The 72,089-nt window shown below is 35.7% G+C and overlaps 3 protein-coding genes across 4 annotated transcripts; 1 reads left to right on the top strand and 2 right to left on the bottom strand.

The window, feature by feature from the left end:
* Positions 1 to 199: 199 nt before the first annotated feature.
* LOC142353973 (uncharacterized) lies at positions 200 to 10,153 on the top strand. The gene is made up of 5 exons (XM_075406212.1): positions 200 to 633; positions 1,970 to 2,137; positions 5,463 to 5,587; positions 5,792 to 5,951; positions 9,722 to 10,153. The coding sequence occupies exons 1-5, from the start codon at positions 510 to 512 to the stop codon at positions 9,880 to 9,882; spliced, it is 738 nt and encodes a 245-aa protein (XP_075262327.1). The 5' UTR covers positions 200 to 509; the 3' UTR covers positions 9,883 to 10,153.
* A 3,874-nt stretch (positions 10,154 to 14,027) lies between these two features.
* Positions 14,028 to 36,766, bottom strand: LOC142354721 (uncharacterized). The gene is made up of 8 exons (XM_075407096.1): positions 36,447 to 36,766; positions 26,087 to 26,198; positions 25,646 to 25,772; positions 22,696 to 22,792; positions 20,748 to 20,921; positions 18,798 to 18,971; positions 14,945 to 15,030; positions 14,028 to 14,404 (listed from the first exon to the last, which is right to left on the bottom strand). The coding sequence occupies exons 1-8, from the start codon at positions 36,729 to 36,731 to the stop codon at positions 14,233 to 14,235; spliced, it is 1,227 nt and encodes a 408-aa protein (XP_075263211.1). The 5' UTR covers positions 36,732 to 36,766; the 3' UTR covers positions 14,028 to 14,232.
* Positions 36,767 to 61,521: 24,755 nt separating this feature from the next.
* Positions 61,522 to 71,757, bottom strand: LOC142354777 (sec1 family domain-containing protein 2-like). 2 transcript variants are annotated; one of them, XM_075407163.1, is made up of 2 exons: positions 71,160 to 71,757; positions 61,522 to 62,904 (listed from the first exon to the last, which is right to left on the bottom strand). In XM_075407163.1, the coding sequence occupies exons 1-2, from the start codon at positions 71,701 to 71,703 to the stop codon at positions 61,541 to 61,543; spliced, it is 1,908 nt and encodes a 635-aa protein (XP_075263278.1). In that variant the 5' UTR covers positions 71,704 to 71,757; the 3' UTR covers positions 61,522 to 61,540. The 2 variants fall into 2 exon arrangements, with proteins under 2 accessions (XP_075263278.1, XP_075263277.1); XM_075407162.1 differs by lacking the exon at positions 61,522 to 62,904 and adding an exon at positions 65,232 to 66,614 and having other exon boundaries at positions 71,160 to 71,751.
* Positions 71,758 to 72,089: the final 332 nt, after the last annotated feature.

The raw sequence follows: 72,089 nt of genomic DNA, 5'->3' as shown, positions 1-72,089 counted from the left end.
GCACGATTTAAAAATTACACGGCGGCGAATTGGATCAATTTCAAAAAACATTGTTCATTTTTAGTGTAGTACAGAGCTCAAGAACTACACCAACTTAATTTTAACTATTTCGGTTTTAACTAATTGCATGTCAGGACAATAATAAATTACAAACTCTGGGAAGTCAATGTATTATCTTTGATTCGTGTGCTATCTATTACAATCCTAACCAAAAATTCAAAAAATTCACTGATTTCCTTCAAAACACCAGCTCAGTTGTTTCAGCAGATAGTTTTTTTAATGCTTATTCAGTAGAAATACCACTAAGCATTAAATATCAAACACTGGTTTCTCCATTTATTTTGAGTTCATTAAAGAATATGAATAATTGATGAAGAGGAAAAGAGAATGAATAATCACTATTCTGTCATGAGAACATCTGCCCCTGAAACACTATCGACACAAACAAACCTACGTCCCTATTTTAAAGAGTAGAACTCCATTTAGATTGTAGTTTTGTATATCCCTCTATGGCATTCATAATGATTACATTGATAACTGCTGTAAACATCGATAACTTTTCCTACTTATGTTTGCTATCTCTCCTTCTGAGACAGAGCGTGGAATCATCACTTCTTGCAGACAAAAAGTTGGGTGAGAGTTGACTTTAAAAAATGATGTATTCTATGATATGTTATTTTTTGCATCACTAAGTCATTCAAATATGCCAAAAAGATACCAATTCAAATACTAAACGTATCCATTATAATTTACGTGCTATTACACATGTTAGTATGAATAAAACACATGTCACAGGTGGAGTTAATCTACCCTCTGATCTGGGGAAAAAGCGAAACAAAACAGAAAAAAACTTGAAAAATACCCGGCCGACTGCCGGAAACTAGCCGCCGTTGATTCCCATAACTCTATTGGGATTGAAAAAGAAAATATCAACAAAAATTGATTTTTGTATAAAAACATTTTAAGTGCGATTTATTTTCATGTCATTTCGTAATTGAACATACTCCTGTCTCTCAGTGAGAGGCCACAGGGTCTAGTATCAATACCAATAAGCATTATAAATAGTAACTAAAACTTATGAGAACAAATTTCAAGTACCGGGCATCTAAAAATGGTCTTTATGGGTTTATCCCGTTTCTATTTCTGACTTTGATTTTTTTATACTGACTCTCTTCATTTCGAATTGCATTTCTGAGCAGCTGCTGTTTAAAAGGACTTGGAGCAGAATGACAGAAGAGCGAAACTAGCCTAGAGAAGTCAAAAAGATTTCACGCAAAATGTCGAAAAAGCGGCAAAATGTGTAAAGCGAAAAAAAGTTCGACGAAGTAAAAAAAACATAGCAGGACAAGTCCTGACGTACACTTCAAAGAATTTTCATTGACTAAACAGAAAACTAGACCATGAACGGACTATGAATGGATTGGGAAAACCATTTAGAAAAAAATCCGATCCAAAAAATCGAAAAAACTGTAAAAATCAAAGTGAAATTGCAGCATGTGAAAAAAAAACAACTAGCGAGAAAGCGAATTTTTGTTCAAACACTGTTTTCTCACTCTACTTTAAATTAAGAGCGAAAAAAAAATTTCAGGCCGCAAAACCACTCGCTTTTTCGCTCCACTTCCTGTTTCGGCGTGACCAAAATCACTACTTCAATTTGACTTCAAAAATCATGAAAATGTGTGAACAGATCTTAAAAAAAGACAGCGCCCCAATACAATTCAAATTCTTTGAATTGTAAAAAAAAAATGGAGCGCTATAATAGCCGGCTGAGAAGATGAGGGCGGCTATTAAAAACTCAATTATTTTTACTTGCTTCAAAATAAAAAAAAACTTTGAAAAGAGAGAGGGTTCGGCGCAACATTTGATAAACAGTTCATTCCTGTGCAATCCAAACTTGCGTTAATCTCATGCGTGGATGTAAAGGCTACATCTGTATAAATTTTAAGTCAAAGCAAAGCTTCTAATTTAGACAATAATCCCGAAAAAGTGACGCACAAAGACTATGGACTGGACCTGGATTCGTTCACAATTGAGGATTCACCTGTTGAGGAGGGAAAAGAATTGCAGCCGGGAGATGTAATCACACTCAAGTTTACTACTACGACTACCAAGAACATAGATGATGAACTCACTCTATGCAAGCATTCCTTATACTATCCTAACACTGTTTACCATCATACTCCCTCTCCGTCAACAAAAATTGTTTGTATTTTCAGGAGGAAAGGTAAATTGAAATGTTAAACAATCAGGTTAAATATTTATATGTTCACAAAGAAATTAACAATCATGAACATCTACTAATTGCAAGTTAAAACAATTGGATCCATTTTGGCTTTTCGATTCCACTTTCTTATAAAAATTAAGTCTCAAATTCTCCTAATTGTCTGTTAATACAGTTATAGATTGCGTGGCAAAGGATCGGTTTTTTCGTATTGATTGTGGTTTCCAATAGCCTAATGCTGTTCGACTAGTTATAATTTCTTGGTACTATTGTAGAGGTGAAAAACTCGCTAATACAAGTCACACTACGGGGTTCTCAATTTTCAGTTTTGGTCAAAAATATATTCAACTTGCCTCTAAACAGCATTCGAAATTATGCAAAGTTCAACTAGAAGTCGAAGCGTTATTGTTTCGCGCACAAAATTTTCAAAAAATGTCAACTCATTTCACTATCAGCCCCTTCAAAAACTAGAACTCTTGTCACTTGTCATCTAAATTTGGTAACCAAGCACCCAGATTGCCAAAATATAGCCGCGATAGACGCTTGTGGCCTTCTATGAATTGAAAAATCCAAAGAAATAAGATAGACAGATTGACCACCAGTGCTTTAATAGACCACTAGACTTTTTGGTTAGATTCGGACTGTCATTTTTGAGACACACACGATCTATAAGGAAAAAACCTTATAGGAGCTTTTTCAAAATAAATATTCGAAATCAAGACTCTAATACTCTTAAGAATTAGGGCATATACGCTTGGCACTTCTAAGATGCCCACTATTGACCTTTAACCAGAATATGATCATAAAATTTCATTAAGCGAGTTCAGAATACATTTTTTTAGTGAGGTGAGTCACTCAATTGACCTGAAAGAAGAACATATGACGTCACGCACAAATTTTAACCGCAAAGCAGTAGAAATCACTGAAATTGAAAGTCAATTGCAAAAAGTCAGGTCGCAAGAATCATCGATGGAGACGACGATTAAAAAAAACATAGCAGGACAAGTCCTGACGTACAATTCAAAGAATTTACATTGACTAAACAAAAACTAGACATAGAAGGAACTATGAATGAATTGGAAAAACCAATTCTAAAAAAAACTAATTCAAAAAATTAAAAAAAAAACAAAATCAACGTCAAAAAGCCGCATGTCAACACAAAAACCATTAGCGAGAAATGGAAATTTGGTTCCAACAAAAACTAGGCCTAGCTAGAATGAACTATGAACAGACTTGGAAAAACATTTAGAAAAAAATCCGATCCAAAAAATCGAAAAACAGTAAAAATCAAAGTGTAATTGCCGCATGTGAACAAAAAACCACTAGCGAGAAAGCGAATTTTTGTTCAAACACCGTTTTCTTACTCTACTTTAAATTTAGAGCGAAAAAATTTCACGCCGCAAAAGCACTCGCTTTTTCGCTCCACTTCCTGTTTCGGCGTGACCAAAATCACTACTCCAATTTGACTTCAAAAATCATGAAAATGTGTGAACAGATCTTAAAAATAAAAAACATAGCCGGAAGAATTCCGGAAGCGACTCGAAGTGAAAATCTATTTAACCGCCATCCAACTACTCATCAGAAAAAAACTTGTCTCCACTAATTTAAGATTTTCTCGAAACCAAACCATAAAACAAAAAAGTAAAAACAAAAAAAATCAAATCTGTAAAATTTGATAAAAAATCTGATCAAATTTTGTCATAACTTGAGAGCCCGAAATAACTATCTCTGCCAAATTTACTTCATCAAAACAACTAGTACTTAATAAAACCACTTAAGTGAATGTTTTAAAAATACTTGAGGCCAAATTACGAAAAAAAAGCTCTTAAAAACCACGTGCACTAAAAAACTGGAAAAAGTTAGTAAATTTCTTAATATTACAAAACATATAAACCCAAAGAAAAATTCTTTTCAGCCAATAGGGCATCCAGATGCTCGCAAAACAATAGACAAGTCATAATAGTCTAGGAAATTTGTCTAAAAAAACCCAAAAAACTGCAAAAAAAATTAAGAAAAATAGTTTCAATGTTCGACATTTTTTGTCATATTTCTCAATAAAAAATGATTCATATCCAAAATTGCCCATACTTATTACTAAACAACTAGATCAAATAATATGAACCCTAAACTTCCACAAATGCCATGAAAAATTAAGGAACAAACGGCATTCAAAAACAAATTCAACAAAAAACTATAAAAACTAAATGAGTTTTTTTAATAGTACAAGGAAACATAAAGCCGAAAAAGGTTCCTTTGCATTTAGAGCAATGAAAAACTCGCAAAACAATTTGCAAGTTATAATAGGGTGGGTAAGACACTTGTGTAAGATAAAAAAGAAAAACTGCAAAAAATGAGAAAAATGGTTAAAAATTTCTCGGTCATTTTTCTTTAGAAAAAAATGATTTATACCAACAAACTTCAGTCAATTGGTATCGGACAATTCTTTAAGTATCAAGCTTCTATTCAAATCTCACTTAGAGCAGTAAAACAAAAAAAAACAGGTAAAAAATAGTTAAATTTCGTCTAAAAATCAGCAAAACTGATCAAAAACCTCCAAATTAGCATTAAAAATCAAATTAACTACTTGAAACCTTCAATTCCTATCAAAACAAACCTAAAACTAATACAATATCATAATCAAACCTCATAACCATCAACAGTTGCAAAAAAATGCCTTTAAAAGCCGCACGTGAACAAAAAAAATTCGCTCGCTTAGAAAAAATTTATTCACACATCAATTTTTCGCTCTCTCAAAAACAGCGGTATGAACAAAAACCACTCGCTTTTCGCTCCGCTCTTCACTTTTGTTCACCACCAAAATCACTCCAAATTTTTACACGCGTTTCATTTCCCGCTTCAAAAATCACTCCAATAAAATTGATTTAAAAAAAAGGACTTCTCCAATACTCCTCTTCGAGTCGTAATAAAAAGACAGCGCCCCAATGCAATTCAAATTCTTTGAATTGTAAAAAAACCAAGAGCACCGCAATATAGCTACGCTCAGCTTACAGCTTCGCAGCTATAATACATAGACTTTTCACTAAAAGGTACTGTCAAAGGCCACCTACTACTGCGTATGAAATTACAACGCAAATTCAAAATAGCAAAGTTCATAATTGTATTAATAACACAATAGCTAAGGCAAAGTTAGGCTATTATTTTTACATGCATCGTTACAAAGCTATGAGTACGATAACAAAAATTGATTTCTCAGATTTCTACTGACTAACAGCCTGCATAGATATGTCGACAAATTTCAACAAACAAATATCTCTCGTATTTTTCGAGAACCCAGTCATTGATGCCCCTTTAATAGCAGAACCCACAGTGGAACTACAGCCGACGGACGACAACAAACCTCAAATTGTAAGTTCACAAAAACGCACGCAACGTTTTAACAAAGCATCTGCACAGACAATTTCTTGAACCCATGTGTCAATTTAAAACTTCAACAAGACATTGATCTTCCCTTTAAAGGTCAAAATTACCCGCAAAAACGGTTACATCATTACAAAAATATACGTGCCACTCCCTTCAAGATCATTTGTAAGGAAATCAAAATATTTTCAGATGGACAGCGTACACATAACACTGGGCAGGATAATTTGGCCAGAAGGCACTGAATTCTCACTCTCAGTCAAACTTAAAATGATCGAACCAGTTGACAGCAGCGACTTTATCAGTCACGATGGAGATAGTGACTGTTTCTACTGGGTCGATCTAGTCATTGGTAAGCAATTTTAATTCCTCCAACAACTGAGGCAAAGTTGCAAGACGCAAAACAGACTTACCCTCTTTTCACTAAAAGCCAATTACCACAATGACGTCAACACCTATGACGCAATAAAGTACAGCAGCACGATTTTGAGATTTCAGAACATAACCGACTAGCAAATTGCTTTCAAACGACTGGAGAGCAGTTGCCTTCCTCCGTAGCAAGCTGATAGGTAAAAATGATGTAAAAGCAAATAGGACAAAAATAATGCATACTTCTCTCTTGTTGGAGATGTCATAGACATGAGTTAAAAGTATCGCAAAAATTGAATTGATCATAAAAATGTAAGCAACAGAATACTAATCAAAGGCAAATCGTTTTATACCAAAACCACCGCCCAGTGTAATTCCAGAAAATAAGAATCAATCAAAACTTTCAAATGGATTTCTAAAAAAAATTAAAATCAAAAACATTATTAAATGAAATCAATTGCCAAGCAAAAAGAACAGGAAAAAAAGTCTAAGAAAAAGGGTCAAGTCATTGATCTGTTTAACAATTAAAAAGCAGAGTGGAAACATTAATCTTACGAGAATGCTTGAATGATACGTGCTAGAATATGGAATTGCAAAGAAATAATGGAAACATTACTTCTTGACTTTTGAACATTAAAAATCAAACTGAAGAAAAACAAACAATTTGATTATTTAACATTCCATAATTAAAAAAAATATATAGCCACTCTCCCGTAGAGATAAAAGGTGAATACAGTACAAAAATTCGAGACAATAAAAATTTCTGAAAAAATGTCCAGAAATTTTTAAAATTGCACTTTTGAAACAATTTTTAAACTGAAATTTGAAGACTCCACGCCAAAAAGTTCAACTACTAATAAAACGAAATTTGAATCCCTGAAGGTACAAAAAAAACATTCTAGTAATTTAAGCCAAAAATTCTATTTAAGAACAGAAAAATCGGACAAAAACTGCAGTAATCTGATTAGCATGTTCACAAAAAATACCCACGTTAGAAAGACGTTCAATGACTGAATTATCAAACATAAGTTGTCATATTCACTGATTGTTGAAAATAAGTCCACCTTAAGATACAAAACGAAGAAATCAATGAGAAAACACAGCCGGCAGATTGCCGGAAAACAGCCACCGTTGACGCGCTTGATGCATATCATGATTGAAACAGAAAAAAAGAAGAGATAAAATGACCGATTTTTTTCTACTTTTTTCAGTGTCGAAAAGTTTTCTAATTCGGCGTGCAGATTCAGTTGGAATCTAAAACTATACTTAATTCAGCTTCTAAACAAAGCTAAAAAGCTTAATACCAATGTCAGCTAGCAAACACTAATGAACTTTGATAACCTAATTCTCAATGACTTAATGACCGGGCTTTATCGGTTTATCCCGTTTCTTTTGATTTTGCTCTTATGACCTTGACTGTATTGCGTAATTCACTGAAAGAATGGATTAAAAAACCATTCAGTTGAAACAGTGAGTGGGTAAGCCAGAAGTCAAACGTGAAAGTCGTGACTTATGTAAAACGAAAAACGTGATCAAAACGTAAAGCGAATTAAAAAGAGCGCCTAAATCATAGCGTGATAGTTGAGAGGCTGGCGGCGGCTATTAAAAAAACTAAAAAATCGAGAAATACAAGCCCATTATAGACTTGAAACGTATTGTCAAGCTCTCAAAAACACCAGGTATCAATTTCCAAGGTTTACATATTATTACAGCATGAACAAAAACTGCTAAAAACGGATTACTATTTGCGTCAAGAACTTTTTTCGCTCAGAAGATATGAGTTCATGTGGCAGTTTTAATCACTGTCGCTTTTAGGTCAAAACGCCGTCTGAACGAATAATATTTCCGGAAAAGAGAACCACTGCCCGTCTTCGAGTCGTAAAAAAGACAGCCCCCAATACTAAATTCTTAGAATTGTTAAAAAACGAGAGAGAACTTAAATCAAGGCTAAAACTTGCAAAAAAAGACGCACATGGCTACAATTGTTGCTTCAAAGATTGTTCGAGAGCAATTAAGAAATCTGGTTGGAAAAAAGGCACAAAAGACAAAAACTGTTGGTTAATTTTGTCTCTGAGGACGAAAAATCAAATCGAGCAGTCCAAAAGACCAAAACAAAATTGTATAAACATAGCCGGCAGATTGCCGGAATAGCTGCGAAAGAATAGACCTGCGTGCCATATAATAGAGATAGAAACAGATACCGATCTAAATTGGAAAAAAAATCGACGCCGCTCAAAAAACTAGGTAAAAAACATTCAGCGATAAATTAATAAAGCTTGTTAAAATTCATTCCGCAGAAGCCTCTTATTAGGGACCTTTACTACACAAATGAGTTCCTTTGACCTTAAGCAAATTCAAACTAAACTTAAGTTTTAAAGTGCAAAAGTCATTTTATTGAGTGAGGTAAGTCACGTATGATCAAAATCTAATCACGCAAATAACCTAAAAACTTTTGCTAAAGCGAGTGAGAAATGACGTCACGCGCGCAAATGCCGTTAGTGAGAGGGAGAAGTCATTCAGAAAATTTGACTTTTTCAGCTTTGCTGTGTGAACAAATGTAAAACGAAAAAAGAGCGTCAGACGACGAAACAAAAAAAAAACCAAGAGCACCGCAATATAGCTTCGCTCAGCTTACAGCTTCGCAGCTATAAACATAACCGACTAACGTCGGGCGAATTGCTCTCAAACAACCGGCGAGCGGTTGGCTTCCTCAGTACCTAGCCACTGTTTAGTGAGGCTAGCTTTAGCTTGATTGAACGGGCGTGAGATTAGGGTAATGGACAATGACAATGGAGTGTGCGATAAAACGTGAACAAAAAAAAGATGGAAAGAAACCCCAATCAATACAGAGAGAAAGAGCTAAGAAAATTTTCCATGATGAGATTCGACTCTGCAACTTCTAGTTTTCTAGCCTTGTTCGTAATTAATCATATAGAAAAACTGAAAGTGCTAAAATCAAAAGAAAACTTTCCACATTTCGCAGTGAAGAAAATGTTCAAAAACATTTTTGTCTCTGGATTTCTGTCATATAACCCACCTGAAAGACATAAAAAGCTTCGTTGGCCAGTAATGATCGTTAAACTCAGAAAAAGACAAAATATTCAAAAATTTTAAAAACAATGGCAAATTTTAATAAAATCTTGCTAATATGTGATAATATCTTCAGAACCATTTCATTGTCTCAAGATTATCCAGTAGCCCTATTTAAAGCCTTAAACAGTTTCATTGGATCAGAAAGATCAATAAACTTGGAACATAATTTTTCGAAAATTTTGAAGTTAAATTTTATCAGATGATTGCTAAAACTCGAGGTGCTGCACCGGGGTGCTGATGGGTCAACATTGGGGTGGGGCAACATCGCAGTGTTGGGGGAGGGGGTTGGGGGTCAACAGTAGGGGGGGGTCTTCAACCTCTAAGCACCGCCCTTCACACCATAAGTATAAGTCTCCGAACCAGTTTGAGCTGAAACAGAGCTGAAAGGCTCTAAGAGCACTTAATGCCCCTTGGCGCTGCCTGTTTATCCCGTTCTTGAGGACGAAGTCAAATGGGTCAGATGAAAACTCGGCCAAGCGAAAAATCGCACAAAAAAAACCGACAGGACTAATATAATTGCTACAAACTTTGTTTGAGAGCAATTAACAAGATCAACGGGACCCAAATTGCTTCGTTTGAGAGCTCTTAAACGTAGTGTTCATTGCCATTTAAAGTGACTTCAGTAGGAATGTAGATAAACTATAGTGTGATTTGTTTGAGACTACAACCACGGGAGAGCAACGTGGGTGTCCCAATCAGCTGTGGATTTGGTGTCTAAGGACTTGGACCACGAGAGATACACAGAGTGCATTGAGAGAATGGAAGGTGGCAAATGGTCTTACTCTAGAAGGAAGAGAAAGCCATTACTCCGCATTCCATAGAGAACTAGCGCCGCCCAATCACAAACGTCACCCTCACTGTTTCTTCTATTTTTCAAACATTATAATTTGAAAATAGATTATCCTTCACGAGCTCAAGCTTCAACAACTTTTATCTTTACCACCCGCGCCCTGTTTAGAGAGCATGAACTTTCCATAGCGGGCATAGTGTAACAGAGTATGAAACCTGCCTCATAATTAGATGATTCCGAATAACATTGAGCTGTGCAATTAACCTTGTAAAAACAGTCAACCTATGTAACCCACTCAAAAAACTAGTTAACACAGTATTCAAAGTGTTACATATACTGTTGAAAAAAAAAATTGTACAACGATTCCCATCTCAAAATAAGAGGTATATACTGACTTTTGTTGCTGTTGCTTCTGCCTCTCCACCATAGACGCTACTTTGTTTCTAAGCTGTTCGATCGCTCCCTCGTAATGGTCAATCATGGCCAAAATCCTGCAAAATTATTCTTATTATGCCACAAAACAGTGAAAAATTTAATGTCCTAGTTTCGATTGTCAAGGCATGGATTCTAGCTATTATCATCAACAGAGTTTTCGCAAAATATGTGTCCATATTCCAATTAAGTTTAACTACTATTTGAAGAAAAACTAGTTTAGAAAAAAACTACTTTAAGATGCCAAATGCATCAAAGAAGATCGTTCCGGCATAAATGCGTAAGAACTGAGTCAGAGAGTTATTGTGAGATTAATTGAATGCAAAGACTCATTCGCAAACATTACACAACACAAACTTAAAACCAAGTGTATACAATGCATCAAAAACTGTCTTTATGCCTTTATGTATTTCCCTGTCTGTCTTTATGGCAAAAACTCTTTCTTTATATGCTTTTCTCGTCCTCGTGCGCAGTGAATAGATTCCTATTCCTAATTTTTAATAAGGGAGGCACAAAAACACCCCTAAAATTGGAAACTGTCTCGCAAGAGAATATTTGCAGCAAAACTCCAAAGTAAACTTAATGATGAGTACACTAACTTCTTGTCAGAAACTTTCTCGCCTGTTCCGCATTGAGACTTGACTTGAAGAAACACTTGTTCATTGTCCGACCTCCGCTTTTCCTCCTGAAGTAGAAGAAACGGAGATAATCCTTTCAAATGTCTTGTAGCGTATAGCCTAAGTTATGGGTTAATATAACAGGTCAGTTAAGGTTAAGAAAACGGAGACTTAAACATAACCGACTAACGTCGGGCGAATTTCTCTCAAACGACCGGCGAGCGGTTGGCTTCCTCAGTAGCTAGCCACGTTTTAGTGATGCTAGCTTTAGCTTGATTCGACTCTGTCACTTCCAATTTTCTAGCCTTGTTAGTAAAAAAAATCAAATAAAAAACTGATATTTTAAAAATTTGCAAAATATTGGAAAATTTAAAAGACAAGCTTCCAGATTTTTAAGTGAAAATTTTCAAAACTAATTTTTGTCTCTGGAATTATGTTAAGTGACCCATCTGCAAGAATTCAAAAGCTTCGTTGGCCAGTAATAATCGTTAAACTCAGAAAAGGACAAAACGATTCAAAAATTTCGAAAACATTTGAAAATTTTAACAAAATCTTTCTAAAATTCACGATATTGAAATCTTCAACGCCATTTCATTGTCTGAAGAGTCTATCCAGCATCCCTATTTCAAGCTTTAAATAGTTTCACTGGCTCATAAAGATCCATAAACTTGAAACATGATAATATTTTTCCGAACATTTGAAAAAAATTAAAAAGTTTCTTAAGCTGGAGTATTTAAAGTATTGATAACCATTCCATTAACTCTAGAAACTACGCAGCAATTTATCAACAAACCTGGGAGGAGGTCCCTAGGACCCTGATGGCGGAAAAAAGGATAAAAAATTCAAACAGATTCAAAAAACTTGCAATTCATAAAAATTGCAATATTTTTTTTAAAATTGCTGATATTTAAATCTTGAAAAACATTCCTTCACATCTAGAAGCTATGCAGTAACCTATAATCAAACCCTAGAGGATGTTATGTGGCTCTTGAGGCTAGAGAAACCTTAAATGACAAAACTCCAAATGACTAAAAAATGACAAAACTCCAAAAAAAACTTGCCTATCGGAGATTTTCAATTTGCAAGTTTTGTAAAAATGCTATAAAAATAATGCTAAAACTTTCCTAGCGTTGAAATCTTGAAAGGCATTCCATTACATTTAGAAACTATACAGTAACCTATTTACAAAGCTTAGAGGAGGTTCCTTGAACATTTCCAAAAAAACTTAAAATTGCGGCAATTTGTGATATTAAAAATTGTTCACGACTATTCCATGGTGAATAAAAATTTTTCAGTAACTTATCAAATTATTAAGGAAGTTTTCTGGCCTTTGGGTCTAGAAAAACTAGAATAGTGACAATAGAAAAAAAATTTGTCAAAAAAAAGCTAAAATTCGTGATGTTAAAATCTTGAAAAACATTCCATTACATCTAAAATTATACAGTAACTTATTATCAAACCCTAGAGGAGGTTCCTTGGCTCTTGAGGCTGGAGAAATCTAAAAAATGACAAAAATTTTCAAAAAACTTGAAAAATGCGGTAACTTATTATCAAACCCTTAAGGACGTTTTCTGGCCCTGCGTCTGCAAAGTAAATGTAAAAAATTGAAAAAAATTCGCACGTTTTGCCAAAAAAATGCTTAAATTCGTGATGTTAAAATGTTGAAACCATTCCATTACCACTAGAAACTAATGCAGTAACCTATTATAAAAACCGAGAGAAACTTTCTTGACACCTAGGTCTGAATGAACTCAAAAATGACAAAAATTTTCAAAAAAGCTTGAAAAGAATTGTGAAAATCGCCCTTCACATCATAAGTATAAGTCTCCAAAACATTTTGAGCTTAAACAGAGCTGAAAGGCTCTAAGATCACTTAATGCCCGCTGGGCGCTACCTGTTTATCCCGTTTTTGAGGACGAAAAGTCAAAAGCGTCAGACGAAAAATCTGTCGAGCCAAAAATAGCATTAAAAAAAGACCGACAGGTCTAATAAAATTGCTACAAACTTCGTTTGAGAGCAATTAAAAACCATGAAGTGTTCAAATTGCGTATTTAATTTGATAAAGTATTCGATGCTGTGTTGATTTCGGGGGTAGAAAAAGATCCCCTTCACCTGCCCACCTATAATATGCTGTGTTTACAATGTTCAGAATTTCGACTGATTCTTATAATCAAATGGTTTACCTCTCGCGATTCGGGAGTGCTTGAAAGAGTACAACATGCATTTTGAAAGCTGAAGAGAGAAATCACCAGAAGATTAATTTATTCACAAAATTACCTTTATGTTTTGACTCTAACTTTATACTAAATGTTTAGAAAACATAGCCGGCAGATTGCCGGAATAGCTGCGAAAGAATAGACCTGCGTGCCGTATAATAGAGATAGAAACAGATTCAGATCCAAATTGAAAAAAAATCGACGCCGCTCAAAAAACTAGGTAAAAAAACATTATTCAGCGATAAATTATTAAAGCTTGTTAAAATTCATTCCGCAGAAGCCTCTTATTAGGGACCTTTACTGCACAAATGAGTTCCTTTGACCTTAAACAAATTCAAATTCACACCATAAGTATAAGTCTCCAAACCAGTTTGAGCTGAAACAGAGCTGAAAGGCTCTAAGAGCACTTAATGCCCCTTGGCGCTGCCTGTTTATCCCGTTCTTGAGGACGAAGTCAAATGGGTCAGATGAAAACTCGGCCAAGCGAAAAATCGCACAAAAAAAACCGACAGGACTAATATAATTGCTACAAACTTTGTTTGAGAGCAATTAACAAGATCAACGGGACCCAAATTGCTTCGTTTGAGAGCTCTTAAACGTAGTGTTCATTGCCATTTAAAGTGACTTCAGTAGGAATGTAGATAAACTATAGTGTGATTTGTTTGAGACTACAACCACGGGAGAGCAACGTGGGTGTCCCAATCAGCTGTGGATTTGGTGTCTAAGGACTTGGACCACGAGAGATACACAGAGTGCATTGAGAGAATGGAAGGTGGCAAATGGTCTTACTCTAGAAGGAAGAGAAAGCCATTACTCCGCATTCCATAGAGAACTAGCGCCGCCCAATCACAAACGTCACCCTCACTGTTTCTTCTATTTTTCAAACATTATAATTTGAAAATAGATTATCCTTCACGAGCTCAAGCTTCAACAACTTTTATCTTTACCACCCGCGCCCTGTTTAGAGAGCATGAACTTTCCATAGCGGGCATAGTGTAACAGAGTATGAAACCTGCCTCATAATTAGATGATTCCGAATAACATTGAGCTGTGCAATTAACCTTTTAAAAACAGTCAACCTATGTAACCCACTCAAAAAACTAGTTAACACAGTATTCAAAGTGTTACATATACTGTTGAAAAAAAAAATTGTACAACGATTCCCATCTCAAAATAAGAGGTATATACTGACTTTTGTTGCTGTTGCTTCTGCCTCTCCACCATAGACGCTACTTTGTTTCTAAGCTGTTCGATCGCTCCCTCGTAATGGTCAATCATGGCCAAAATCCTGCAAAATTATTCTTATTATGCCACAAAACAGTGAAAAATTTAATGTCCTAGTTTCGATTGTCAAGGCATGGATTCTAGCTATTATCATCAACAGAGTTTTCGCAAAATATGTGTCCATATTCCAATTAAGTTTAACTACTATTTGAAGAAAAACTAGTTTAGAAAAAAACTACTTTAAGATGCCAAATGCATCAAAGAAGATCGTTCCGGCATAAATGCGTAAAAACTGAGTCAGAGAGTTATTGTGAGATTAATTGAATGCAAAGACTCATTCGCAAACATTACACAACACAAACTTAAAACCAAGTGTATACAATGCATCAAAAACTGTCTTTATGCCTTTATGTATTTCCCTGTCTGTCTTTATGGCAAAAACTCTTTCTTTATATGCTTTTCTCGTCCTCGTGCGCAGTGAATAGATTCCTATTCCTAATTTTTAATAAGGGAGGCACAAAAACACCCCTAAAATTGGAAACTGTCTCGCAAGAGAATATTTGCAGCAAAACTCCAAAGTAAACTTAATGATGAGTACACTAACTTCTTGTCAGAAACTTTCTCGCCTGTTCCGCATTGAGACTTGACTTGAAGAAACACTTGTTCATTGTCCGACCTCCGCTTTTCCTCCTGAAGTAGAAGAAACGGAGATAATCCTTTCAAATGTCTTGTAGCGTATAGCCTAAGTTATGGGTTAATATAACAGGTCAGTTAAGGTTAAGAAAACGGAGACTTAAACATAACCGACTAACGTCGGGCGAATTTCTCTCAAACGACCGGCGAGCGGTTGGCTTCCTCAGTAGCCAGCCACGTTTTAGTGATGCTAGCTTTAGCTTGATTCGACTCTGTCACTTCCAATTTTCTAGCCTTGTTAGTAAAAAAAATCAAATAAAAAACTGATATTTTAAAAATTTGCAAAATATTGGAAAATTTAAAAGACAAGCTTCCAGATTTTTAAGTGAAAATTTTCAAAACTAATTTTTGTCTCTGGAATTATGTTAAGTGACCCATCTGCAAGAATTCAAAAGCTTCGTTGGCCAGTAATAATCGTTAAACTCAGAAAAGGACAAAACGATTCAAAAATTTCGAAAACATTTGAAAATTTTAACAAAATCTTTCTAAAATTCACGATATTGAAATCTTCAACGCCATTTCATTGTCTGAAGAGTCTATCCAGCATCCCTATTTCAAGCTTTAAATAGTTTCACTGGCTCATAAAGATCCATAAACTTGAAACATGATAATATTTTTCCGAACATTTGAAAAAAATTAAAAAGTTTCTTAAGCTGGAGTATTTAAAGTATTGATAACCATTCCATTAACTCTAGAAACTACGCAGCAATTTATCATCAAACCTGGGAGGAGGTCCCTAGGACCCTGATGGCGGAAAAAAGGATAAAAAATTCAAACAGATTCAAAAAACTTGCAATTCATAAAAATTGCAATATTTTTTTTAAAATTGCTGATATTTAAATCTTGAAAAACATTCCTTCACATCTAGAAGCTATGCAGTAACCTATAATCAAACCCTAGAGGATGTTATGTGGCTCTTGAGGCTAGAGAAACCTTAAATGACAAAACTCCAAATGACTAAAAAATGACAAAACTCCAAAAAAAACTTGCCTATCGGAGATTTTCAATTTGCAAGTTTTGTAAAAATGCTATAAAAATAATGCTAAAACTTTCCTAGCGTTGAAATCTTGAAAGGCATTCCATTACATTTAGAAACTATACAGTAACCTATTTACAAAGCTTAGAGGAGGTTCCTTGAACATTTCCAAAAAAACTTAAAATTGCGGCAATTTGTGATATTAAAAATTGTTCACGACTATTCCATGGTGAATAAAAATTTTTCAGTAACTTATCAAATTATTAAGAAGTTTTCTGGCCTTTGGGTCTAGAAAAACTAGAATAGTGACAATAGAAAAAAAATTTGTCAAAAAAAAGCTAAAATTCGTGATGTTAAAATCTTGAAAAACATTCCATTACATCTAAAATTATACAGTAACTTATTATCAAACCCTAGAGGAGGTTCCTTGGCTCTTGAGGCTGGAGAAATCTAAAAAATGACAAAAATTTTCAAAAAACTTGAAAAATGCGGTAACTTATTATCAAACCCTTAAGGACGTTTTCTGGCCCTGCGTCTGCAAAGTAAATGTAAAAAATTGAAAAAAATTCGCACGTTTTGCCAAAAAAATGCTTTAATTCGTGATGTTAAAATGTTGAAACCATTCCATTACCACTAGAAACTAATGCAGTAACCTATTATAAAAACCGAGAGAAACTTTCTTGACACCTAGGTCTGAATGAACTCAAAAATGACAAAAATTTTCAAAAAAGCTTGAAAAGAATTGTGAAAATCGCCCTTCACATCATAAGTATAAGTCTCCAAAACATTTTGAGCTTAAACAGAGCTGAAAGGCTCTAAGATCACTTAATGCCCGCTGGGCGCTACCTGTTTATCCCGTTTTTGAGGACGAAAAGTCAAAAGCGTCAGACGAAAAATCTGTCGAGCCAAAAATAGCATTAAAAAAAGACCGACAGGTCTAATAAAATTGCTACAAACTTCGTTTGAGAGCAATTAAAAACCATGAAGTGTTCAAATTGCGTATTTAATTTGATAAAGTATTCGATGCTGTGTTGATTTCGGGGGTAGAAAAAGATCCCCTTCACCTGCCCACCTATAATATGCTGTGTTTACAATGTTCAGAATTTCGACTGATTCTTATAATCAAATGGTTTACCTCTCGCGATTCGGGAGTGCTTGAAAGAGTACAACATGCATTTTGAAAGCTGAAGAGAGAAATCACCAGAAGATTAATTTATTCACAAAATTACCTTTATGTTTTGACTCTAACTTTATACTAAATGTTTAGAAAACATAGCCGGCAGATTGCCGGAATAGCTGCGAAAGAATAGACCTGCGTGCCGTATAATAGAGATAGAAACAGATTCAGATCCAAATTGAAAAAAAATCGACGCCGCTCAAAAAACTAGGTAAAAAAACATTATTCAGCGATAAATTATTAAAGCTTGTTAAAATTCATTCCGCAGAAGCCTCTTATTAGGGACCTTTACTGCACAAATGAGTTCCTTTGACCTTAAACAAATTCAAATTAAACTTAAGTTTTAAAGTGCAAAAGTCATTTTATTGAGTGAGGTAAGTCACGTATGATCAAAATTTAATCACGCAAATAACCTAAGAACTTTTGCAAAAGCGAGTGAGAAATGACGTCACGCGCGCAAATGCCGTTAGTGAGAGGAAGAAGTCATTCAGAAAATTTGACTTTTTCAGCTTTGCTGTGTGAACAAATGTAAAACGAAAAAAAGGCGTCAGACGACGAAACAAAAAAACATAGCAGGACAAGTCCTGACGTACAATTCAAAGAATTTTCATTGACTAAACAGAAAAACTAGACCTAGAATGGACTATGAAAGAATTGAGAAAACCATTTTTAAAAAAATCAGAACAAAAAAATAAGAAATAAACAGAAAATCAATGTCAAAATGCCGCATGTGAACAAAAAACCACTAGCGAGAAATGAAAATTTAATTCAAACAAAAAAACTAGGCCTAGAATGAGCTGTGAATTGATTGGGAAAACCATTTAGAAAAAAATTCTATCCAAAAAATCGAAAAAAACAGTAAAAATCAGAGTGAAATTGCCGCATGTGAACAAAAAACCACTACTGAGAAACCGAATTTTTGTTCAAACACCGTCTTCTCACTCTACTTTAAAATTAGAGCGAAAAAAATTCACGCTGCAAAACCACTCGCTTTTTCGCTCCATTTCCTGTTTCGGCGTGACCAAAATCACTACTCCAATTTGACTTCAAAAATCATGAAAATGTGTGAACAGACCTTAAAAAAAAGACAGCGCCCCAATACAATTCAAATTCTTTGAATTGTAAAAAACCAAGAGCACCGCAATATAGCTTCGCAGCTATAATAAATGATATTTCAACCGGCTGACTTTCGGGTTGCCGAACGAGGAACATCCCGCGAAATGCAAAAAAAATACCAGTCAAGTTCAGCAAAGACTTATCAATAGAAGAACTCATTTTCGTTCTCCAGCAGTAAACCGTCTGAAATTTGGCCTCTATCACCCTTAATCGCACGTGCTATTTTTACCCATAGTAACGTTCTCTATGCAACCCAAAACCTATTATTGGGTTGGGAGAAATAGAAGATTCTCAAATTCATAGGAGTCTGGGATCTATTCTGTTTGCTTCCCCCCCCCCCCAACTTAGTGGGCTTTTACGCCCCCCCCCAGGCGCACGTGCTATTTTTTTCATAGTAACGTGCTATATAACATAGACTTTGTAACGGGGGACCTAAAACACTGGTTGGTGTGGTGGAGGGGGGGGGGGCAAAACAGAATAGATCCGGAGTGGTACCTTTTTCATGGCAGTTGAAATCTGTTTGTGTGCTCTGTCCACCTCCACTCTCAGATGTTTGTTCATGGTCTCTAACTTGTGACTTTTGTTCCTTAGCTCGTGGTGTTCTTCCCTCAGAGTGTACAACTTGTCACTAAGTCCCTGCATGTCTCCCACTCGAGAGTCTTCCACCTCCTAATCACAAATGAACACTATGCTATGTTTTTCAAACAACCATTCAAAACCTCTTTTCTGCCACAATTTTTTCATTTTTGGGTCGGTAATTGGTGGGCTCACCGTTCCGTGCCCACTAAGCGGGGGGGGGGCTATAATAGCAAAGACCACTATGCTGGGGGGGGGGGGCTGTAATACTGTCCACGAAATGTCTTTCACGAAAGTAATATTCATTATAGTACCTTTTTAAGGCATCGTTTCTATATAAAACATAGCCTGCAGATTGCCGGAATAGCTGCGAAAGAATAGACCTGCGTGCCATATAATACAGATAGAAACAGATACAGATCTAAATTGGAAAAAAATCGACGCCGCTCAAAAAACTAGGCTAAAAAACATTTAGCGATAAATCAATAAAGGTTGTTAAAATTCATTCCATAGAAGCCTCTTATTAGGGACCTTTACTGCACATATGAGTTCCTTTGACCTTAAACAAATTCAAATTAAACTTAAGTTATAAAGTGCAAAAGTCATTTTATTGAGTGAGGTAAGTCACGTATCATCAAAATCTAATCACGCAAATAACCTAAAAACTTTCGCTAAAGCGAGTGAGAAATGACGTCACGCGCGCAAATGCCGTTAGTGAGAGGAAGAAGTCATTCAGAAAATTTGACTTTTTCAGCTTTGCTGTGTGAACAAATGTAAAACGAAAAAAAAGGCGTCAGACGACGAAACAAAAAAACATAGCAGGACAAGTCCTGACGTACAATTCAAAGAATTTTCATTGACTAAACAGAAAAACTAGACCTAGAGTGGACTATGAAAGAATTGAGAAAACCATTTTTAAAAAAATCAGAACAAAAAAATAAGAAAAACAGAAAATCAATGTCAAAATGCCGCATGTGAACAAAAAACCACTAGCGAGAAATGAAAATTTAATTCAAACAAAAAAACTAGGCCTAGAATGAGCTGTGAATTGATTGGGAAAACCATTTAGAAAAAAATCCTATCCAAAAAATCGAAAAAAACAGTAAAAATCAGAGTGAAATTGCCGCATGTGAACAAAAAACCACTACTGAGAAACCGAATTTTTGTTCAAACACCGTCTTCTCACTCTACTTTAAAATTAGAGCGAAAAAAATTCACGCTGCAAAACCACTCGCTTTTTCGCTCCATTTCCTGTTTCGGCGTGACCAAAATCACTACTCCAATTTGACTTCAAAAATCATGAAAAAGTGTGAACAGATCTTAAAAAAAAAGACAGCGCCCCAATACAATTCAAATTCTTTGAATTGTAAAAAATCAAGAGCACCGCAATATAGCTTCGCTCAGCTTACAGCTTCGCAGCTATAATAAATGATATTTCAACCGGCTGACTTTCGGGTTGCCGAACGAGGAACGTCCCGCGAAATGCAAAAAAAATACCAGTCAAGTTCAGCAAAGACTTATCAATAGAAGAATTCATTTTCGTTCTCCAGCAGTAAGTCGTCTGAAATTTGGCCTCTATCACCCTTACTCGCACGTGCTATTTTTACCCATAGTAACGTTCTCTATGCAACCCAAAACCTATTATTGGGTTGGGAGAAATAGAAGATTCTCAAATTCATAGGAGTCTGGGATCTATTCTGTTTGCTTCCCCCCCCCCAACTTAGTGGGCTTTTACGCCCCCCCCAGGCGCACGTGCTATTTTTTTCATAGTAACGTGCTATATAACATAGACTTTGTAACGGGGGACCTAAAACACTGGTTGGTGTGGTGGAGGGGGGGGGGCAAAACAGAATAGATCCGGAGTGGTACCTTTTTCATGGCAGTTGAAATCTGTTTGTGTGCTCTGTCCACCTCCACTCTCAGATGTTTGTTCATGGTCTCTAACTTGTGACTTTTGTTCCTTAGCTCGTGGTGTTCTTCCCTCAGAGTGTACAACTTGTCACTAAGTCCCTGCATGTCTCCCACTCGAGAGTCTTCCACCTCCTAATCACAAATGAACACTATGCTATGTTTTTCAAACAACCATTCAAAACCTCTTTTCTGCCACAATTTTTTCATTTTTGGGTCGGTAATTGGTGGGCTCACCGTTCCGTGCCCACTAAGCGGGGGGGGCTATAATAGCAAAGACCACTATGCTGGGGGGGGGGGCTGTAATACTGTCCACGAAATGTCTTTCACGAAAGTAATATTCATTATAGTACCTTTTTAAGGCATCGTTTCTATATAAAACATAGCCTGCAGATTGCCGGAATAGCTGCGAAAGAATAGACCTGCGTGCCATATAATACAGATAGAAACAGATACAGATCTAAATTGGAAAAAAATCGACGCCGCTCAAAAAACTAGGCTAAAAAACATTTAGCGATAAATCAATAAAGGTTGTTAAAATTCATTCCATAGAAGCCTCTTATTAGGGACCTTTACTGCACATATGAGTTCCTTTGACCTTAAACAAATTCAAATTAAACTTAAGTTATAAAGTGCAAATGTCACTTTATTGAGTGAGGTAAGTCACGTATCATCAAAATCTAATCACGCAAATAACCTAAAAACTTTTGCTAAAGCGAGTGAGAAATGACGTCACGCGCGCAAATGCCGTTAGTGAGAGGAAGAAGTCATTCAGAAAATTTGACTTTTTCAGCGTTGCTGTGTGAAAAAATGTAAAACGAAAAAGAGCGTCAGACGACGAAACAAAAAAAAAAACATAGCAGGACAAGTCCTGACGTACAATTCAAAGAATTTTCATTGACTAAACAGAAAAACTAGACCTAGAATGGACTATGAATGAATTGAGAAAACCATTTTAAAAGAATCAGATCAAAATAAGAAAAAAAAACAAAAAAACAATGTAAAAATGCCGCATGTGAACAAAAAAACCACTAGCGACAAATGAGAATTCAATACAAACAAAAAAAACTAGGCCTAGAATGAGCTGTGAATGGATTAGGAAAACCATTTAGAAAATAATCCAATCCAAAAAATCGAAAAAAACAGTAAAAATCAGAGTGAAATTGCCGCATGTGAACAAAAAAACCACTACCGAGAACCGAAGTTTTGTTCAAACAACATTTTTTCACTCCACTTTAAAATTAGAGCGAAAAAAATTCACGCCGCAAAACCACTCGCTTTTTCGCTCCACTTCCTGTTTCGGCGTGACCAAAATCACTACTCCAATTTGACTTCAAAAATCATGAAAATGTGTGAACAGATCTTAAAAAACAAGCCGGAAGAATTCCGGAAACGACTCGAAGTGAAAATCTATTTAACGCCATCCAACTACTCATCAAACAAAACGTGCCTTCACTAATTAATGATTATCTTGAAACAAAACCAAAAAACTGGAAAAACTTGCCAAAAAACTGCTTTTAAAAGCCGCACGTGAACAAAAAATTTTGCTCACTTAGAAAAAATTTTTTCACACATCAATTTTTTGCTCTCTCAAAAACAGCGGTATGAACAAAAACCACTCTCTTTTCGCTCCGCTCTTCATTTTTATTCAGCACCAAAATCACTCCAAATTTTTTCACGCGTCTCATTTCCCGCTTCAAAAATCACTCCAAAAATTGATTTAAAAAAAAGACTTCTCCAATACTCCTCTTCGAGTCGTAAAAAGACAGCGCCCCAATACAATTCAAATTCTTTGAATTGTAAAAAACCAAGAGCACCGCAATATATCTACGCTCAGCTTACAGCTTCGCAGCTATAAAAAGATTCTTTATATTGTGGTCCACCCTGGTTGTAGCATTATTAGCGATACCTTAATTTTGTTCTTCTGCCGAGTGAGCATAGCCTCCATGTCTTTGATTGTCTTCTGGCTTCTTAGACTCACTTCCTTCTGCTTCGTCAATTCCTCTCTAAATACAGCAAATGTCAGAGGAAACGCAAACAAAGTATTATTAATTGCAATATCAAGAATATGAAACCGAGTCACAAACCGAAGGGTGACATCTTTAAACATAAGAAACAAGACGGCATCTGATCTTAACTAAACGTTCGTCACTGTTCACTAAAGTCTTGCTTGTTTTCTTTCAAGAAATTTAGGTTTGGACCCTATTGAGGCAATTGTATCGGTAATGGTAAGATTGACACAACGATTTGATGCATTTTTTTTTTAAATTTTCTAATTAGTCAATTTTTGAAATTTCATGAGCATAATCGGCCTATTCGCGTTTCAAAATCTTGCAGATATGTTATATGTTACTAGCTCAGCTAGATTGAATAAACACAATTTCGGTTGTGAAAATATTTAAAACCAAATTTGGTAGCAAATACAAAGTAATTTTTCTAATTTTATAATATTTCTGACAGATTAGCACTTTAAGGAACGTCAAAAGCTGTAGTTAAAGGTTTTCATTCAGCAGCCTCATTGAAATCTTGTTCTAAGTAATTTATACGTTTTGCCCTTTTCACTCTTTTTTGTAAGAGCATTTTTAAAGAAAAAGGAAATCATAATAACGTTGAGGTGAACCGAAGAAGAGAAAGTTCTCGTTCGAAACAATCTTTGTTTTCACAATCACACAATCAATAAAATATTATATTTATCAAGTAACAGAAACGCCTAGTGACAGGAAAAGATCAGTTCGAAGAGCAATTTCAAAATAGATAATTGAATAATTTTTTTATGATTTTCAAAAAAAATTATGAACATTTTATATTAAATTTTTCTACCTGGCATTCCATAAACTCTCTAATTCTCAAACTCTTCCGTATTTCATTATACAGTGGTAGATTAATTCGAACGATCTGCTCTGACAAAATTAAGAAGACAAATAATAAAAGAAATTAGCTGGCAGATTGCCAGAAAATAGCCGCAATAGCTTCGTAGATCTGCAGTCTAAAAAAACAGTAAAAAAGACAGACCAAAAAAACCGTCTTTCCATTGAAAACTGATATGTTATATTTTGATTAAAAATCTGTATAAGTTTTTGCTGCCTCTATTAGCTGCTCTCAAATAACCTTCAGTTAGAGTGACACACACCCATTTGACCTTATCTCTTTGAATTAAAGTAAAAGTCAATTTCAAAGTGAGGAAGTCATTTTTGAGAGTGAGGTAAGTCACGTGTGACCAAAAATTTAATCACGCGAATGAACAAAAAACTCGCTCCACTAAAAGCGAAAAATGACGTCACACACGCACTTCAGTTGAAATTGCATGAACGAATGAACAAAAAGCAGATTTGAAGTGGTTGTGACGTCATATGGTCGTAACAAAAATCGTGACGACGAAATAAAAAAAACCAAGAGAAGGCCAACAATAGCCCCAGCTATCGCTGTGCGGCTATTAATAAGAAAATATTTCCCACTTTACTTTTCAACAATGAATTTGGTTGAATTCATGTTTATTTCATGGAACCGTTTTTCTTAAGTCACCGGTGTTTTAAAAATACTGAATTGTTTAGTTCTAATGTAATAAAAAGAATTCAATTCAGTTCTAATTTCCATTTCTTGCAAAAACAACTCTAGAATTTAGAAAAAAAAACAAATTTTTCTAATTTCAGTTTTACATTTTCAAAGTTGATTTTTTCTATTTTGAGAGATCTAAATAGCCCGAAGTTTTCGATTTTCCAAAAGATCTTTTTGATACAGAGAAAACATGGTTCACATAGTTTCAACCAAAATAAAACCAATTATTTTTGAAAATTGCCTGTCCAATAGTTTAAATTGTTGATCTTTTTGGCTTGAAAGTGTAAAGAATTACTGGTGGCAAATCTCCATTTTACTTGTTTTTATCTCAAAATTCAACGCGATTTTTAATACGATGCGTAAACAAAAAGTGAAAAACTGACTGAAGAAAAAAGGCCAGCCTCGCATACATTCCCCATTTTGAAAAAATGTTGGAAAAACATTGCATTTAACAAACAAATTCCGTTAGCAAACGCACTCTCAGACTCAAAATACGGTAATCACTGGTTGCATGAAACTTGGGCAGAACGAGGGAGTCTTCGATGATCTTTTTTGGTAAAATACGATTGATTTGTCAAAGCGACCCTGAAAGAATCATTTAACAGAACTCGACGGTCTCTTGATTCGTATCCTGTAAAAAGCCAATTAAGCCACTCTTTATTCAGGCTTTTTGCAGACCGCTGGATCCAAGCCGCTATAAATGGACTCTCGTTTTACTTTGTTACCAAAGTCAACTATACGTAGAATTGCATCTGGCCGAACATTTGTAAATGTAACTAATATCCAGAAAAACTGATCATAGACCGTAAAAGAAGGACCCAGAAGCCTTGAACTCTAAAGAAACCTTCTATCCCTAAAGACTTGACTACTCATTCTACTATCAATAATCGTCGTTAGACTACGAGTTTATGCCTCCCCTTTTTCTACGCCAACCTCGCTATATGATGAGAGGGCCAGAGAAGAGGCTAATCGGCAATAGGAGCAAGTTACGCAACGAAAATTGATTAAAAACATTACAAGATTGTTATCGCCATCCCAAAAATATACAACATCTTAGGTTGGTCTCCGTCTTTGATAACTTCTCGATGGCGTTAATATCCGGGCTATGCAATCCATTAAATTAATCACGATGACTTGATGAACAACGGTATACGTAGAAAGCATAGATGACAAGGTCATATGGATACATTTAGATATTGAAAAGAGACCTAGATAAACAAGTGATTGCTTTCTATTATCAAAACGGTGCTAATCTCAATGACACGACGATTGACGCCTTACAATGTGCTTGAGGTCTAGCTAACTTGATTGCAGAGTTGCTGTTCAGGAGGTCCTGAATAATGGCCTGTCTTCTGTCATTGTCTTTAATCAGCTGAGTGATGATATTTTTAACTGTGAAACCACCTCCACTTGCAGGCAAACATGCCATCTCTAAACAACAAGACTAGTTCGATTGCTGTCAGTTGGGTAGAGAAATTAGGTTAAAAAAAGCAGAACGGTTTTGAAGCGGAGTTTGACCTTTTCTCCATTAAATAGTTCGGTCTTTCCAATTAAAGCCCCCCCCCCCCCGCCGCAGCTTAATGGTCAGATAACCTATAGCCCCTCCCCATCATGGTAATTATACCATAAAGGGGGGCTATAATTTATTGGGGGGCGCTATAATGGGAAAGAACAAAATAGTTTTGTATTTTGCTATATCGTATTAGTTCAGAATGAGAGAAGGATGAAGGATGAGATAGATACACCTTTTGGATTGAGTCTCTGCAATCCGTGACATTGCAGAAGCTGATTCACGTCATCCCAGAACGACTCATCCATGTTGTTACCCTTACTGCCACTGTCTACAGTCGAAGCGCCCTGAAAAAAAATTCTGAAAAAATTCGAAGCGCCTTGACTCAACTTTACGTTCACTCAAATTTTCACTACTCATGTTTTAAGCGCGCAAAAACAGACAGAAAAAAAGGCAGCTCAAACTCAAAAATTGGAAAAATCCGGCATTATTTTCCACGAAGTATGATTTTGAACTTAGTGTCAACATATTAGAGTCAGCTAGCCAGAATATTAATGATACTTAATTGCATAATAATCCATGGCGTCACTAATGGGGGATTAAGAAGACAAATATGAGATTTGCACATAGCCATATCATGGCTCCTAAGAAAATTACCCTCTTGAATTGGGTCTTAAGGTTTATTAAATTTTTAAGGTTTATTAATTAAAGTTTATCTAAAATAAATCTAGCAACAAAGTTTTAAGCAACCTGCAGAATTTTGTCAAGAAGTACGAACTCAAAATAGTGCAAAGGGGTTTTATTACGTTTAGTTTTTCACAAAGAAAACTGACCTAAAATGAGAAAATGTGACGGGCATATAAGCATCCATCCCATTTATCTAAATCACTTAGTTATCTTTCACGTATTTGAATTAACATATTAATGTTAACATCAGTATTAATCCTTTGTATTTGATGACAGCTATTTACGATATATTCAGTACTGGACAAGCCTAAATGCAAGTCTTTTGATAATCAGTACTGGGCAAGTCTAACAAGTTTTGGTCAAAACAAGTTAAGGCCAACTTTTCAAAAATTTGTGCGAAAATTTTGAATTCCAGAAAATAGGGCACCATGCCACGATTTTTGCATTAATTTTTGGCCTGTTTCCCAAGTTGCTTAAAATGAAGCCAGGTAAAGACCAAACAGTAAATTCAGCTCCCCGAGGTCTATTTGGTCCAGATTCTACCAATTTGAGAGTACTTCAGATGTTTCTGCACCCTTTTTCGGCCGTTTTAGCTGTTTTGACAAATTTTCTAAATTTTAAGTTCTTGAAATGCCATTAACTACACGGGTCAAAATCGTAAGGCAAAAACGAGTCAAGACTTGGATTTAGACTTCCCAAGTCTCTGCCAAGACTTGCACAAGACCGACAAGTCTAAAATGTGAGATCATAGCTCTGAATCAGTACTGATACCTAGACTTGCCATAAGACTTTCCCAGCACTGATTTTGACTAGGGCCTCCATTTGCCCTAAAAACTTTTCTTGCTCAGTGTATCAGCCTGGTTCACGACTTATCACACGCCAGAAGTATTATTCATCTTGAATCTTCATGTATTTGTTTACTTGATTGAAAACACGGTCTCGGGTCTTAAAAACTAAAATTCGAGGTCCAGAACAACATTCCAGCGAGATAAAAGATACCCGATTTTATTTTCTCTTAACACAGAATTTTATTTAAACAGCAACTGTAGAACAAATGAATTTTGACTTGATTCAAATGATTTTTCAGCATCCTTACATAAGCATTATACACTTCCTGGATCTCTATTACTTGACAAAAGCTCATATCTGGGGACACCATCATCTTGAGTGCCAGCAGAGATTGACAATCGACAGTCCTCGTTTTCAAAAATAAGTTAAGAACAGCCGGCAGATTGCCGAAAATAGCCGCGATAGACGCCTGTGGCCTTACAGGGAATTAAAACAACTAAAGAAATAAGATACACAGATTGACCATCAGCCCTTTGACCAGAGACTAATAATCAAGAATTAGGGCATATACGTTTGGCACTACTTAGATGCACACTATTGATCTTTAACTAAAAAATGCTCATGAAAATTAAAGTTGATTAAGTGAGCTGAGGTCATTTTTTAGTGAGAAAAGTCATGCAATTGACCTAAAAGCAGAAAAAATGACGTCTCACACACACGCAAAGGGTCAAGTCACAGAAATTGAAGAAGTCAATGGTCGCAAAAATCATTGATGGAGACGACAAATTAAAAAAATAAGACAAGTCCTGACGTACAATTCAAAGAATTTTCATTGACTAAACAGAAAACTAGACCTAGAACGGACTATGAATGGATTGGGATAATCATTTAGAAAAAAAACTCGTTCCAAAAAATCGAAAAAACAGTAAAAATCAAAGTGAAATTGCCGCATATGAACAAAAAACCACTAGCGAGAAAGTGATTTTTTGGTCAAAGACCGTTTTCTCACTCTTATTTTAAATTTAGAGCAAAAACATTTCACGTCGCAAAACCAGTCGCTTTTTCGCTCCGCTTCCTTTTTCGGCGTTCCCAAAATCACTACTCCAATTTGACTTCAAAAATCAAAAATCATGAAAATTTGTGAACAGATTTTAAAAAGACAGCGCCCCAATACAATTCAATTTCTTCGAATTGTAAAAAACATGGCAGGACAAGTCCTGACATACAATTCAAAGAATTTTTATTGACTGAACAAAAAAATAGACCTAGAACGGACTATGACCTAGAACGGCCAAAAAATCAGAATAAAACCGCAGCTGGCAGATTGCCGAAAAATAGCCTCCGTTGATTCCCATAACCACAATTCGGATCGCAAGAAGAAAAAAATAACGAAAAAAGATTTTTAGAAGAAAACTAATTTAAAGTGGGAACTATTTTGATGTCATTTTGTTGTTGAAGATAGTGAGATGATACACGAGCTAGTATAGTGAGGCAATCCTGTTTTATAGTGAGACGATACAGGAGCTAGCATCCATACCAAAAATCATTAGAGATGAAAACTAAGACTTATAACAACAAAGTTCGAGTAACGGGCATCTTAAACTGGGCTTTATGGGTTTATCCCGCTTCTCTCTCCGATTTCCTTTTGAAACTGACTCTGTTCCTTTTGCATTGCTTTGATGCGCAACTGTTGTCTAAAAGCACTTTGAGAAGAATGAGCGAAGAGTGAAACTAGCCTAGAGAAGTCAGAAAGATTTCACGCAAAATGTTGAACAAGCAATGCACTAAGGTTAAGAAAACTTTAGTACGACGAAGTAAAAAAATAGGAGCACTATAATAGCCGCCTGAGAAGCTGAGGCGGCTATAAAAAATAGAAAATCTATGTCAAAGTAGCGCATGTGAACAACAACCACTAGCACGAAAGGGAAATTTGTTTCAAACAAAAACCTAGGCGCAGAAAACAACTATGGATGGGGAAAACCATTGAGAAAATCCGACCCGAAAATTCAAAAAAAGTAAAGAGCAAAGTGACATTGCCACATGTGAACAAAAAACCACTAGCGAGAAACCGAACTTTTGTTCAAACACAGTTTCCTCACTCTACTTTAGAAATCGAGTGAAAAAAAAAATTCACGCCACAAACCACTCACTTTTTTGCTCCACTTCCTCTTTTGGCATGACCAAAATCACTACTCCAATTGGACTTCAAAAATCATGAAAATGTGTCAACAGATCTTAAAGACAGCGCCCCAATACAATTCAAACTCTTTCAATTGTAAAAGAAACACGATGTCCCCAATAATAGCCGCTTTCGCTTCGCGGCGATTAAAAAGATGTTGCGCCGGCTGTTACAAAGTATAAATTTGCAGAGGAGATGGATATGAATCAAGCATGGACTGCAGAGATCACTTCACAAGTAACCCCTACCCCCAAAAGTAAAAAAATATCAAGTTAGGACCAACACTACTTTTACGGCATACAGAAACTGCAATCCATTCTACTGTTACCATTGTACAAACTGAGCAGTTTGTTCGCTAAAGATGATGACAAAAAATCTGGAGCAGGAAAAAATTGATTGGTTTTAGTAAAGTTCCAGTGCGACTATCAGTTTTATAGGATCTTCTGTTCATTTCTCTCCTAATTTTGTTGAATCATGACAACTTCTATGAGGCAACGATTAAGTTTACCCGAAATTTAGGGCAACTTGTTGCTACAATCAGAGCAGTTTACATTCATTTGGCTATCGTGCAAAGGGGTTAGATTTATTTCGTATAGTTTATCACAAAGAAAACTGACCTAAAATGAGAAAATGTGACGGGCATATAAGCATGCATCCCATTTATCTAAATCACTTAGTTATCTTTCACGTATTTGAATTAACATATTGATGTTAACATCAGTATTATTCTTTTGCATTCTGATGACAGCAATTTACGATATAGTCAGCCACTACACACCAAAGTGATACCGAACTCCATACCAATAATCATTAGAGATGATAACTAAGACATAACAACAAAGTTCGAGTAACGGGCATCTTAAACTGGGCTTTATGGGGTTTATCCTGCTTTTCTTTCTGATTTCCTTTTGAAACTGACTCTGTTCCTTTTGCATTGCTTTGATGCGCAAATGCTGTCTAAAAGCACTTTGAGCAGAATGAGCGAAGAGTGAAATGAGCCTAGGGAAGTCAGAAAGATTTCACGCAAAATGTTGAACAAGCAATGCACTAAGGTAAGGAAACAAACTTTAGTACGACGAAGTAAAAAAAGGAGCACAAGAATAGCCGCCTGAGAAGCTGAGGCGGCTATAAAAAATAGAAAATCCATGTCAAAGTAGCGCATGTTAACAACAACCACTAGCACGAAAGGGAAATTTGTTTCTAAGAACTAGGCGCAGAATAGATCAATGGATTGGGAAAACCTTTAGAAATCTGATCCAAAAATTCAAAAAACAGTAAAGATCAAAGTGACATCGCCGCATGTGAACAAAGAAACACTAGCGAGAAACCGAACTTTTGTTTAAACACAGTTTCCCCACTCTACTTTTGAAATAGAGTGAAAAAAATTCACGCCACAAACCACTCACATTTTTGCTCCACTTCCTGTTTTGGCGTGACCAAAATCACTACTCCAATTTGACTTCAAAAATCATGAAAATGTGCGAACAGATCTTAAAGACAGCGCCCCAATATAATTCAAATTCTTTCAATTGTAAAAAAAAACACGATGTCCCCGATAATAGCCGCTATCGCTTGGCGGCGATTAAAAAGATGTTGCGCCGGCTGTAACAAAGCATAAATTCGCAGAGGAGATGGATATGAATAAACTGCCCATTTTTTACAATGATAACAGTAGAAACGATTGCAATTTCTGTATGCCCTAAAAGTGGTGTGGATCCTAACTTAGATTGATAATTTTTTACGTTTTTTTTGGGGGGGGGGGGTTACTTGTGAAGTGATCTCTGCAATCCATGCTTTATTCATATCCAAGTAACCCCCCCCCCCCCCAAAAAAAAACGTAAAAAATTATCAATCTAAGTTAGGATCCACACCACTTTTAGGGCATACAGAAATTGCAATCGTTTCTACTGTTATCATTGTAAAAAATGGGCAGTTTATTCGCTCAAGATGATGGCAAAAAACCTAGAGCAGGAAAATTTTGATTGGTTTTGGTAAAGTTCCGGTGCGACTATCAGTTTTATAGGATCTTCTGTTCATTTCTCTCCTAATTTTGTTGAAACTCGACAACTTTGAGGCAACGATTAAGTTTACCCGAATTTAGGGCAATTTCTTGCTACAATCGGAGCAGTTTGCATTTATTTGGCTATCGTGAAAAGGGGTTAGGTTTATTTCGTATAATTTTTTACAAAGAAAACTGACCTAAGATGAGAAAATGTGACGGACATATAAGCATGCATCCCATTTATCTAAATCACTTAGTTATCTTTCACGTATTTGAATGAACAAATTGATGTTAACATCAGTATTAATCCTTTGCAATTTGATGACAGCTATTTACGATATATTCAGCCACTACACACCAAAGTGATACCGAACTCCATACCAATAATCATTATAGATGATAACTAAGACTTATAACAACAAAGTTCGAGTAACGGGCATCTAAAATTGGGCTTTATGGGTTTATCCGGCTTCTCTTTCTGATTTCCTTTTGAAAATGACCCTGTTCCTTTTGCATTGCTTTGATGCGCAACTGCTGTCTAAAAGCACTTTGAGCAGAATGAGCGAAGAGTCAAACTAGCCTAGAGAAGTCAGAAAGATTTCACGCAAAATGTTAAACAAGCTATGCACTAAGCTAAAGAAAAAACTTTAGTACGACGAAGTAAAAAAAATAGGATCACTATAATAGCCACCTGGGAAGCTGAGGCGGCTATAAAAAATAGAAAATCCATGTCAAAGCAGCGCATGTGAACAACAACCACTAGCACGAAAGGGAAATTTGTTTCAAACAAAGAACTAGGCGCAGAATAGAACTATGGATTGGGAAAACCATTTAGAAAATCCGATCCAAAAAATCAAAAAACAGTAAAGATCAAAGTGACATTGCCGCATGTGAACAAAGAACCACTAGCGAGAAACCGAACTTTTGTTTAAACACGGTTTCCCCACTCTACTTTTGAAATAGAGTGAAAAAAATTAACGCCACAAACCACTCACTTTTTTGCTCCAATTCCTGTTTTGGCGTGACCAACATCACTACTCGAGTTTGACTTCAAAAATCATGAAAATGTGTGAACAGATCTTAAAGACAGCGCCCCAAAATAACTCAAATTCTTTCAATTGTAAAAAAAACACGATTTCCCCAATAATAGCCGCTATCGCTTCGCGGCGATTAAAAAGATGTTGCGCCGGCTGTAACAAAGCATAAATTCGCAGAGGAGATGGATATGAATCAAGCATGGATTGCAGAGATCACTTCACAAGTAACCCCCCCCCCCCCCCACCCAAAAAAAACGTAAAAAATTATCAATCTAAGTTAGGATCCGCGCCACTTTTACGGCATACAGAAATTGCAATGATTTCTACTGTTATCATTGTAAAAACTGAGCAGTTTATTCGCTCAAGATGATGGCAAAAAACCTGGAGCAGGAAAATTTTCATTGGTTTTGGCAAAGTCCCGGTGCGACTATCAGTTTTATAGGATCTTCTGTTCATTTCTCTCCTAATTTTGTTGAAACTCGACAACTTCGAGGCAACGATTAAGTTAACCCGAATTTTAGGGCAATTTCTTGCTACAATCGGAGCAGTTTGCATTTATTTGGCTATCGTGAAAAGGGGGTTAGGTTTACTTCGTATAATTTTTTACAAAGAAAACTGACCTAAAATGAGAAAATATGACGGGCATATAAGCATGCATCCCATTTATCTAAATCACGTTAGTTATCTTTCACGTATTTGAATTAACAAATTGATGTTAACATCAGTATTAATCCTTTGCAAATTGATGACAGCTATTTACGATATATTCAGCCACTACACACCAAAGTGATACCGAACTCCATACCAATAATCATTATAGATGATAACTAAGACTTATAACAACAAAGTTCGAGTAAAGGGCATCTTAAATTGGGCTTTAAGGGTTTATCCCGCTTCTCTTTCTGATTTTCTTTTAAAAATGACTCTGTTCCTTTTGCATTGCTTTGATGCGCAACTGCTGTCTAAAAGCACTTTGAGCAGAATGAGCGAAGAGTGAAACTAGCCTAGAGAAGTCAAAGATTTCAAGCAAAATGTAGAACAAGCTATGCACTAAGATAAGGAAAATTGTTAGAAGGACGAAGTAAAAAAAATAGGAGCACAAGAATAGCCGCCTGAGAATCTGAGGCGGCTATAAAAAATAGAAAATCCATGTCAAAGTAGCGCATGTGAACAACAACCACTAGCACGAAAGGGAAATTTGTTTCAAACAAAGAACTAGGCGCAGAATAGAACTATGGATTGGGAAAACCATTTAGAAAATCCGATCCAAAAAATCAAAAAACAGTAAAGATCAAAGTGACATTGCCGCATGTGAACAAAGAACCACTAGCGAGAAACCGAACTTTTGTTTAAACACGGTTTCCCCACTCTACTTTTGAAATAGAGTGAAAAAAATTCACGCCACAAACCACTCACTTTTTTGCTCCAATTCCTGTTTTGGCGTGACCAACATCACTACTCCAGTTTGACTTCAAAAATCATGAAAATGTGTGAACAGATCTTAAAGACAGCGCCCCAAAATAATTCAAATTCTTTCAATTGTAAAAAAAAACACGATTTCCCCAATAATAGCCGCTATCGCTTCGCGGGGATTAAAAAGATGTCGCGCCAGCTGTAACAAAGCATAAATTTGCAGAGGACATGGATATGAATCAAGCAAAGATTGCAGAGATCACTTCACAAGTAACCCCCCCACCCAAAAAAAACGTAAAAAACTATCAATCTAAGTTAGGATCCGCGCCACTTTTACGGCATACAGAAAATGCAATGGTTTCTACTGTTATCATTGTAAAAACTGAGCAGTTTATTCGCTCAAGATGATGGCAAAAAACCTGGAGCAGGAAAATTTTCATTGGTTTTGGCAAAGTCCCGGTGCGACTATCAGTTTTATAGGATCTTCTGTTCATTTCTCTCCTAATTTTGTTGAAACTCGACAACTTCGAGGCAACGATTAAGTTAACCCGAATTTTAGGGCAATTTCTTGCTACAATCGGAGCAGTTTGCATTTATTTGGCTATCGTGAAAAGGGGTTAGGTTTATTTCGTATAATTTTTTACAAAGAAAACTGACCTAAAATGAGAAAATATGACGGTCATATAAGCATGCATCCCATTTATCTAAATCACGTTAGTTATCTTTCACGTATTTGAATTAACAAATTGATGTTAACATCAGTATTAATCCTTTGCAATTTGATGACAGCTATTTACGATATATTCAGCCACTACACACCAAAGTGATACCGAACTCCATACCAATAATCATTATAGATGATAACTAAGACTTATAACAACAAAGTTCGAGTAACGGGCATCTTAAATTGGGCTTTATGGGTTTATCCCGCTTCTCTTTCTGATTTTCTTTTAAAAATGACTCTCTTCCTTTTGCATTGCTTTGATGCGCAACTGCTGTCTAAAAGCACTTTGAGCAGAATGAGCGAAGAGTGAAACTAGCCTAGAGAAGTCAAAGATTTCACGCGAAATGTTGAACAAGCTATGCACTAAGATCAGGAAAATTGTTAGTACCACGAAGTAAAAAAATAGGAGCACTAGAATAGCCGCCTGAGAATCTGAGGCGGCTATAAAAAATAGAAAATCCATGTCAAAGTAGCGCATGTGAACAACAACCACTAGCACAAAAGGGAAATTTGTTTCAAACAAAGAACTAGGCGCAGAATAGAACTATCGATTGGGAAAACCATTTAGAAAATCCGATCCAAAAAATCAAAAAACAGTAAAGATCAAAGTGGCATTGCCGCATGTGAACAAAGAACCACTAGCGAGAAACCGAACTTTTTGTTTAAACACGGTTTCCCCACTCTACTTTTGAAATAGAGTGAAAAAAATTCACACCACAAACCACTCACATTTTTGCTCCACTTCCTGTTTTGGCGTGACCAAAATCACTACTCCAATTTGACTTCAAAAATCATGAAAATGTGTGAACAGATCTTAAAGACAGCGCCCCAAAATAATTCAAATTCTTTCAATTGTAAAAAAAAACACGATGTCCCCAATAATAGCCGCTATTGCTTCGCGGCGATTAAAAAGATGTTGCGCCGGCTGTAACAAAGTATATATTCGCAGAGGAGATGGATATGAATGAAGCATGGAATGCAGAAATCACTTCACAAGTAACCCCCCCCCCCCCCAAACGTAAAAAATTATCAATCTAAGTTAGGATCCACACCACTTTTACGGCATACAGAAATTGCAATCGTTTCTACTGTTATCATTGTAAAAACTGAGCAGTTTATTCGCTCAAGATGATGGCAAAAAACCTAGAGCAGGAAAATTTTGATTGGTTTTGGTAATGTTCCGGTGCAACTATCAGTTTTATAGGATCTTCTGTTCATTTCTCTCCTAATTTTGTTGAAACTCGATAACTTCGAGGCAACGATTAAGTTTACCCGAATTTTAGGGCAACTTGTTGCTACAATCGGAGCAGTTTGCATTCATTTGGCTCGGAGTTTGCATCAAAGTTTTTTGATCATGCATATTTCTTCTCACAAGATGGCTTCCACATAAAAAGCGCCCCATAATCAGATATCGATTTTTAGCGAAGGTTTGTCTTGTTATTACCACATACATCAATCGAATGTCCTGTATCCATGAATTGTTATCAAGTCTAGAAGTCTAGTTAAAATCTCATTTTACCAGCTAAAGAAGTATCTAAAATACGTCAGTTTTTAAAAATTGATTGCATTGATAAAAGAACATTTTCTCCATTCTGCAAATCCACCAGGTCAAGGAGAAATTAATGCATTTTTCATTACTTACATTGAAAACTTTATCTATTGGTTTACACACTGTTTGGGCATAATTGTTGGAGTATTATATTTGAAGACACCTCAACGTGAGAGGTCTTAAAGCGAAATTCTATTAACATCGAATGAACGTACTCGCGTAGTAGTTGATTCAATCTTGGGTCCCTGCGCTACAACTGTCGTGTCATCTGGAAGACCATCTTCGTCGTTGCTGGGAATAACAGTCGAAGAAGGAGTCACAGTGTCAATGTCAATCACCTCTGGGGGAGTTGAGAGTCCCTCGTCATCGTGAACATTAAAAGAAACGTGGAGACCATTTGATGACGTCACTGGGGGACCTCGGGGTGATGGGTTGTCAGTGTTTGTGGCGTTGGGGTCAAACAAGGTCACTTGATCTGATATTACAGTGTCAGAGTCCATCTCTCAATTCTGGAAAACAAGGACATCTCAGTATCTTCAGGAGTTCTCAGCCGTTCAGAAAATCGGCGGCAAGCATAAAAGGGCAGCTGATTTTCACTTCGAGTCAAACTGGTGTTCAAAAAAACTGGGATATATTTCGCGCTATGCCTGGTTTAACGTTCTGAGAACCACCGCCGATCCAGCATTTGGTCCTGTTTCATCCAGAAAACGTTTGAACCTCCCATGTTTAGTGCAATTCAGATTTTTTTCAGCATCAAAAGTAAAGATTGAACAGATGAACTTTTAGGAAAAGCGATGATCGAGATTGGTCTCAATTAATAAGCTTTTCTAGCTACTAAAATTAGGCCATTCCCAAATGTCCACAACAGTTCAAGAAATTGTAATCTAAATCAATAGTACATTTGGAAGCTTGAAACAATTGCCTCGAAAAAATGGCAAAAAATGAGCGAATTTAACCCGAAATGTCCTCAGTTGGCACCAAACCTTTGCTCACTTTAAACCTCACTAAAGACCAAAAGCATTGATTGATTGCATTGAATAAACAGACACAGAAGGTTTATTGTTAAATATTACTGAAGAAACATCAATAAATTGAACAGAAATAGAAACAAAAACATTGAGGAAGTTTTGCACAAATCATAAACTTTTTTGTGAGTACATTGAAGCAATCGTGGGATCGGAGAAAAAATATAAGTAAAATACCATATATGCATTTTAGTTATCCTGACACCACAAAAAGGGTGAAAGAACTACACTCGACTTTGTTTTATTCGATCAATATAATCAATACGGAAAGTTTTAGGTGATATTATAAGAAAGCTCATGCAGCTTTGAAAATTTCGACAAGCAACTTTTCTGTTTTTTCGCGGAGTTATTTTAGTCCAAACATTCTGATTATTCTCGAAGTAATTACGCTAGCATTGTGAACTATGACTAAATATTCTTTTTAATCGTCTCGATAATCAATAGCTTTTGTACTCTCTAAAAAAACATTTTAACAATTTGTGCAACCTCTACCAGAATTGGCGCTTAAGAAGCCGAACTTCTGAAACTTTGCTTCTAGTTGTAAAATCTGATTTGCAAAATTCAGCTCAAATATTTTAAATTTTAAAAAGGAACCAAACAAAACACTAACTGCTCACGTTTTTCTATAACATAACCGACAAACGTCGGGCGAATTGCTCTCAAACGACCCGAGAGCAGTTGGCTTCGTCAGTAGCTAGCCAAGGTTAATTGAGGCTTTAGCTTGATTCGACTCTGCAAATTTTACTTTTCTAGCCTTGTTAGAAAGTAAACAAAAAAACTGATATTTAAAAAAATTTGCAAAAAACTCCATTTAAAAAAAGCTTCCAAATTTCACAGTGAAAATGTTCAAAGATATTTTTTGTTTCCGGTGTTATGTCAAATTACCACTCTGTAAGACTTGAAAAGCTTCGTTGGCCAGTAATGATCGATAAACTCAGAAAATGACATTATCAAAAATTTTGAAAACAATCACAAAATCTTGCTAAAATTCAAGATACTAAAATCTTTAAAACCATTTCATTGTCTCAAGAGACTATCCAGTATCCCTATTTCAAGCTTTAAAAAGATTCACTGGCTCAAAACGATCCATGAACTTGGAACATGGTTTTAATTTTCCGAAAATTCGAAAATGAATTATATAAAAAAATTGCTAAGGCTGGAGTTATTAACATTTTGATAACCATCCATTCCATCAACTCTAGCAACTATGCTACAGCTTATCATCAAACCTTGGAGGAGGTCCCTAGGACTCTGGTGCCAGGAAAATGATTAATTCAAAAAGATTTTTTAAAAAAATGAAAAAATTGCAAACAATTTTAAAAATGCTGATATTGAAATCATAAAACACACTATTACATCTAGAAGCTATGTAGTAAACTCTCATCAAAACCTTGAGGAGGTTATGTGGCTCTTGAAGTTAAATAAGAAACTACTTAAATTTGTAATAATTACAGTTGAAAACTTACCAATGGCCAAAAAAAACATTTTTAAATAACTAATAATCAAACCCTAGCGGAGATTTTCTGTACGGCTGAAAAACCAGAATAATGACAATAAATGTCAAAAATTAGAAAATTGCAAGTTTTGTAAAAAAAAAATGCGAAAATTCGTGGTGTTGAAATCCTGAAAAACATTCCATTACTTTTAGAAACTATACAGTAACCTATTAACAAACCCCAGAGGAGGTTCGTCTGACCTTGACGCCGGAACAACCTCAAAACCGACAAAAATTTTTAAGAAACTGCTACTGTCGAAAAAAATACTACTTTCGAAGTTTTATCAGAAAAATCGTCTAAAATTGCTATATTAAAAAATTGAAAGCTATTCCATGGCAAATAAAAAAATTTCCCAATTTATTATCAAACCCTTAAGGATCTTTTCTGGCCTCTACGTCTAGAAAGACGTGAATAAGGAAAATTTTAAAAAATTGAAAAAATTTGCAAGTTTTGTCAAAAAAATGCTAAGATTCATGATGTTAAAATGCTGGAACCATTCCACTACCACTAGAAACTATGCTATAGCCTATTATAAAACCCTAGAGGAGGTTCCTTGACACCTAGGGCTGAAAGAACAAAAAATGACAAAAAATTTTCAAAAAAACTTGAAACAAATTGTGAAAATTAGCATAAAATTGCGTGTTTTTAGCAATCGGTTGTTCGAACGTAGCCACGGGGGGGGGGTTACATCGGGGGCTGATGGGGAAGCAGGCGGGGGGGGGGGGCGAGTGGGCAACAGTGGGATGGGGGCAACAGCGCAGTGGGGGCGGGGTGGGGGCAATAGGGGGTGGGGCCGGGGTCAACAGTGGGGTGGGGGTTTCTTCAACCTCCCTTCACACCATAAATACAAGTCTCCAAAACATTTTGAGCTGAGGCAGAGCTGAAAGGGTCTAAGAGCACTTAATGCCCGCTGGGCGCTACCTGTTTATCCCGTTTTTGAGGACCTGTTTATCCCGTTTTTGAAATCAAAAGCGTCAGGCGATAAATCGGTCAAGCAAAAAATCGCATTAAAAAAGACCGACAGGACTAATATAATTGCTACAAAATTTGTTTGAGAGTAACTAATTATGTCCTATACATATAGAAGGGTTTTACATATAGGGTTTTACAATGTCCTATACATATAGAAGGGAAAAATTATTAGATGTTTTGCTCAGTTAGAGAGATCACTAGAACTTCTGTTGAAAAGTGCGTCAAGGTCTGCTCACTTTGATGGAATTAACTGTCCAAATTTCTGTGAAAAATCCTCAATTTTTATCTTCCCGCTTTTCTCGCAGTTTATAGGATCTTCTGTTCAATTCTCTCCTAATTTTGTTGAAACTAGGAGTTTTTTTAAATATCAAATTTTTTATTTGCCATGGAATAGCTTTCAATTTTTTAATATAGCAAATTTAGACGATTTTTCTGATAAAACTTCGAAAGTAGTATTTTTTTCGACAAATATTTTAATATTTGATATTTAAAAAAAACCAAAAAAAAACTGATATTTAAAAAAATTTGCAAAAAACTCCATTTAAAAAAAGCTTCCAAATTTCACAGTGAAAATGTTCAAAGATATTTTTTGTTTCCGGTGTTATGTCAAATTACCACTCTGTAAGACTTGAAAAGCTTCGTTGGCCAGTAATGATCGATAAACGCAATGACATTATCAAAAATTTTGAAAACAATCACAAAATCTTGCTAAAATTCAAGATACTAAAATCTTTAAAACCATTTCATTGTCTCAAGAGACTATCCAGTATCCCTATTTCAAGCTTTAAAAAGATTCACTGGCTCAAAACGATCCATGAACTTGGAACATGGTTTTAATTTTCCGAAAATTCGAAAATGAATTATATAAAAAAATTGCTAAGGCTGGAGTTATTAACATTTTGATAACCATCCATTCCATCAACTCTAGCAACTATGCTACAGCTTATCATCAAACCTTGGATGAGGTCCCTAGGACCCTGGTGCCAGGAAAAATGATTACTTCGAAAAGATTTTTTTAAAAAATGAAAAAATTGCAAACAATTTTAAAAATGCTGATATTGAAATCATAAAACACACTATTACATCTAGAAGCTATGTAGTAAACTCTCATCAAAACCTTGAGGAGGTTATGTGGCTCTTGAAGTTAAATAAGAAACTGCTAAAATTTGTAATAATTACAGTTGAAAACTTACCAATGGCCAAAAAAAAAACATTTTTAAATAACTAATAATCAAACCCTAGCGGAGATTTTCTGTACGGCTGAAAAACCAGAATAATGACAATAAATGTCAAAAATTAGAAAATTGCAAGTTTTGTAAAAAAAAAATGCGAAAATTCGTGGTGTTGAAATCCTGAAAAACATTCCATTACTTTTAGAAACTATACAGTAACCTATTAACAAACCCCAGAGGAGGTTCGTCTGACCTTGACGCCGGAACAACCTCAAAACCGACAAAAATTTTCAAGAAACTGCTACTGTCGAAAAAAATACTACTTTCGAAGTTTTATCAGAAAAATCGTCTAAATTTGCTATATTAAAAAATTGAAAGCTATTCCATGGCAAATAAAAAATTTTCCCAATTTATTATCAAACCCTTAAGGATCTTTTCTGGCCTCTACGTCTAGAAAGACGTGAATAAGGAAAATTTTAAAAAATTGAAAAAATTTGCACGTTTTGTCAAAAAAATGCTAAGATTCATGATGTTAAAATGCTGGAACCATTCCATTCTCACTAGAAACTATGCTATAGCCTATTATAAAACCCTAGAGAAGGTTCCTTGACACCTAGGGCTGAAAGAACAAAAAATGACAAAAAATTTTCAAAAAACTCGAAACAAATTGTGAAAATTAGCATAAAATTGCGTGTTTTTAGCAATCGGTTGTTCGAACGTAGCCACGGGGGGGTTACATCGGGGGCTGATGGGGAAGGCGGGGGGGGGGAGTGGGCAACAGTGGGATGGGGGCAACACCGCAGTGGGGGCGGGGTGGGGGCAATAGGGGGTGGGGCCGGGGTCAACAGTGGGGTGGGGGTTTCTTCAACCTCCCTTCACACCATAAATACAAGTCTCCAAAACATTTTGAGCTGAGGCAGAGCTGAAAGGGTCTAAGAGCACTTAATGCCCGCTGGGCGCTACCTGTTTATCCCGTTTTTGAGGACCTGTTTATCCCGTTTTTGAAATCAAAAGCGTCAGGCGATAAATCGGTCAAGCAAAAAATCGCATTAAAAAAGACCGACAGGACTATAATAATTGCTACAAAATTTGTTTGAGAGTAACTAATTATGTCCTATACATATAGAAGGGTTTTACAATGTCCTATACATATAGAAGGGAAAAATTATTAGATGTTTTGCTCAGTTAGATCACTAGAACTTCTGTTGAAAAGTGCGTCAAGGTCTGCTCACTTTGATGGAATTAACTGTCCAAATTTCTGTGAAAAATCCTCAATTTTTATCTTCCCGCTTTTCTCGCAGTTTATAGGATCTTCTGTTCATTTCTCTCCTAATTTTGTTGAAACTAGGAGTTTTTTTAAATATCAAATTTTTTATTTGCCATGGAATAGCTTTCAATTTTTTAATATAGCAAATTTAGACGATTTTTCTGATTAAACTTCGAAAGTAGTATTTTTTTCGACAAATATTTTAATATTTGATATTTAAAAAAAAACCAAAAAAAAAACTGATATTTAAAAAAATTTGCAAAAAACTCCATTTAAAAAAAGCTTCCAAATTTCACAGTGAAAATGTTCAAAGATATTTTTTGTTTCCGGTGTTATGTCAAATTACCACTCTGTAAGACTTGAAAAGCTTCGTTGGCCAGTAATGATCGATAAACTCAGAAAATGACATTATCAAAAATTTTGAAAACAATCACAAAATCTTGCTAAAATTCAAGATACTAAAATCTTTAAAACCATTTCATTGTCTCAAGAGACTATCCAGTATCCCTATTTCAAGCTTTAAAAAGATTCACTGGCTCAAAACGATCCATGAACTTGGAACATGGTTTTAATTTTCCGATAATTCGAAAATGAATTATATAAAAAAAATTGCTAAGTCTGGAGTTATTAACATTTTGATAACCATCCATTCCATCAACTCTAGCAACTATGCTACAGCTTATCATCAAACCTTGGAGGAGGTCCCTAGGACCCTGGTGCCAGTAAAAATGATTAATTCGAAAAGATTTTTTTAAAAAATGAAAAAATTGCAAACAATTTTAAAAATGCTGATATTGAAATCATAAAACACACTATTACATCTAGAAGCTATGTAGTAAACTCTCATCAAAACCTTGAGGAGGTTATGTGGCTCTTGAAGTTAAATAAGAAACTGCTAAAATTTGTAATAATTACAGTTGAAAACTTACCGATGGCCAAAAAAAACATTTTTAAATAACTAATAATCAAACCCTAGCGGAGATTTTCTGTACGGCTGAAAAACCAGAATAATGACAATAAATGTCAAAATTAGAAAATTGCAAGTTTTGTAAAAAAAAATGCGAAAATTCGTGGTGTTGAAATCCTGAAAAACATTCCATTACTTTTAGAAACTATACAGTAACCTATTAACAAACCCCAGAGGAGGTTCGTCTGACCTTGACGCCGGAACAACCTCAAAACCGACAAAAATTTTCAAGAAACTGCTACTGTCGAAAAAAATATTACTTTCGAAGTTTTATCAGAAAAATCGTCTAAATTTGCTATATTAAAAAATTGAAAGCTATTCCATGGCAAATAAAAAATTTTCCCAATTTATTATCAAACCCTTAAGGATCTTTTCTGGCCTCTACGTCTAGAAAGACGTGAATAAGGAAAATTTTAAAAAATAGAAAAAATTTGCACGTTTTGTCAAAAAAATGCTAAGATTCATGATGTTAAAATGCTGGAACCATTCCATTCTCACTAGAAACTATGCTATAGCCTATTATAAAACCCTAGAGAAGGTTCCTTGACACCTAGGGCTGAAAGAACAAAAAATGACAAAAAATTTTCAAAAAACTCGAAACAAATTGTGAAAATTAGCATAAAATTGCGTGTTTTTAGCAATCGGTTGTTCGAACGTAGCCACGGGGGGGTTACATCGGGGGCTGATGGGGAAGGCGGGGGGGGGGGGCGAGTGGGCAACAGTGGGATGGGGGCAACAGCGCAGTTGGGGGCGGGGTGGGGGCAATAGGGGGTGGGGCCGGGGTCAACAGTGGGGTGGGGGTTTCTTCAACCTCCCTTCACACCATAAATACAAGTCTCCAAAACATTTTGAGCTGAGGCAGAGCTGAAAGGGTCTAAGAGCACTTAATGCCCGCTGGGCGCTACCTGTTTATCCCGTTTTTGAGGACCTGTTTATCCCGTTTTTGAAATCAAAAGCGTCAGGCGATAAATCGGTCAAGCAAAAAATCGCATTAAAAAAGACCGACAGGACTAATATAATTGCTACAAAATTTGTTTGAGAGTAACTAATTATGTCCTATACATATAGAAGGGTTTTAGATATAGGGTTTTACAATGTCCTATACATATAGAAGGGAAAAATTATTAGATGTTTTGCTCAGTTAGAGAGATCACTAGAACTTCTGTTGAAAAGTGCGTCAAGGTCTGCTCAGTTTGACGGAATTAACTGTCCAAATTTCTGTGAAAAATCCTCAATTTTTATCTTCCCGCTTTTCATTGCGCAGAGTTCCTGATTGCGCAATCAAGCACACAACCTGTTTTCTATAAGCGTTCCAAAACTTACTCAGTAGTATTGAACACAGAAACTGTAGTAGCTAAGAAAACTTGCAATAAAATTTAAAAAAAAATAAAATTTTTATTTTCAAAGATATCTTATCATGTCTAACTTTTTGCTTTTCTGAAGTTTCTGAAATTATAAAGTCTTAATATTAATGATAGCTGCATAAAAACAAATTTTATGGCTTTCTATTTGACGACGTATCTGGTTTTCTTTCATATCGACCATTTAAAAAACCCAAAAGGACACAAACTCTTGTTTCCTCTTTTTCTAAGACAACGCCTCGTCAAATAATCAAACTGTTACACTTTCTATTTTAAATTTTCGTAATAGTTGAGGGGAGAGAAATTGGATTGTTTTCAACTGCTTCACTATCGCACTTTCCTTTTGTATCGCCGCTTATGCATTGTTTTAACAATTCAAAGAATTTGAATTGTATTGGGGCGCTGTCTTTTTTACGACTCGAAGAGGAGTATTGGAGAATTCCTTTTTCTTAATCAATTTTTGAAGTGAATTTTGAAGCGGGAAATGAAACGCGTGAAAAAAATTAGAGTGATTTTGGTGCTGAACAAAAGTGAAGAGCGGAGCGAAAAGAGTGGTTTTTGTTCACACCGCTGTTTTTGAGAGAGCGAGAAATTGATGTGTGAAAAAATTTTTTCTAGGCGAGCGAATTTTTTTTGTTCACGTGCGGCTTTTAAAAGCAGTTTTTTGCAACTTTTGGTGGTTATGATTATAATATTGTATTAGTTTTAGGTTTGTTTTGATAGTTGAAGGTGGCAAGTAGTTAATTTGATTTCTAATGCTTATTTGGAGGTTTTTGATCAGTTTTGCTGATTTTTAGACGAAATTTAATGAATTTTTACCTGTTTTATTTGTTTTACCGCTTTAAGTGGTATTTTAATAGAAGCTTGTTACTTAAGGAATTGTAGGATACCAATTGACTAAAGTTTTATTGGTATAAATCATTTTTTTCTAAGGAAAAATGACAAAATTGAGAAATTTTAAACCATTTTTCTCATTTTTTGAAGTTTTTCTCTTTTTTAAATCTTACACAAGTGTCTTACCCACCCCATTATAACTTGCCCATTGTTTTGTGCGAGTTTTTCATTGCTCTAATTGCAAAGGAACCTTATTGAAAAAATTGAAAAAATTTGCACTTTTTGTCAAAAAAATGCTAAGATTCATGATGTTAAAATGCTGGAACCATTCCACTACCACTAGAAACTATGCTATAGCCTATTATAAAACCCTAGAGGAGGTTCCTTGACACCTAGGGCTGAAAGAACAAAAAATGACAAAAAATTTTTAAAAAAAAATTGAAACAAATTGTGAAAATTAGCATAAAATTGCGTGTTTTTAGCAATCGGTTGTTCGAACGTAGCCACGGGCGGGGGGGGGTTGCATCGGGGGCTGATGGGGAAGGAGGCGGGGGTGGGGGGAGTGGGCAACAGTGGGATGGGGGCAACAGCGCAGTGGGGGCGGGGTGGGGGCAATAGGGGGTGGGGCCGGGGTCAACACAAGGGTGGGGGTTTCTTCAACCTCCCTTCACACCATAAATACAAGTCTCCAAAACATTTTGAGCTGAGGCAGAGCTGAAAGGGTCTAAGAGCACTTAATGCCCGCTGGGCGCTACCTGTTTATCCCGTTTTTGAGGACCTGTTTATCCCGTTTTTGAAATCAAAAGCGTCAGACGATAAATCGGTCAAGCAAAAAATCGCATTAAAAAAGACCGACAGGACTAATATAATTGCTACAAAATTTGTTTGAGAGTAACTAATTATGTCCTATACATATAGAAGGGTTTTACAATGTCCTATACATATAAAAGGGAAAAAATCATTAGATGTTTTGCTCAGTTAGAGAGATCACTAGAACTTCTGTTGAAAAGTGCGTCAAAGTCTGCTCAGTTTGACGGAATTAACTGTCCAAATTTCTGTGAAAAATCCTCAATTTTTATCTTCCCGCTTTTCATTGCGCAGAGTTCCTGATTGCGCAATCAAGCACACAACCTGTTTTCTATAAGCGTTCCAAAACTTACTCAGTAGTATTGAACACAGAAACTGTAGTAGCTAAGAAAACTTGCAATAAAATTTTAAAAAAATGAAATTTTTATTTTCAAAGATATCTTATCATGTCTATCTTTTTGCTTTTCTGAAGTTTCTGAAATTATAAAGTCTTAAAATTAATAATAGCTGCATAAAAACAAATTTTATGGCTTTCTATTTGACGACGTATCTGGTTTTCTTTCATATCGACCATCTAAAAAAACCTAAAAGGACACAAACTCTTGTTTCCTCTTTTTCTAAGACAACGCCTCGTCAAATAATCAAACTGTTTTACTTTCTATTTTAAATTTTCGTAATAGTTGAGGGGAGAGAAATCGGATTGTTTTCAACTGCTTCACTATCGCACTTTCCTTTTGTATCGCCGCTTGTGCATTGTTTTTACAACTCAAAGAATTTGAATTGTATTGGGGCGCTGTCTTTTTTATGACTCGAAGAGGAGTATTGGAGAAGTCCTTTTTCTTAATCAATTTTTGGAGTGAATTTTGAAGCGGGAAATGAAACGCGTAAAAATTGGAGTGATTTTTGGTGCTGAACAAAAGTGAAGAGCGGAGCGAAAGGAGAGTGGTTTTTGTTCACACTGCTGTTTTTGAGAGAGCGAGAAATTGATGTGTGAAGGAGGCGGGAAGGAGGCGGGGGGGGGGGGGAGTGGGCAACAGTGGGATGGGGGCAACAGCGCAGTGGGGGCGGGGGAGGGGTGGGGGCAATAGGGGGTGGGGCCGGGGTCAACAGTGGGATGGGGGTTTCTTCAACCTCCCTTCACACCATAAATACAAGTCTCCAAAACATTTTGAGCTGAGGCAGAGCTGAAAGGGTCTAAGAGCACTTAATGCCCGCTGGGCGCTACCTGTTTATCCCGTTTTTGAAATCAAAAGCGTCAGACGATAAATCAGTCAAGCAAAAAATCGCATTAAAAAAGACCGACAGGACTAATATAATTGCTACAAAATTTGTTTGAGAGTAACTAATTATGTCCTATACATATAGAAGGGTTTTACAATGTCCTATACATATAGAAGGGAAAAAATCATTAGATGTTTTGCTCAGTTAGAGAGATCACTAGAACTTCTGTTGAAAAGTGCGTCAAAGTCTGCTCAGTTTGACGGAATTAACTGTCCAAATTGCTGTGAAAAATCCTCAATTTTTATCTTCCCGCTTTTCATTGCGCAGAGTTCCTGATTGCGCAATCAAGCACACAACCTGTTTTCTATAAGCGTTCCAAAACTTACTCAGTAGTATTGAACACAGAAACTGTAGTAGCTAAGAAAACTTGCAATAAAATTTAAAAAAAAATAAAATTTTTATTTTCAAAGATATCTTATCATGTCTAACTTTTTGCTTTTCTGAAGTTTCTGAAATTATAAAGTCTTAATATTAATAATAGCTGCATAAAAACAAATTTTATGGCTTTCTATTTGACGACGTATCTGGTTTTCTTTCATATCGACCATTTAAAAAAACCTAAAAAGACACAAACTCTTGTTTCCTCTTTTTCTAAGACAACGCTTCGTCAAATAATCAAACTGTTTTACTTTCTATTTTAAATTTTCGTAATAGTTGAGGGGAGAGAAATTGGATTGTTTTCAACAGCTTCACTATCGCACTTTCCTTTTGTATCGCCGCTTGTGCATTGTTTTTACAACTCAAAGAATTTGAATTGTATTGGGGCGCTGTCTTTTTTATGACTCGAAGAGGAGTATTGGAGAAGTCCTTTTTCTTAATCAATTTTTGGAGTGAATTTTGAAGCGGGAAATGAAACGCGTAAAAATTGGAGTGATTTTTGGTGCCGAACAAAAGTGAAGAGCGGAGCGAAAGGAGAGTGGTTTTTGTTCACACCGCTGTTTTTGAGAGAGCGAGAAATTGATGTGTGAAAAAATTTTTTCTAAGCGAGCAAATTTTTTTGTTCACGTGCGGCTTTTAAAAGCAGTTTTTTGCAACTTTTGATGGTTATGAGGTTTGATTACGATATTGTATTAGTTTTAGGTTTGTTTTGACAGGAATTGAAGGTTGCAAGTAGTTAATTTGATTTTTAATGCTAATTTGAAGGTTTTTGATCAGTTTTGCTGACTTTTAGACGAAATTTAATGAATTTTTACTTGTTTTTTTTGTTTTACTGCTTTAAGTGGGGATTTGAATAGAAGCTTGTTACTTAAGGAATTGTAGGATACCATTTGACTAAAGTTTTAATGGTATAAATCTTTTTTCTAAGGAAAAATGACCAAATAAATGAGAAATTTTTAACCATTTTTCTCATTTTTTGCAGTTTTTCTCTTTTTTTAATCTTACACAAAAGTCTTACCCACCCTATTATAACTTGCCCATTGTTTTGTGCAAGTTTTTCATTGCTCTAATTGCAAAGAAACCTTATTCGGCTTTATGTTTCCTTGTACTAATAAAAAAATCTCATTTAGTTTTTATAGTTTTTTTGTTGAATTTGTTGTTGAATGCCGTTTCTATTCCTTAATCTTTTATGGCATTTGTGGAGGTTTAGGGTTCATAATAGTTGTTCTAGTTGTTTAGTAATAATTATGGGCAATTTTGGATATTAATCATTTTTTTGTTGAAAAATATGACAAATGGCGAAAATTGGAACTATTTTTTTCTTTGGAATTTTTCCGGTTTTTTCTGTTTTTTGAGAAAAGTTTCTTAGGCTATTATGGCTTGTCTATTGTTTTGCGAGCATCTGGTTCCCCTAATGGCTGAAAAGAATTTTTCTTTGGATTTATATGCTTTTGTAATGTTAAGAAATGTACTAACTTTTTCAAGTTTTTTAGTGCAAGTTGTTTTTGAGAGCTTTTTTCATAATTTGACCTCAAGTATTTTTAAAACATTCACTTAAGTGGTTTTAGTAAGTACTAGTTGTTTTGATGAAGTAATTTTGGCAGAGATAAATATTTCGGGATCTCAAGTTATGACAAAATTGGATAAGATTTTTTTATTATATGTTAACAGACTTGATTTTTTTGTTTTTACTTTTCGTTTTATGTTTTGGTTTTGAGAAAATCATAAAATAGTGTAGGCAAGTTTTTTCTGATGAGTAGCTGGATGGCGGTTAAATAGATTTTCACTTAGAGTCGTTTCCGGAATTCTTCCGGCTATGTTTTTTTTTAAGATTTGTTCACACATTTTCATGATTTTTGAAGTCAAATTGGAGTAGTGATTTTGGTCACGCCGAAACAGGAAATGGAGATAAAAAGCGAGTGGTCTTGCGGCGTGAATTTTTTTCGCTCTAATTTTAAAGTAGAGTGCGAAAATGGTGTTTGAACAAAAATTCGGTTTCTCGGTAGTGGTTTTTTGTTCACATGCGGCAATTTCACTCTGATTTTTACTGTTTTTTCGATTTTTTGCATCGGATTTTTTTCTAAATGGTTTTCCCAATCCTTTCACAGCTCATTCTAGGCCTAGTTTTTTGTTTGAATTAAATTTTCATTTCTAGCTAGTGGTTTTTTTGTTCACATGCGGCTTTTGACATTGTTTTTTTTTCTTATTTTTTTATCTGATTTTTTAAAAAGCGGTTTTCTCAATTCACTCATAGTCTATTCTAGGTCTAGTTTTTCTGTTTAGTCAATGAAAATTCTTTGAATTGTACGCCAGGACTTGTCCTGCTATGTTTTTTAATTTCAAGGTATATCTTTGTTTAGTTGCAAAACAGAATAGATCCAAACTTTCTTTACGAGCCGAGTTGCTCTACTCAAGGATTATTTGTACTCTCGAAGTTGACATGTTAGTCCGTTTTGCCAGTCTATACGCAAGGCCTTGCTCTACTAGCGGACACCCGAAATTAACAATCTCAGGTATTCGCTAAGGTTTTCGACAGTCTGTCTCAGTCAATTTATGTAGTCATCTTTGTTTCTCAACTACAACGCTGATTGCTAAACAAGACAAAGGTTTTATTGCCAGATACAAATGACATTCGTTCATATGGTCGCCAACGTGCAATTCATAAAATAAAAACCCGATTGCCCGGGTTCGTTATATCAAATTGAAGACCAAATTGTGTGGTCCCATGTTCAGCATCTATGTTGATGTTAATTGAAGCGAGTTTACTGATGTTGATTGATTCCATAAGCTGATTTAGTTATCACAAATAACCACGGGTTTTGATTAATAGTTGTTGTTTTCTGCCTAATCAATTTTCTTCCTAATCCGTGTATACTGATTATTGAGTCTCCTTGCTATTGAACGAATGTAACGCGAAACATAATATTGTCGAAAACAACACTAAAAACTGAACACACTACACTGCCTTTCGCAAGAAGAGATAATTGTCCAACGCTGTCATGTAGTAGACACATTTGAATGAATCTGAACAATTTCAATGCTAGTGCCAATAAAATCACTCTTTTCATTAAAGGATGAGATGCTATATTTGGATTAAGAATCATTAAGAACAATTCTTGTTAATTTAGTGCTGCCTCTATTAGCTGCTCTCAAAAAACCTTCATTTAGAGTGACATATATTTACTTGACCTTATAGTGAGTAAGTCACTTGTGACCAAAAACTTAATCGCGCGAATGAACAAAAAAATTCGGTCCACTAAGGATGAGAAAAGACGTCACGAACGCACTTCTTTAGAAATTGCATGAACGAATTAACAAAAAGCAGATTTGAAGGGGTTGTGACGTCATATGGTCGTAACAAAAATCGCGACGACGACGACGACCTACAATTCAAAAAATTTACATTGACGAAAAAAACAAGACCTAGGATTTTATATGACTGGAATGGGAAAACCATTTAGAAAAAAACATTTAAAAAATCGAAAAAACAGTAAACATCGAAGTGAAAATGCCACATGTGAACAAAACCACTAGCCAATTTTTCTTCATATGCCGTTTTCTCACACTACTTAAAAATTAGAGTGAAAAAATTTTACGCCGCAAAACCACTCGTATTTTCGCTCCACTTCCTGCTTCGGCGACACCAAAATCGTTGCTTCAATTTGACTTCAAAATTCATGAAAATGTGTAAACAGATAAAAATACAGCGCCCCAATACAATTCAAATTTTTTTAATTGTAAAAATTGACCAAGAAAAGGCCAATATTAGCCCCATCTATCGCTGTGCGGATACTACTAAACTCAACTGAACAAATTAAGGAAAGAAAACTTTATTGTAGATTTTTTCACTAAAAAGTGCTTTTACAAAAATTACAACAGAAGTACTATACAAAAATTTAAAACGAAGACTTTCTGATTCTAAGGCCATCTATTAAAATTCATAATTATTAACACATTTACAAAAAAGCACTGAGCCGTTAAGTTTTGGGAATTTAGATTAAATCTTGGTTCAAGGTGATATGCATTAAAATAATCGGAATAAATTTTCGCACTCCAAAAGGATTCTTCGTGCTAGACGTCACAGGTTACGAATCAAAGTGGGGCGGTGCTTTTCGTGTCTGATCACCCATCGAGGATACACATCAACAACTTCTTGCATCTTAGAGATCCAGGAGTTCAAAGCTGGATCCAATGGTCTGTCTAATAACACCTGTGAGCCTATCTTCATATATCTGATGGAGGGATGGTTGTATATATCAGTTTGATGCTCAACAATAAAGCTTGCTAGAAACTTTGCGTCCTTTAATCCAATGGCGTCGATACTAAATACTTTTAACTGGCTCTGAATATTGAAAAGGTGCATGAAGGGTGAAAAGTAGAGGTTGAAATTCTCCTCGTTATTGCAATAGAGACAAAACACAAACAGCTCTAGATTCCAATTGAATCTAGAAAAATCTTCAACTGTGAAAAAATCTCTTTCTTCTCTGTCCCGCATTAATCTTAGTTTCTTCACGCGACCACAGTTTCTGAAGCTGTCCATAATTGAGTAAGTAACACACAAAGTATGACAACATAAGGGAAGTTTTGAAAAATTCAAACCCACCCACAAAGCAGAACTCCAAGCATCTGGAGTCAAATGCAAGTATCTTAAAGAAGGGAAACAGTTGCAAATGATTCTAGGCAGAAATGTCGGATCACCTTCTTGGTCAAAAATTATAAGTGTCAAAATTGATCTTAGTTCAAAATCATCAGGCAAAATTGAACCCGGTAAAGATTTCATTTCAAGTCTCGTAAGATTGCTTAATAACGACAGTAGTGTGAGCGATTTTACATTCTTCAAACCAACAGTGTTTAGACTTGGAAGTGTTGTATTCATTATCGTGAAATCTTGTTCTTCAAGCTCGCTGAACGAATGGCGATCTAAGCGGAAACTGACAACATTTTTTCGCTGTCTTTCTGGAATAAACAAAAGATGATCGTAACGAGGTAGGCACATCTCTATTTTAATATGTATATTCATAACGTCTAAAAAGCATCTATCAGCTAACCGGTCGAAAATGCTTTCTATCAAGGGACGCAAGCCCAAAACAAAATCATCAAGGGCAAAAAATTTTACGCTTCCTTCGCAGACTTTTGCAAGATTTTCAAAAAAGGTTTCAAAATGTTCGGGCATTCCTTTAACCACCTCATCGTCATAGCTTTCTGCTTCAATAATATCCTTTTTCACTTTCAGATAGGTACACCTCCAATTTGTTTTCTCACCAATGAACTGAAAAAGCCGACAAGAAATTTTCACCTTTTCTTCCGTCGGAATCCCAGTATAATAGTATATGGCCTCATTTCTGGGGCTTACATTGATCAAAACTCCTAGCCTGAAATTTACTTCAGTTGCTAAGACATGCTCGTTCATTTCATGGCAAGTTCTTCGAAGGTTGAGCAGGTTCTTGAAGCTTTTGTTGTTGATGAAACCATAATTGAGATCAAGCGCGTGTTCTAGAATCTTCCTTTTGATCTCTGCCGGTAGAGTACAAAACGAAGCAACAACCATAACATACACCTGAAACAAAATATTTCCAATCAGAAAATTACAAGAGTTCTTTTTTGCGAGATTGCCATTGGAAGTAACAATATATATATATATATAAAATTCCGGCAAATAGACTTTTGAGAATCCCTAGTACAAACAAATTATAGAAATTGCCAAAACCAAAAACTGCGATTCACAAAATTCAGATTTTTATTTCACATCAAGCTTATTATCAAATGAAATATTTTAAACACTGATATCTCTGAACTGATATAGCCATATAATTATCCAGATAATGTGAGCTTAATTGAAATTACACACAGTTTACACTATCGATTTAGATTTTGAATAAGTGAGAGCCACGACATTTTTAATAACTGCGCTATATCATGTGTGCTCAATAATTTATCCTACGATTGACCTATACGAAGAACAGTAACAAATTACTAAAGTCGCAAGTAAACTTCTTGACGAGTGTTCAAGTTCTCATAATAAAACTCGGGAAGACGACGAATTCAAAAAGCATAGCAACAAGTCCACAGGAAATTACAATCCAAAGAATTAACGAAATAAAGACCTGACTACCAATTTTCTAAGAAGAACAGCCTTTGATAATAAAGCAAATAATCATAAATGTGCGACAAAATAAAAAAAAATCTATAGAGAAAACAATATTCAGAAATCAGTATTTTTTATTGCAATTAAACATAACCAATTAAACGTCGGAAGAATTGCTCTCGAACGACTAGTGGGAGCTCTAATCAATTGCAGCCTGCTTCAGTCGGGGGGGGGGGGCTAAATGGGACTAAGAAGTTGTCACGCCCCTATTTCGTCCCTCATAGTTACGTGATGATATTCCTTAAAATATCCATAATTAAATGCTTTATATTAATTAATATTCGTTTAGTTTCAAGGTCATATATAGCCAGTATTTCAATCTAGGCCTGTAACCCTTAATTTGTTTATGTTTACGAAAAACAACCGCAGAGTGAAGTTTACTAGCAAACATATCAAGTGCCTAAAAGCCTCAATATTTACATTTTTGAGTTTCTTGAAGATAAATTCACATAATTAGTAAATAACTTCATGAGAGATTATGTATTTGGTGAAGTAATTATTTTGATAAAGTAGGTGCTAATACGGAACTTGTATATGTACTTAACAAACATCAAGAGAAGTACAAAAGCCGGAAATTGACCAACTTGTAGATCAGTAAATATTTACGAAGGACAAATACAACCCAAGGTACAGCCCTGCGGAACTTACGATGAGCAGAACACCGGAGAACCAGCCTGACAATCAGTTGCCTAACATCTTATAAAACTTGATAAAACTTGAGAAACTTCTTGCTAAAGTTATTGAATAACTATTGCTAAAAATAATTAAAGATTGAACTGGAAAATCTTTAAAAAACTCTAAGTTACAACAGGCTTCTATAGAGCTAAATAACTCTGAGAAAAGCTATTAAATACAAGGCAAACTAGTGGATATATCGCGCATCCAAACTGCTCAATAAAAGGCTATTACTAGCTAAGTTTATTCAAAATATATCCGCTAAAAATCGCACTGTGAAACATCAAAATAAGTCTTGAAAATTGACAATTAATCCCATTATTTACTGCTAATAATAACCTCAGAAAACACCATTAGGAACACCCTAAAATCAGTGCGTAACATGGTGACAGGAGTTATTAACTGTTTCCCAGTTTAACGGACAAAATTCCAAATAATTCTTTGATAATTCGATATTTTCTTCTTTTATTCTGTTGTTTTTCTTTCTCTTCTTCTTAATTACCTTAAGAGCCTCCAATCATCCAGAACCACATCCAGCATTTCTTTTCCGAGCAAGATGATAATGCAGAATGCAGTAACAAAGGAAAGAATGGGTGGAAACTGTGTTTGTGTCTTTGTGGACTAAGTGTAACAACAATTCAAAAGTGTTTGAGTGGATAATAACTGGAACAAAATCAACCACAGCCGCTACAACGGACAAAAACAACACAAGGTATTTGCAAACGAGGATATTGTGAGTAAATAATTGTGTAAAATTTAATTTTGGTGCTTTATTTATGTCAATTTATAAAGAACAAATTCTCCCGGCTATTAATAATTGTCGCGCTTCCCCCAATTTTGTTGAACATATTGAAGGAAATAACATCAACTACACCCATAACAGCAATAAAACACAAGCTCAGATAGTAAGCACTTTTTCCTCTTCATCTTATAAGTCCATCGTTATTTATGTGCTAGATAATGATGATAAACGTGTAGCAATTTATTGGACAGCAAAAAGTTTAAATCAGAAATCTCGCAAATTTGGCCTTATCCGTAACAAACTTCAATCAGACAGAGATATTCACCTTGACAACATCATTACTGATTATCAGATAACATCAGAATAAGCTAAATTACTGAAACCATCACTTAAATATTAACTAAAAGAGGGCAAAACATAAATTTAAACAAAATAAAAACAATTATATTTAATTTCCCCACCCAGCTCCAGAGGTTAATGAATCAAACAGTGACTTCGGTCAATTATGCTGTTGCCTATCTGAGTGCAGTTTCCACAAGGCCTGTGCGGTCGTGGTCCCCACGAATTTTCTTAGACTAAGGGGCACTCTTTAGAGGTGAGACTTCGGCGGCCCATACGGCTTCAACGATATAAGTCTGATTCGACCGGAGCTTTAGGAATAGGTTTATAAGAAGCCCTTCTTTATTATTTTCTGAACGAATGGTTTCAGTAGTTTCTTTCTGATATTCTTGTGCTATTCATTTAACTGTTTTCTGCTCTTAAAACCCCTTAATCTATCCATTAAGTTAAGTTAAGTGTGCTATTTAATACTTTAGAACGAAAATAAGACTGATTGAACGTTAAGTATATAATCTAATCGGATGAAAAGCAAAATGGCACACGCACAGATCAATATCACGCCTTTTACCGGATCAGAAACGGACAACTTCAACGAGTTTGAACAACTAATAACAGGTGCAATCGGAGTTGCAGCAATCGCGGCCGCGCAACAAGCGAACTTTCTGCAATTACATTTAACAGGAGATGCTTTACGATACTTTCTAACCCTACCAGAGGCTACCAGACTAGTCTTTGAAGATAGTATAACAGCTCTAAGAAATAGATCCACGCAGGATGACTTGAGATCAGAATTATAAAGTTAGAGAATCAAAAGTTTAATCCAAAAACAGACACTGTAAAAAATTTCTTAGTAAGTTAAGAACCGAAGCCAATAAAGCATATCCAGCACCTGAAATAGTAGTAGCGCCAGCAGGAGTAGGTGATCCTGAAGCCCGTAGATTCGAAAGAGAGAGCAGCAAGAGAATCTGCTCTTCAGATGTCAGAAAATCGAAAAACGAGCAAATAAAGCGCTTCTTTATTAAGTCTATGCCAAATTGGCTTAAGCCTAAGCTCTTAGAAAGGCCAGATACAGATACCATTGATCAATTATGCACCTTAGCTAGCCAACAGATTGCAATAAGGGAGATGTGCAACAGAGAAGAGTACTTTGATGACGGATTAAACGAAATAACAGAGTCAAATACAGATAAAATGTTAAAAGCAATAACTACTATTTCAAATAATCAGAAGGAACTTGAACAGAAAGTAGCATCTAAAAATGAGCCACCAGAACAAGGCCCAGTAAACATGTTTAGACCACATTACCCTCAACAAGTCTACAGACAAAGTTAGACAAAATTTCCGCCCCCAATATCAAAATTATCGACCAAATTACCCTCAATATCAGCCTAATTATCGTCCAGTTCAGCAAAACTATCGGCCCCAACAACAGTATGCCCCTCGTGCTAATAATTACCGAGAGTTTAGACCGCACTTTAATGCCCCTAGACCATTCTATTATCAACAACCACAAACCCGGAATTACTGGTCCGAACCTTCAGATAGCCCTCCATTTGTTCACCCAGCTTATGTTAATAGACCTGTTTACCGATTTCCAACGAAAAATACCCCTCAAAACCTTCTTAGACAGGGAATAGTTTACAAAAGTCCAGCACAAGACCGATATGGTATGTAAAAAGCAAAAGAGTTTAGCCGTACTGGTGCACTTCAAAATAGAAATAAGAGAGGTATGAATTTTCCATTTAATCAACAAAAAAACTAATAAAGCCACCCAACTTTAAAAAACAAAATAAAAACTATAAAAACTCAGTTAAATATTATAACGAAAGCACGTCTAGTCCTAGTTTAGATAAAGTAATAGAGCCAGTTTATAAAAAAAGTAACAAAAAGCGTAGAAAACGCAAAAGTAATAATAATTAAAGCAAAGTGAATAATTCTGTGCAACTCCCAACACAAGTACCTCAACCCACACCAAAGCCAAAACCACATGTTCAGCAACTATTCAGCATTGTCCCACTTTTAGGCAGAACATTATCTTATGTTAAAGTTAAATTTAATGGAGAATTAGATAGACGCGCACTAATCGATACAGGAGCATTTGTCAACGTGATAAGTCGTGAGTTTTACAAGGAACTAATTAACACAAATATCAATTCAATAACAGAAATAGAAAAGCCTGACCTAGATAAAGTTAAAATGGCAAACGGAAATATAGTTGAAATTGATAAAGCAATTAAAGTTACATTTAAATTGGGCACACAAACATTTACAGAAGATTTCCTTGTTTTAATTGTCACAACTCCTGTAATATTAGGCAACCCATTCTTCGTTAAACATAAAGTTAGCATCTGCCCAGGACAAAGTTACATTAAATTCCCTGATCAAACTCTGCAAATAAATGAAATAAAGCCAGAAAAGCAACCCAGAAGAGTTGTGAATTGTAAAAAATTCGGAGTTTACACACAGAAAAAGCAAGTTCTACAACCAAACCAACAAGCAGTATGAGAATGCAAGCTTTATGACAAACTAGAATCATTCACTGACCTCTGTGGAGTAAAAATTCCAAACGAAATCTTTGAAAAAGATAGCGAAGTAATTTTAACGTCCTCTTTAAGTAAATTTGCTGAAAATAATACTCTTTACATCTATGTCCTGAACATTACTGACCACCCAATTACTATAAAAAAAGGCGAAAAGATAGCCAAATTCTCATTCTTAACATCGGACCAAGCTGAAAAGTTGTTAGAAGTAGATCCTAAATTAAAAAATGTTGCAAAAATGAGCGAAAATTACTTAACAGAAATAAATCAACTAATTCAAGTTACAGACACCCCGAAAAGAAAAGCTCAACCAGCAAAACCAGCAACCGAATATGAAAAACTATGGTTCCCAACGCCTGAAACGTGCCCAGATCCGACAAATTTGTCGCCCTTGCAAAGAGAAATATTTGAGCAACTGCTAAAACTGCAAGAAATGGAGAAATTAGATCCAAAGGGTAACCATCAGGACAAAATAACCTTTTTGAGCAAATTTCCGTGGGAAAAATTGGCCCTTAATGATGAGCAAAAAGCAGTGGTAGGTGAATTATTAGTTGAATTCAGTGACATTTTCGCAAAACATAGATTTGACGTCGGATATAATACAGATTTGAAGATGAAGTTAACTCCACAAAGAAGCATACCAATTTACGAACAAGGCCGTCCAACGCCTGTCCATTTGAGAAATGAGTTACAAGTAGAACTAGCATTAATGCATTACTACGGACTGATAACAACTTTGTCTCAATCAAAATATAGTAGTCCCCTTTTCGCACAACGAAAGAATTCAGGAAGACTTAGACTATTAATTGACTTGAGAAAAGTAAACCATTTGCTGAAAAACGACTACGTGAATACGAATTTCACGATTTCGAATATGAGCGACGCAATAAACTACTTTGCAGGGAAAAAGCTATTTACGAAACTTGACTGTTCTCAAGCATATCACTGTGTGCAAATGGCAGACGATGTATCAGTGCAACTGCTAGCATTTAACTTTGCTTCGAGAACTTATGCCTATAAATGTCTTGCACAAGGATTGAACAAGTCAGTAACAGGATTTAGTTCCTTTATTAGACATGACTTGGACCCATGCCTAGCTTCAGGAAATTGTACCCAGTTTATGGATGATATCGGAAATGCAGTAACAAGTTTTGAACAATTGGTACCCTCTTTACGAGAAATATTTATCGGCATACGTCAATCAGGACTGAAACTGTCGCCCGAAAAGTGTGAAATAGCAACAGATACAATGAAATTCCTTGGAAATAACATCAGTGCAGAAGGAATATCACCAGAAAAAGCAAATATAACGAAATTTCTTGATAAATTCAAAATGCCAAAAACGACAAAACAAGTAAAACTATTAATCGGTTTCACGCAATTCTTCCGCCATTACATCCCTAACCAAGGTGAGAAACTAATGTCATTTTACAAGCTCCTGAAGAAGGATGCAGTAATAGAAACCACAGAAGAACATGTAAAAGCATTAGAAGTAATAAAGAAGGATCTAATGGAAGCGACAAATGTAACATTGCGATTGCCAAAACCAGGCTTGCAGTATGTAATTCTTTGTGATGCTAGTTACCACGGTACAGGTTTTGTACTAATGGTGGAAGACTATGTAAACGAAATTGGCAAGAAAGAAAAGAAAACATACGCTCCCGTATCGTTTGGATCGCATTTGTTTAATGCAACGCAATTAAAGTTCTCAATTTATTACAAAGAGTTCCTAGGTTTGTACTATGCACTGGATTACTTTTCGCACTACATTTGGGGATCAAGTAAACAAGTAATTATACTAACTGACAACAAAAGCCTTACACAATTTTTTCAGTCAAAATTAATACCGCCATCTCTTTGGAATTGTTTAGACAGAATACTAGCCTTTAACATAGTAATTGCTCACATTCCTGGACGTGCTAATTACGCAGCAGATTTCCTCTCCCGAATGGAGAATGACAAAACAGCAACAATGTCTTTAAAATTAACAGACAGAATTCCAGTTAAAGAAATAGAAATTGATACAGAAGCACAAAACCCTGATGTAGAAAGAACTAAATGTGTTATTTGATACTGAACGCCTTGGTGACGAAATAAACGAAGATGAAGTTAATTTTCTTAAAAAAATAGGAGTTTATGAGGATTACAAAAAAACGACAAACTAATTTACCAATCACAGAAATACAAGAACTATTTAAACTTAAAAGAAAACAAGAAATAAATTCAATAGAGTACCCAAATCCATTAGATGAGTTCCCAGATCTTTCAGACAACTTAATTAGCCTTAATTTAGCAGAAGAGCAGCAAAAAGACACAGACATTAGAACAGTAATAAGCTGGATACAACAAAATAATCAACAACCAGATTTAAAGTATTCCTCAACCAATTTAAAAAAGTATCACAAACACTTAAACAGAATAATTCTTGAAGGGAATGTCTTATACCGGAATTATTATGATGATACTGGAAAAGTCCTTCATAAACAATTCTGTGTACCTAAGCATTTGCGGAAAGAGACTATATATAGGCTCCATAATTCACAAACAGCAGGTCATTTAGGCATTAAAGCAACAATTCAAGAATTCAGAAAGCGATTCTATTACCCAGGCTTCACCGAACATTTCATTAGTTTCATTAAAAACTGCCTTACTTGTCCTCAACTTAACAGAGTACCAAAAAGTCACATCACACCAAAGTTACAACCAGTCAGTTCTCTACAATCATATCCAGGCGATATGCTACAAATTGATTTAGTAGGCCCCCTAAAGTCATCGCAATATAAGTATGTTTTGAGGGGAATAGATGTATTTACAAAGTACCTATTCGCAGTTCCGTTAACCAATGGATATGCTGATACAGTAGCTCGAGAACTAGTAAAGGTGTTCTTCCAACACAGCTACATTCCTCAACGATACTTTCCGCAACCTACCCCAACTATGCCTCTTGGTGTCAAAACTCAATTTGTGAACTTAAAACATGGCGCAAATTTTGGTTTCCAACAAAACTTTCATTTGCATCACAAAAAATATTTAGACAGAACTAACAGAAAGGTGTGTGTATGTATGTGTGTGTGTGGGGGGGGGGGGGAGGTCACACATATGTCTAACAAAAACGCAAAGTTTGACAATACATAAAATGAGAAAAAAAAGCGAGAAAAATCAAACAATGTACTAATTAATTGTCCATACGTTCAATACTGGTAGATTTTTCAAACTTTAAAGTAATATGTCTTTTATTTAACCCACTCCAATCCCACCCTTAACCAAACCAAATTAAATACCAACTATATCAGATATTCATAGTAAATTTATTCGACTAAATTATGTAAAGATTTCAATAATCCTGACTGATGTCCGAGTATTCTGTTAGATCCAATATACACTTTACAGCTACTGTTATAGGCCAAAGCAGTATCTTTGATAATTTTTACTTCAGCCGGCGTGATTCCTCCAATAATGAAGAAAATAATATTTGGATAATCTGAAGGTCTGGGTTTGCTAACCGGCATAAAATAACTGAAACCAGTTTTAATCAGGCTCTTAAAATTTGTCACAGCAGCAGCACAGACAATGTCATTCGGAACTTTGTTAGGGTCATTTCTGAATATATCTTCAGCAATCTGTTCGACCAACGGCTTATATAGTGGATTTGTGTCCTCTTCCACAAATAGCGAGTTATAGTCGGCAAGATTACATCGGCTAGTCGATACACAAGCGATCAGTTTCATAAAATTGTCTTCCGACTTCAAAAATGGGTCGACAATACTTTCAGTCTCTCGGTTTTGCTTGTTCTTTACTCGACATTTAACCAGGGCCGCGAAAAGTTTATTCACTTTCTCCTGAGGAAAATAGGATTCATCAGCGTCACATAGCGAAAAACATGATATGATGAAACAAAATATGTCTTCAACTGATAAAACTTTGGAAACAATACCCATTGTAGGCGACAAAGCATCGCAAACGGAAGCAAAGGAACGTTCAGTTTCCAGGAAATTCTGATTGAACAATTTTTGTAGTTTCAATTTTTCATCAATCGATTTATCATTGCAAGACAGCCAAATTGCGATGGCGAGAGTGACAACACTTACATGCTCCGCAAGAACAACCCTGTTGGCTTCGATCTCTTTAAGAATCTTTTCAACATTTTCGTAATTCGCTTTCGTGGGTTTTTCTGCGAACTTTATATTATTGCGAGAGCAAATCTCGTTTAATATTCTAAAGCTGGCGTTTTGTAACTCTTTCTTTTTGCCCGTGAACAATTTTCGGAACAAATTTTGATGCGTAGCATTTTGTGGACTTGCTAGAAACCCTAGAATTTGTACGTGTTTCAAAATAATTTGATTAACTGGTACTTTAACATCACTGCTACCTTCATTTAATTCTTCATACGATTTGAAAAGTTGATCGGCAAAACATTTTTCAGATGGCTGGAAGGGCGCAACAAAATCTAAAACACGGTCGATAAAGACAACGGCATACTTGTTTGTTGCTGATTTCGGAGCTGGAATGCTCGTCAGATGCTCCGAGACAATTTTGCTCACTTTACCCACAGAAAAAGGAATAATTTGCGCATCCATATCGGTCATTGTACGCCATAAGTTGCCACAAAATTTCTTAACTCCCAGCTGAATTTGAGGCGCCAGCGACTCCAGAATATTTGAACTCGCTGATTCTAAAAATCAAATATGAGTTACAAATATAACTCAAAAACTTCGTGCGAACTGCTCTCAAATCAGAGAGGAAAAGGTCAATCGAAAACAAAAGTCATTACGAAAATTTTGTCATCGGTCTAGAAAAATTGTGCATAAAAATCATACCACCACATATGCTTCCAATTTCAATTAAAGTGTACAAGAAAACAGCCGGTAATTCTCTAAAACTTACGAGCTTATCGCCATTTTCCTGTCATAACTGACCTAAACCTGCAAAAAAACCTTGTAAAAACTTTACTCAGGGAAGTAATCGCTAACAATACATCGCTTTTTTTCTAATCCGTTTCAGCGTTCCCTCAGAGATCAGAAAAACTTCCAGATTTGAAAAAAAAATCAAGCCAAATTTCAAAAAGAAAATTACCCTTTATAATGGTAATACCTGATGACTTTTCACTAATAGGATGCATGTTAAAACATAATATTTAATTTGCAAATGGGGGTCTGATCTTTTCTGCTCCCCCATCACGTCCATGAAGATTAGTTTTCTTTCAATAAATTCCAAAAGGTTTAAAACTTTTGTCGCAGCAAGAGTTTTCAATATTATAAACCATATACTGCACATTAACCTCTTTTTTCTATTAAAAATCAAGGAAACCAAGAGAACACAGCAGTGGAATCTTTATAGATGGCAAGGACAACAGAGAGAAAAATTATTACTCTAGAAATAACAGACGCTAATATACAAGTGCGAATGATTTATGCAGAAAAAAACTATGCAGAAAAGTGCGAATGATTTATTAAGGTCTAACTGGAACAGGTTATTTGAAGCGGACATCACGCCATCTGCTAGCTTGTTGAATAAACTGCTGTGTACTCTGCTATAAGATATTTCTTCAATCAATATTTAAATACCTGTAAACCTAAACTTGTATCTCTCAGGTACAATGGCAATGAGTTCCTCTTCAAAGATATATGATAAAAGAATGATTTAGAAGAGAATAAAACAGTTGGAATACTATCAAAAATAAAAACATTCGGTTAGAACGCTTGATAATTCTATAAGATGCCGTGTAACTTAAGCTGGTGTTAGAGTGCTCTTTTCATACTTCTAGTATATTGGAAGAAGTATGTTAAAGTTTTTAACTCAATCTGCTGTCTAATGCTGCTTATATTTTTACGTTTCCGCAAATCATGATTTGATATTAGAGCAAAAATATACACACATCAAACCCCAATTTATCTGTTTCTCCAAAGAAATCACCAATGTTGAACTTATTTGACAGAGACAAAGCAGAAAGCTCTAAATGACTGATTGCAAGTCGTCAAAGAGCATGAGTAAAACTGTGGTACGAAATCTATGTTGTACACTTTCCATGGCTTGAGTAAAACTGTGGTAGAAAAACAATGAGTAAAACTGGTAGGAAATTTATGTTGTACAACCTCCAACAAGATTGACGTGACAGCGAGTCCAAGGCTTTAGATAAATCGAGGAAGTTGGCAAGATTTTCGCTGCTGCCGAAAACACACTGACAACTTATAGTACAGCCTAGTTGGATCATTTAAGTTCGAAAAAAAAGATTAAAAGAAAAAAAACTATTTTGAAAACGCCTCATGTGAACAAAACAACTCTCTCGCTTAGAAAAACTTTTCCCACGGCTGTTCTCGCTCTTTCTCAAAATTACAAAAATCACTCTTTGCTTTGCTTTTCATTTTTGTTCGACAAATTCACCTCTACCCTTTTACTTCACGCGCATCATTTCCGGTAATAACTTAACAAGTTATCGTTCAAAAAAGACGCTCCACCAATACTCCTCTTCGAGACGTAAAAACAGAAAACCATAGCGCCTCTTCGCGTCCTAAAATTCTCCCCGAGTTGCCAGAAAGCCGAGCAAAGGCCAATAAAAGCTCAGCTCTTCTGCCACTATAGCAGCTATGAACAAAAGATGAGCGCTGTTTGAGCAACGGCAAGTTTTCCGCAACCTACCCCAACTATGCCTCTTGGTGTCACAACTCAATTTGTGAACTTAAAACATGGCGCAAATTTTGGTTTCCAACGAAACTTTCATTTGCATCACAAAAAATATTTAGACAGAACTAACAGAAAGGTGTGTGTATGTATGTGTGTGTGTGGGGGGGGGGGGGGGGGGAGGTCACACATATGTCTAACAAAAACGCAAAGTTTGACAATACATAAAATGAGAAAAAAAGCGAGAAAAATCAAACAATGTACTAATTAATTGTCCATACGTTCAATACTGGTAGATTTTTCAAACTTTAAAGTAATATGTCTTTTATTTAACCCACTCCAATCCCACCCTTAACCAAACCAAATTAAATACCAACTATATCAGATATTCATAGTAAATTTATTCGACTAAATTATGTAAAGATTTCAATAATCCTGACTGATGTCCGAGTATTCTGTTAGATCCAATATACACTTTACAGCTACTGTTATAGGCCAAAGCAGTATCTTTGATAATTTTTACTTCAGCCGGCGTGATTCCTCCAATAATGAAGAAAATAATATTTGGGTAATCTGAAGGTCTGGGTTTGCTAACCGGCATAAAATAACTGAAACCAGTTTTAATCAGGCTCTTAATATTTGTCACAGCAGCAGCACAGACAATGTCATTCGGAACTTTGTTAGGGTCATTTCTGAATATATCTTCAGCAATCTGTTCGACCAACGGCTTATATAGTGGAATTGTGTCCTCTTCCACAAATAGCGAGTTATAGTCGGCAAGATTACATCGGCTAGTCGATACACAAGCGATCAGTTTCATAAAATTGTCTTCCGACTTCAAAAATAGGTCGACAATACTTTCAGTCTCTCGGTTTTGCTTGTTCTTTACTCGACATTTAACCAGGGCCGCGAAAAGTTTATTCACTTTCTCCTGAGGAAAATAGGATTCATCAGCGTCACATAGCGAAAAACATGATATGATGAAACAAAATATGTCTTCAACTGATAAAACTTCGGAAACAATACCCATTGTAGGCGACAAAGCATCGCAAACGGAAGCAAAAGAACGTTCAGTTTCCAGGAAATTCTGATTGAACAATTTTTGTAGTTTCAATTTTTCATCAATCGATTTATCATTGCAAGACAGCCAAATTGCGATGGCGAGAGTGACAACACTTATATGCTCCGCAAGAACAACCCTGTTGGCTTCGATCGCTTTAAGAATCTTTTCAACATTTTCGTAATTCGCTTTCGTGGGTTTTTCTGCGAACTTTATATTATTGCGAGAGCAAATCTCGTTTAATATTCTAAAGCTGGCGTTTTGTAACTCTTTCTTTTTGCCCGTGAACAATTTTCGGAACAAATTTTGATGCGTAGCATTTTGTGGACTTGCTAGACACCCTGGAATTTGTACGTGTTTCAAAATAATTTGATTAACTGGTACTTTAACATCACTGCTACCTTCATTTAATTCTTCATACGATTTGAAAAGTTGATCGGCAAAACATTTTTCAGATGGCTGGAAGGGCGCAACTAAATCTAAAACACGGTCGATAAAGACAACGGCATACTTGTTTGTTGCTGATTTCGGAGCTGGAATGCTCGCCAGATGCTCCGAGACAATTTTGCTCACTTTACCCACAGAAAAAGGAATAATTTGCGCATCCATATCGGTCATTGTACGCCATAAGTTGCCACAAAATTTCTTAACTCCCAGCTGAGTTTGAGGCGCCAGCGACTCCAGAATATTTGAACTCGCTGATTCTAAAAATCAAATATGAGTTACAAATATAAGTCACGAACTTCGTGCGAACTGCTCTCAAATCAGAGAGGAAAAGGTCAATCGAAAACAAAAGTCATTACAAAAATTTTGTCATCGGTCTAGAAAAATTGTGCATCAAAATCATACCACCACATATGCTTCCAATTTCAATTAAAGTGTACAAGAAAACAGCCGGTAATTCTATAAAACTTACGAGCTTATCGCCATTTTCCTGTCATAACTGACCTAAACCTGAAACAAAACTTTGTAAAAACTTTACTCAGGGAAGTAATCGCTAACAATACATCGCTTTTTTTTCTAATCCGTTTCAGCGTTCCATCAGAGATCAGAAAAGATTCCAGATCTGAAAAAAAAATCAAGCCAAATTTCAAAAAGAAAATTACCCTATATAATGGTAATACCTGATGACTTTTCACTAATAGGATGCATGTTAAAATATAATATTTAATTTGCAAATGGGGGTCTGATCTTTTCTGCTCCCCCATCACGTCCATGAAGATTAGTTTTCTTTCAATAAATTGCAAAAGGTTTAAAAATTTTGTCGCAGCAAGATGTTTTCAATATTATAAACAATATACTGCTCATTAACCTTTTTTCTATTAAAAATCAAGGAAACCAAGAGAACACACCAGTGGAATCTTTATAGGTGGCAAGGACAACAGAGAGAAAAATTATTACTGTCTAGAAATAACAGACGCTAATATACAAGTGAGAATGATTTATGCAGAAAAAAACTATGCAGAAAAGTGCAAATGATTTATTAAGGTTTAACTGGAACAGGTTATTTGAAGCGGACATCACGCCATCTGCTAGCTTGTTGAATAAACTGCTGTGTACTCTGCTATAAGATATTTCTTCAATCAATATTTAAATACCTGTAAACCTGAACTTGTATCTCTCAGGTACAATGGCAATGAGTTCCTCTTCAACGATATATGATAAAAGAATGATTTAGAAGAGAAAAAAACAGTTGGAATGCTATCAAAAATAAAAACATTCGGTTAGAACGCTTGATAATTCTATAAGATGCCGTGTAACTTAAGCTGGTGTTACAGTGCTCTTTTCATACTTTTAGTATATTGAAAGAAGTATGTTAAAGTTTTTCACTCAATCTGCTGTCTAATGCTGCTTATATTTTTGCGTTTCCGCAAATCATGATTTGATATTAGAGCAAAAATATACACACATCAAACCCCAATTTATCTGTTTCTCCAAAGAAATCCCCAATGTTGAACTTATTTGACAGAGACAAAGCAGAAAGCTCTAAATGATTGATTGCAAGTGCGTCAAAGAGCATGAGTTAAAACTGTGGAAGGAAATCTATGTTGTACACTTTCCATGGCTTGAGTAAAACTGTGGTAGAAAAACAATGAGTAAAACTGATAGGAAATTTATGTTGTACAACCTCCAACAAATTTGACGTGACAGCGAGTCCAAGGCTTTAGATAAATCGAGGAAGTTGGCAAGAACAAAATTAGCATTATCACTTTCATATTGGACATTGGACAGATCAACGACAAATAGAATAGCACCTTGTGATAATACCATATGTCAGGATACAAACTGAAGCGACAAAGTAACTTCTTACACTCAAAATAACATCTGATTTGTTTGTGTAAGCTCTTCTCTAACACCATAGAAAACTAAGTAGTAAACGAGATCAGACGGTAATTTATAGGGTCCACGATGTCATCTTTTTTATTGGATGGGGGTTAAGACAGCTCTTTCGAGTATCGCAGGAAAGAGTCTTGAATGCATTGATTTAGAATCTACATTATATTGTAGTAGTATTAGTAGTTGAAGATACTGGGCATCACTTACATCCTCGGGTTGTCTGCGCCCTTGTATGTTAATCCGCACACATTATCTTTTTCCAAGGACTCCAACTTCCACATCGAAAACCAATTCACCATGTTAACTTGTCATTGAAGAGGTTACAAAATAGAGCCAATAAATCTTTGATACTGTACTTTTGAAGGGTTGTTTGCCAGCTTTCAGATTTTTTATTACGATGTTATGAAGTAAATTTGAACAATAGAAAAAGTTGTCATCTGAAGTTCTCAATCTCTTTTTTTTTCAATTTCAAAGTCACCACTGGTCTGCTTTCTCCTAAAATTATTGCAAAGTTCAGAGTGGTAGTCAGCTTTCGCGGGAAACTTACCCTTGGTTATTGACAAAGTTATCATTCCAATTTAAATTTGCAGATATCAAAACTTCCGTGCCTTTGGGTTGCTACACAACTCCAGATTATTCCATTCAAATAGCCATGCAGGTTTCCTTTCAAATTTAGCAAGCTGCACTTTTCCGTAATAAGTTCCATGCAATTCGTTTTACACCATTCCAGTTTCACGCTTGATCGAGACTTGCTTGGTTTTCTGAAACAACTTTAAAGTCGTCCAAAAGGCGGTAGCACTGAATGCCTGGAAGCAAATTTATTAAGTCATTAATATATATATGAGGAACAACAGAGGCCCGACGATTGAGCCCTGCGGTACACCACTTGTGACATTTTGACAATTCTGAATCGGTATCATTTACCTTAACAAAATGTTCTGGATCATTAAGTAGGATGACAACAATTTCAGCAAACTTCCATTCATTTGAGGTTTTTTTAAATTAATAACTGGTCATCTGGAACAGTGTGAAATGGCTTTGCAAAGTCTAAACAAAGATCTGTTAATGAATCGCGGGCAGGGTCCATGTTTCAAATCGTCGAAAAATAGAGTTGAGAAACGATCTTTTCTGAGGTGATCTTAAATGCGCTCAAAAAAATATTTTCAGTTACCATTGATGTGCAATATAGAACACTGATTGGACTATAAAATGTTACATCAGCTTTATTCCCATCTTTAAACAGGGGACTAACTTGGCTAGTTTTTCCAAGGTCGGGTAAGTGCCATTATTTATGACAGTTTGAAATATAAGTTTCTGTGACCTACTCAATGCTTTCAAACGTTTCTTTAGCAAAATGTTGCCAATAGAGTCTGGACCAGTGGTTTTATTCAATAACGACAAGTCAAGAACTTCGTTTAAGCTTTTTAGTTTAATCAAATTTGTTCAGTTGACGCAGTCACAGTAAAAAAAATCGCTGGCGTATTTGTAAGTTTCATTTTAAAAATGGGATCTTTTCTTTTTGTATCATCCCAGTACGATATGCGCCCCCCGTCACAGAGCACGTGCAATTACATTCTTAAGATACAAAATGAAGGGGGGTTTGCGCTTAAGCCGCGTACAACAATCCAATGGATGAGTGGTGATCTCCCACTATGAGACATCACTCAATCGTATATAAATTTAAAGACAAGGCACTATAGCTCTTTTACAGCTACGTCATGCGAAATATAAACAAACATTACTGTATCGTATACAATATTAAAGACAATGCACTATAACTCTTTGACTTCTATATAAGCTATTTTATTTTGAATCTAGTCTCCCCTCCCGCACTATAGCGCTGAGCAGAAGAGCAAAACTTATTTTCCTGCGTATGTACGTTATTGCGTCGGAGTATGATTCGTCTTACTTTTCAGCAATTTTGCTAGCTAGTTGCTTTATAGTGCGCGTTGCGGACGGTCCTGCGCCCCCATGCAGAATAACACGAGCGGAACGATGTTACTATTCTCGACGTCAAGTATTCGTTGCTCATATTTAAGGACTTCAGGCACTTCAACGACTCGTGATATTTGTACGCTTCTACAGAGCTTTTTGGGCAAGACTTGGCAATTGGGTTAAAGATCTTCACGTCGAAGAAATAACGGCTGAAGCTGGAACCCCATAGGCTATTCGCTTTAATGTCTAGTCACGCCCTTCCATCAGTGCTAGTAGTTTTGTGTATAAAGGACTCGTCTGGAAGCAACTGAAGAGTCGGCTCAACTCCGACATCATAGCAAACGTCATGCATGATTTTAGCAAAGGTGTCTCGGATATCGTTGTGTCTCATGTGTGTAAACCCCCCCTCGCACAGTGGAGAGCATGTGATAGGGTAAACTTCACCTTATAGACAATTAATGGGCGTATTTTTGGCCACAATATTATATCTAATGCTAAACCCGTCTCTAAATTCGGACTTCGTTGGTGTAAAACCGTAACGTTAAAGCGGTAGAGCTCTGAGCCAGTTCGAGGCTCATTTTTCAGAAGCCATTTCTATTACGTGGCGTTGCTCGGTCTGAAGGCTTTCCAGAAGATCCTTCTTACGCGATCGAATAGTATTCAGGCGTGCGGTTCGTTGGTCGTGTGTTATGCGTTCTTGGGTGAGACGAGCATTTGCTCGATCCTGATCTTCAAGAGCAGCGCATGCGGTCAGCGAAGCAGCGTAATCCGTTTCGTAATCTATTGGCTCCTGCAATTACATACGTGCAATTACATAGTAAATCATTATTTATTAATATGGCACATGCGTCTGGGGGGCGCAAATAATATGCGCCCACTAAGCTTGGGGACACAAACGGAAAAGATCCAAAAAATGAATAAGCCTTCGCAAATAAACTATGCAATACAATAATACAATACAGGAAAAAATATCTTACCAGCGATGTCAACACTGTCGGAGAGTTGACTGCATAAATCGAAGTAATTAAACGATGGCGTTATGAAGAGACATAAAGGCTCGTCTAAAAAGCTCGAATGAAACGGTACATGGTGAATACTTATATCTCTCGTAACATTTGAAGTACTTTGAAGCTGCAGTTTAATATTATTAAAACTTTCCAATTTGTCCGACTGATTCCCTGGTAAACTAGCATGAAAATTCTCCGAATAAGGAGTGACGATATCAAGCTTTTTAAGAAACCTTGATGATTTGATGATATCGGATATTATATTGAATGTAACCTTGCAGATAACGTCCGATATAACAATTAAAACACAATCAGATTTTTCGTTAATTTGAGAGAACGATGAAAAATCTTTAATATCAATGAATTTTTGGAGTAAGTAGGTCGTGTCTACATGCCAGTGAAACAACTCGGCAGTGGGGGCGTCAAGAACTATCGTGGCATTCTTATTGAATATTGATAAAATATCGCTAATGTTAGTAGAGAAAACAGCTTCCATATCTGAAACTCGTTTCATAATTAAATTTGGATCGATGGGCCTTAATTCAACGTTGGAAAATAAAGCTACATTACAAAACTATATTCTTCAAAAAAAAAACGTCAATTAAGAACAATCCCCCTCCCTATATAGAATAGTAGGTCAACTCGCGGGCGCCCGTCAACTCTTATAGGCATATATAAGCATTGACAAAAGTTAAACATCAAAGCAGCACAAATAAATAGATATTTATGATAATTTATAAGATGATATAAGACAAAAATAGCCCCTCAACTATGACTCCAATGGAAGAAGCTTCGACTACTGGACGCTGGCACAATTCTCGCGCGCTACCCCAGAAGATGCATCAAAGCAGAAACTCAAAGCTAAGTTTTGCCCTGATGTACAATATCCCAAAAAATGAA

This window comes from Convolutriloba macropyga, chromosome 15, assembly GCF_964194025.1.
Source record: "Convolutriloba macropyga chromosome 15, txConMacr16.3, whole genome shotgun sequence".
NCBI classification, from domain to species: Eukaryota; Metazoa; Xenacoelomorpha; order Acoela; family Convolutidae; genus Convolutriloba; species Convolutriloba macropyga.
Note: the sequence above shows the minus strand (reverse complement) of the source record. Positions and strands in the feature narration are given on the sequence as shown.

What these genes read in the sequence shown, in the direction of transcription:
- LOC142354721 (XM_075407096.1), bottom strand. Translation starts at nt 36,731, where the DNA reads ATGGACTCTGACACTGTAATATCAGATCAAGTGACCTTGTTTGACCCC. An exon ending in GGCAGAAGAACAAAATTAAG is followed by an intron (nt 20,922 to 22,695) that starts GTATCGCTAATA and finishes ATTTGTGATTAG; the next exon opens with GAGGTGGAAGACTCTCGAGT. An exon ending in TTTCAACTGCCATGAAAAAG is followed by an intron (nt 18,972 to 20,747) that starts GTACCACTCCGG and finishes ATTTGTGATTAG; the next exon opens with GAGGTGGAAGACTCTCGAGT.
- LOC142353973 (XM_075406212.1), top strand. Translation starts at nt 510, where the DNA reads ATGGCATTCATAATGATTACATTGATAACTGCTGTAAACATCGATAAC. An exon ending in AGATGATGAACTCACTCTAT is followed by an intron (nt 2,138 to 5,462) that starts GCAAGCATTCCT and finishes CAGCCTGCATAG; the next exon opens with ATATGTCGACAAATTTCAAC. An exon ending in ACGACAACAAACCTCAAATT is followed by an intron (nt 5,588 to 5,791) that starts GTAAGTTCACAA and finishes AAATATTTTCAG; the next exon opens with ATGGACAGCGTACACATAAC.
- LOC142354777 (XM_075407163.1), bottom strand. Translation starts at nt 71,703, where the DNA reads ATGAAACGAGTTTCAGATATGGAAGCTGTTTTCTCTACTAACATTAGC. An exon ending in CGACAGTGTTGACATCGCTG is followed by an intron (nt 62,905 to 71,159) that starts GTAAGATATTTT and finishes TTTGATTTTTAG; the next exon opens with AATCAGCGAGTTCAAATATT.